The sequence below is a fragment of the Arvicanthis niloticus genome, unplaced genomic scaffold (assembly GCF_011762505.2).
Source record: "Arvicanthis niloticus isolate mArvNil1 unplaced genomic scaffold, mArvNil1.pat.X pat_scaffold_404_arrow_ctg1, whole genome shotgun sequence".
Taxonomy (NCBI): domain Eukaryota; kingdom Metazoa; phylum Chordata; class Mammalia; order Rodentia; family Muridae; genus Arvicanthis; species Arvicanthis niloticus.
Genome location: NW_023046048.1, coordinates 3,651 through 75,739, shown reverse-complemented (window position 1 = coordinate 75,739; position 72,089 = coordinate 3,651). Strand labels below are relative to the sequence as shown.

General features: G+C 44.3%; 2 protein-coding genes across 2 annotated transcripts; both read right to left on the bottom strand.

Moving 5' to 3' along the window:
* Positions 1-16,880: 16,880 nt before the first annotated feature.
* LOC117702055 (uncharacterized) lies at positions 16,881-18,008 on the bottom strand. The gene has a single exon (XM_034493390.2). It carries the CDS (start codon positions 18,006-18,008, stop codon positions 16,881-16,883), a length of 1,128 nt encoding a protein of 375 aa, XP_034349281.2.
* An 18,344-nt stretch (positions 18,009-36,352) lies between these two features.
* On the bottom strand, positions 36,353-70,076 carry LOC117702054 (uncharacterized). The gene is given in 8 exon segments (XM_076928183.1): positions 36,353-36,422; positions 36,424-36,517; positions 36,520-36,893; positions 36,978-37,269; positions 46,287-46,410; positions 52,392-53,465; positions 53,584-53,700; positions 68,427-70,076. Coding segments are annotated over 8 exon segments (3,216 nt in total). The 5' UTR covers positions 69,498-70,076.
* Between the last annotated feature and the right edge of the window lie 2,013 nt (positions 70,077-72,089).

The following is a 72,089-nucleotide window of genomic DNA, read 5'->3' as shown; positions in this document are numbered from 1 at the left end:
GCTTGTTTCTTTATCTACCAACCCCATCGATCCATTGTACACAGCCCAGCTTCCCTTCTTCTCTCCCCTTCCTATCCCACATCCCTGCATCCCCCCTCCAGACTCACTTCCCCACAATGGTCTTGCATCCATTTGGATTGGAAAGCTCATGCCCAACATCCCCTTAGAACAAAAGAGCCGATTCAACTCCCCACCCCACAAAACAACACACACACACACACACACACACACACACACACACACAATTCAAACAGTGTAAAACTTTATTGAATCAATGGGGATAAAAAGCAAAACCAATCAAAGCAAAACAAAACCGAACAAAGGCCTAGGAGTTGATATAGAATGACTGGCTGGTAATTCATCTCACTGGTCAACACAAGGCCTTGGTAAGAAAAGCAGCAGTTCCTCAAACTCAGGGAAGAAGTCTTCTCTCCTCTTTCCCCTGGGCTAGTGTCCTGTGAAGAGTAGCCTAAACCTAGTGCCCCTGAGATTTCCTGGGGTCCATCTGTCGGAGTTTTCTTTAGGCCTTCTTGTTGTTGGGCAGTCACTAGGGACAACATCTTCTATTCATGTAGCAGAGTCACCATTTTCTCAGGTCGGATGTCCTAATCCTGGGGCCCTGAAGAAGACACTCCACTAGTAAAAACACAGCTGAAAGCCTTCTTCTCATAAGGGAGACATCTCCATTCCCTACATCCTAGTTGGGAGATGGGTTTAGGGTTGGGGGGCAGATCCTTCCTGGTCTGGGTACCTTCTCCAGTGTGGAATCCGGGTCTCTTCTAGATCTGGGCGTCTTGTGCTTCCAAAATCAAGGAAGCCAGGCTGGGAGTCAGAGCATATCCAGCAGAGCCTGGTAATCCTCTTGAGAAAGAGACAGCTCAGCTACTGTGTCTATTGGCTCCAGATCCAGAGGAGCTGACCCATGCTCCTCCACTTGGACCTCGGTCAGCAGTTGATCAAGGAAGAACTCCAGAGGGTTTGTGTTGCTTGCTTGAGTGGGGGCCTGTGCTTGGCCTGGTCCGGAGGGCTCTTCCACTTGGGATGGCTGGGATTCTGTGCAGAAGGTCGGGAGGTCGCTGGGACTCGATGGATCCATGGCCACACCGCCAGTGGGAGGCAGTGGCAACAAGCTGTCGTGGGCACCTTCCAGCTCCCTGCCATCCAGAACTCCATCCAAATCCAGAGGGGCTGGCACAAGCTCCTCCGCTTGGGCTTGGTCTAGCCATTGAGGAAGGAACAGCTCGAGAGGGCCTGTGTTCCTTGCTTGAGCGGGGGCCTCTTCTTGGACTGGTCCACAGGGCTCTTCCGATTGGCACAGCTGGGACTCTGTGCAGAAGTTTGGCAGGTCGCTGGGACTGGAGGAATCTGTAAGCCCTGCAGCAGCCAGGGGCAACAAGCTGTCCCGGGCACCTTCATGCTCCCTGGCACCCGCACCTCCGCGGGCCTCATCCTGCCCCACTTGAGGCCAGCAAGTCTTGATCTTGAGCTGTGGGCCTGCCCTGCTGAGGCACCGGCGCTCTTCTGTTCTGAAAACCAGATGTAGACCGTGTCCTCGAGCAAACCTGTCCTCTGTGCCAGCTCCTCCCCGAATAGCAAAGCCTGGCCGCGGGTTCCTCTCGAAGGCTTGCAGTAGGATCCTGCGCTGGGCTGAAGTGATTCGAGTGCGAGGCCGGCCTGTGGTCTGACGGCATGCCTCCACCCTGTGCCCTGGAAACCAAGCTCCTGCCCCACGGCTCCAGTGCGACTTCTGCGGTTCTGAAACCACACGCGGATGCAGGAATCGGGACCCCCATTTGACTGGCCAGGTTCTGCCTCTGTGCAAAGCTCACGTAAGGACTCTTGCTGAAAGCTGATAGCAGGGCCTCCTTTTGAGAGGCTTGCCAAACCACCCTGCTGCGCTGGGATTTGCGCCCCACGCTGCTGCCCCCCACATTGCTGCCAGCTTCCATGCTGCCAACCATGGTCTGCAAGAAATGCTCACCCAGGAGTGTCTACTCTGGACAGCTCCAGAACAAGCACAACCTCCAGCAAGCAGCAGCAGTCTCGGGCTGGCACCACTCACTGCCTCTTAAATACCCCTACCTCTGCCTCTGCTCCGCTAGCCCCGCCTACTCCACACGCGCCTTGGGCTACAGCCAACACCAGGACCTTCCCTTCGGGGTCAGGTTTCCAAGCGCCACACCTGCCACGCCTTTGCACCTGAGAACAGGGAACCCGGAAGAGGACCTCAAGCATCCTCTGAAACTCACAAAGTCTCCCCTTTTAAAAGCTCCTCATCCATTGCACGCCGCGGGGTCGCCATGCTAGACCCATACCCAGGAAGCAGACAAAAGTCATAGGACTCACCATTCCATCAGAACATAGCATCCAATGACTGAGGACAATAGGTCCTGACACGAAGCAGAGGCACAGTTACCGCGACATGTTGGACAAAGTCAGCAGGCTTCACAAAAGGATGGGGAATTGGAGTCGGCCTTCTAGGCATCCCTAGCCAGATGGAATCCATGATGGTTTGCTCACAACCGGATTCACACAGGTTACAAAGACAAGACTCCCCCAGGAGTCTTATTATTATTTCTGAGAAGATGAAGGAGAGGAGAAGCTAGATGATGAGAGAGAGAAAAAGAGAGGGGGCATGGAGGCAGATGTTCACAGGTCTCCACCAGTCAAAGATAGTTTTTATATCTAGGTTGGGTATTGGGTTATGCTTCTGATTGAGGATTACCAAACTTATAAATCCTTTGATTAACATTTTTAAAAAATTGTATAAAAGCAAAAAGGAGAGGGGGGGCATGGGACAGGGGTGTTCTAGAGAGGGGAAATGTGGAAAGGGGATGGCATCTTAAATGTAAATAAAATATAAAAAAAATTTAAAAAAAAGAAAAGAAAGAAAGGCCAAACCTGGGCCATATTCTTTGTTTAGTGTGGTTTCCTGTTAAAAAGTTCTTCTTCCATTCATGGTTTGAGATCATTTTGATTGTGAAGGAAGGACTCTGGAGTGTGTTTTCTAAAATGGATGTGAAGTATCAGGCACTCTCATTAGAGATCTTCATGTATATGTTCATCAAAAAAGAGGTTTATACTTTCTCTTTTCATTGTGTTTATTTGGTCTTGGATCAGGGTAATACTACCACAGGCATGAGTAGTCTTTTGCTTTCTCTTTTAATGAAGTATTTTTAAAGGGTTTTTAATGCACTTAGAGAATCCATGAGGCCTGGCTCTGCTTTGATGAAAGTTGCTGTTTTGCTACCCCACACTTGGTGCATATGATAATTGTGTTCAACTGTTTTATTTTATCTTATTTTATTATTCACACATGTCTAAAAGCACCTCTCCTATTCTTATTTTCTGGGTATATAAAAATTAAAATGTCTCTGAAAGATCATCTGGATTGTAGTCTATGGGGAGAATCTCATCTTTTTTCCATACTTTAATTTGTATCAGGTCTGTCTAGGTCAGTGTCATTGAAGGGTTTGCTTTGTGGCCTTGAAAATAGCCAAGTCATTGTTTCTGAGATCTCAGTATTTTGATTTGCATCCCACTCTTTGATTCAAAATCTATGGTCTTTACTATGATTCCTCATCTTCCAGTTTGGGGTTGTGTTCTTCTGGTATTTCTATGTCCATGAAGAGCATTACTGAGTAGTTTGGGATATCTCAGATTTCATGATAGAGAATTTATAGTTATAAACTTCCATTCTAAAATTCCATTAGTTTATATTTCTAGTCTTGTATGCCTCTGGTTTTATGCATAAGATTAGGTGGTTGAAATTGAGCCAAAATCATGGCCTGCCACATGGAAAAGGACATCCTTGAAAAAAATTTCAGGATCTTATTATCTCTGAATTGTGGCTCATTCAGGGAGGTGAAGCTTGCCTGCCACCTTCCACATGTGCAAAGGTGACTGTCAAGGTTTTTGAAAAAACACCAACAATGTAGCTGACATCACTTCTGAGGTAAAACTCCTTCAATCTTTAGAACATAGCAACATTGTTCATTTTTTCAATTAATTGAAAAAACTGACAGCTACTTATGTGATCATAGATTTTGTGGCAGGGGAAGACCTTCACAGGTACCTCAGAAAACTGGACTGTCTGAAAGCAGAAGAGGCTAGACTTATTTTCCAGTTGGTCATGTTAGCAGATCACATCCTCCAACAAAGGCATATTGCACAGAGTGATGTAAAATTTTAAAATATGCCAGGAATATTGTAGCAGGAAATGCAAAGAATTTGACTTTGTGGAGACAATTAAAATCAAAGGAGGGCAGATTTTGGAGGATATCAGTAGTTCCTTGCTCTGTTGGGCTCCAGAGATCTTGACAAGGAAACGATTAAATGGGCTGGCAGGTGACGTGTGGAGCCTGAGAACCGTCCTCTATGTCCTGGTCTCAGGGCACTTTCCATATGTAGAAAGCACCCTGGAGGATGCACACAGGCTCCTCACCACCGCAATGTATCCCATTCACTACCACTTGTCAAAACCAGTGTCACAGCATCATTGTATAGTTGTCTCATGGTCCCCACCTGGTAAAGGTGTGATGCATCAGATCATGGAACAACCATGGCTGGACCTTATTCAAGAACATGTACAGCCTCCCACTGAAGAAATCCTTCCCAAGGCTGTGAACACTATGTGTACCACTGGCTACATCTGTAAAGAGATTCTTTCATCTCTAACACACAGGAGACTCAATAATAAAATAATGGCAACATTTAATATTTTAAATAACAACTGAGCTGTAGGGACAGCCATGAACAAGATGAGAAGCCCTGATGAAACTGCAGCCCTGCAGGTGCCCTTAGCCCAATTCCCCACTTGAAGAAGAGAGCCAGTGAACCTGCCTTTTCAACCTGTACAGAAGCTGGGAAGAGTCACTCTCAGGAGGACAGTGTGGAAGAAAGAGTTAAGGGTTACAGAAGCTACATCACACTCATCAAATACTCCTGCCGGGAGATGATGCCCTGTACATATGACTCAGTTTCAGAAGGAGATACTCTGACAGCTGACATCGTTAACACTGCTACAGAGTATATTGCAGTAAACAGAAATTCCATGGACAAATCCCCTGCTGATCTCTCCTCCCCTGTGTCAGCCCTACATGGAACACTCAGAGGGTTTCTGAACATGGGCTTCTCCTCTGAAGAACCAACAATGGGGCCAGATGTACCATATGACCTACCGTAGGTTGGACCCACACCTTCAGGATTCAGCCCACTCAGGGGCTGAAAACTGATGAGGAAGTGAATTTCCCATGGACTCAGAGCACTGTGCTGCTGCTGCAGGTGCTACTTGCCTGCCTGCCCTACCCACAGTGAGCCCTAATCCTTGTGTCATGTGCAATGAAGAAAAGGGAGGATAGTGAAGTCTCGTGGGAAACCTAGTTGAAGTGGCAGCCCAGATGCACAATTTCATTGTGATTAGAATATGCTATTTATTATACTCTGTGTAGTAGGAACCAATTAAGTTCCTTAAATTGATCCTGGTGGTGGTGGGGGCAGCAACTACTGGTGCAAGTTCCTCACTACCTGGCGTATTGTTCTGGGTTCCTGAATGAAAGACACACGCACACACAGCCTTTATATTTTGATATTCCTAAAACAGGTCAATGGCTGACTAGTTTCTAACCTCCATGTGGCTAATCCACCTCCCTCCAATATTCCCAAGTTATTACTTAATACGAATCTGTATACTATCTTTGCTGCCCTAAGATCCAGTCAGGCAGCCTTCTTAGGGCTGATATTCCTGGCTCCTAGATGGCAGCTATGCTCTCTATCCTGCACCTTCTCGGGCATGGCATTTTTCCTCGAATCCTGCCATGGCAGATCTCCTTATCTTTCTCCTTTCTCAATCCTTCTTCTCCCAATCCTGAAAATCCTAAAAGTCCTTCCTCTTTGGCCCTGACAGGCCATTGGTTGCTGGCAACTTTATTTACCAATCAGAACCAACTTGGGGCAGGGTCCCTCAGTGTCTTACCTCAGATGGGCAGACTCTTCTCCTGCAAACAATTTTGGGGACCCAAATTAACAGAACATAAGCAGCATTAGGCCAAACACACTATACCTCTGAAACTGACAAGTTGCAACTTTTCATAGGGCAAAAATATAACATGTCTAGCACATTAATGTTCATCATTCCTCAACTTCGCCCTCATTTAAATACCGGGAGAGTTGAGACACAAGCGGACAGCATAGCATGGGTCAAAGAAGGTTGGATGGGATGGAGTTTGGCTAAAAGAGGAAAGTTTCACAAGGGAAAATGAGGAAGAGAGCTATAGCACAGCAGACCAATTCAGTGCTGAATACAGCCTATCATTGTCAAGGTCACTAATGGATGCATTTTAATATTTCTCCTTGCTTTGAAGTGGGGAAACTGAAAAGGCCTACTAGAATTCCAGCACTGGTTAGGAGTGATGCCACATCCAAAAGCCAAGAGAAAACTCCAGGGTGCTGTGTTCCTCCAGGGCAATCTCCCCTTCAGCTCTTGGGTTTCACCTGGCAGTGTGCAGCTCCTTCAGCTTACTACAGCCTCAGGACTGCTTCCTGGAGAGAAAGGTGGCCATAAGGCTCATCTACCAAATGAGGCTCTACACATTGATTGTGCTTATGGGACCAATACCACAGCATATAAAACAGATGATGCTACAATGCTGAATGAGTTGTATTGAATGACTATTATTTTAATAATAAGGTCTCACTATGTAGCCTGAGCTGTCCTGGAACCCATTATATAGAACAGCTTGTATCGAATTTACAGAGATCCTCCTGCCTCTGCTTCCCACATGCTGGCGTTCATTGTTTGTGTCATCACACTCCCAAAGTCAAGTACTTATGCTTCCATTTATACAAAGTGCCTAGAATAGGCAGCTTCACAGAGACAGAGAGGAACTGGGAAGGAAAAGGAAAGTAGTGATAAATTATCCCCTCCATCTTACTTGTGACTGGCTTTTGGAAAGAACTGCAAGAACCATGTAAGTCCCCTGAAAGGAGGGAGATGTTGAAAAGGAGGTAAGGGGAACAATTGGCAAATGGGATCAAGAGGATAAAAGGCAATGAGAGGTGATATAGAGTGAGGAATAGATTCTGTCCTTAGGAACTTCCTATCAACAAAGTGACATGAAAGAGATATGTGTGTTGGCCTAGGGCAGTAGCCTGGGTCAATCAAACTGCAGGAACAAAGTTCCACTGAAACACTGTGATGGAGGGAAGATTGGCATGGCCAGCCATGAGCAGAGGAGGGCCTGCTCTGATGGTCCCTAGCATGGGTAAAGGAACACAATTAGGATGATGCCTTGGAAGCGTCCTCCTGTTCTGTGCTGCTGAGCTATTATCTGGCAGGGGAAATGACAGCCCTATTGGTCTTTGGGGTCCCATTCTTTTCAGTACTGAATAAGTCCTATCTTCAAGTCAATAACAGAGGAGTTGTATACTGCAACAGAAGAGAGTCAAGGCAGAAATCTGAGGTGCTGTGTGAAAATATATCAGGGCTACAGATCACAGCATACGTCCTTCAAGTATAGAGACCCAGCTAGCATGTTTACAGTTCTTCAGCCTCACTGAAGTACCTCTGTTTCTTGCTTGGCCTACCTAAGTAGTCACAGGTAGCATTGACCTGATGAGGGTCTAGTTCTGTAGTTTTGTTTTGTTATACAGCTGTCTAGGGAAACAGGACAGACTTGCACATAGGTCTCACGCAACATTTCATTTTGATCACTTCATTACACACAAACTGCTTCCTGATTGTCCTTTGGAAGAAGGACAGAAACCCTGACATACCGGGAGTTACACAAAAAAAAATATATAGGGGAGGATAAAGGAAAAGTGTATGGAGATGGGAAAGGTGGGGAAGAAGACCTGTAGAGCAAAAAAGGGTGTGCTGAGAAACTTCCTGTAAATGAGTGTCTTAGTCAAAATTTCTATTCCTGCACAAACAATCATGACCAAGAAGCAAGTTGAGGAGAAAAGCATTTATTCAGTTTATAATTCCAAATTGCTGTTCATCACCAAGGAAGTCAAGACAGGAACTCAAGCAGGTCAGGAAGAAGGAGCTGATTCAGAAGCCATGGAGGGACTTATTATACTGGTTGTTTCTCCTGGCTTGCTCAGCTTGCTTTCTTATAGAACCCAAGATGACCAGCCCAGGGATGGTACCACCCACAATGGGTGCTCACCCCTTGATCACTAATTGAGAAAATGCCTTACAGCTGGATCTCATGGAGGCATTTCCTCAAGGGAGGCTCCTTTTCTGTGATAACTCCAGATGTGTCAAGTTGACACACAAAACCAGCCAGTACAATTGACCACCTTGTCAACTTGACACCAAAAACATCAATATCAAGACACAAGTCTTACTTTCTTATTCATCTCCAAGATCTAAATAACTTTAAAAGTCCCACACTCTTTACAAATTTTTACATATTAAAATTTCAATCCTTTAAAATGTCCAGTCTCTTTTAAAATCAAAGTTTCTTAACTGTGGGCTCCACTAAAATGCCATCTTCCTTCAAAGGGGAAAAATATCAGGACAGAGTCACAATCAAAAGCAAAAGCAAACTAACCATCCAATGTCTGGGATCCACTCATAATCTTCTGGGCTCCTCTAAAAGGCTTTGGGTCACTTCTCCAGCTCTGCCCTCTTAGCTCTCTAAGCTCAGGTTGATCCACTCCACTGATGCTGCTGTTCTTGGTGATCATTCCATGGTACTGGCACCTTCAATACACTAGAGCCTTCTGTTGCAACTAGGCTTCCCTAACAGCTGCTCATAGGCTTTCTTCATAATGCCAAGCCTCAAATCCTATGCCTGACCCCTTTAGTCTTGGGCCATTAATGGTAACTGAGGCTGCACCTTCATTAGTGGCCTTCCATGGCCTCACACAGTGCCAAACCTCAGCTTCTTTTCATGACCCTTTCACGCCTTCAAAACCTGTACCACCTGGGTGACACTACATTACCATGTCCAGTGGCAATATGAGGTACATTCTTGGCTATCTCAGAAACACAACTTCTTTGTGCTCAACAAAAAAAAAAAAAAACTTCTCAAAAGATTTCCCCTCAGTGATGCTGGTCTCTTCTGAATCACAGCTAATTTCTTAGCACTAGCTATCCAGCACCAATTGTCCCAGTAACACAAGTTTTCAATTTAGTAGTTCTGGTATCTTGTTAATCACAGCTCATTCCTCAACCCCAGGGAGCCAAAACCACAGAATCTTTAGAATCAAAAAGCAATGGCCCTGGGAAGAGTCTTAAAACATCCTTCAGAAATTTGACAAGCCAGACCTCCATCTTCTGCACTGTTCTCAACATTATCTTCCAAGCTCCTACAGAACATCCCATAGAGCTCTTAAGACCCAATGACTCTTCTAGCCTAAACTTCCAAAGTCCTTCCACAATTCTCCCCAGAACATGATCAGGTTATCACAGGAATACTCCATTATACTGGTATCAATTTGCCTTAGTCGTGGTTTCTATTCCTGCACAAACATCATGACCAAGAAGCAAGTTGAGGAGAAAAGTGTTTATTCAGCTTGTACTCCAACATTGCTGTTCATCACCAAAGGAAGTCAGGACTAGAACTCAAGAAGGTCAGGAAGCAGGGGCTGATACAGAGGCCATGGAGGGATATTACTTATTGGCTTGCTTGTTCTCCTGGCTAGCTCATCTTGCTTTATTATAGAACCCAAGATTACCAGCCCAGGGATGGCACCAACCGAAATGAGCCTTCCATACTTAATCACTAATAGAGAAAATGCCTTACAGCTGAGACTCATGGAGGCATTTCCTCAAGTGAGGCTCCTTTCTCTGTGATAACTCCAGCCTCTGTCAAGTTGACACACAAAACCAGGCAGTACCATGGGTAAGGAGAAATGGGTGACTAAGATGGGATTGGGTAGGTGTATTGAAGAAGGAAGTTCAGGAACAAATGTCCCCTGCAGACTGTGGAAAATATAAAGCAGGAAATATAAAGCCATGAAATAAAGCCCTGCTCTGATGGCCACTGGCATGTGTCAAGGTAGAGAAGTGGAGCTTGCTTCATTAAATGCACTCCTGTCCTGGGTGCCTGGAAGAGGGTGTGGCAGCTCCATGTTGAGTGAGTATTCACCTGTTCCTGTCTCACACAGACTATGATTGTTCTGACATCTGTGTCTTTGTCCTCATAGCCTCTTTCATATAGGGCTTCCATGTTGCTGCACATCTCAAGACCCAAGAATCTTGTATCATATACTCTTCTCATGGATAGGTTCAGAACTTTCATTTGAACTGACATTTAACATTGTTCTGCTGCACTATGGCAAGGTAAATAGGCCTTTCCAGGACTGGTGTCAAGTATTGCCTTTATGAGGCCAGAAACCATGGGACCACTATGTTTCTAGTGCCCATCAAAAATTCAGGCTTCAAAGGAACCCTTGGTCATCATGGAGTCACTGATGTCAGCTACTTGTACAGTATGGGGTACTGGTGAATGTGTTTTCTACACTGGTTTCAAGGACAGCTAACAGGGAAGGAGCAGTTCACTGATTTGACATGGCAATCAAACTCCACAGGGAATCCAGTGCCCCAATATGTGTGAACATTGCACCTGAAGGTAATATTGAGTACAGTGTGTATGTATGTGACACAGAAGATGAATTTCTCAAGTTTGGTCTTGATGCAGTGAAGAAAAGGAGCACATGAGTTGCCTTCTGCCCATAGAGGACTACAGAGAGGGGAAAGTTTTAGTTAACTTGCTGTCTGAAGAACAATTGGAAAACTGAGAGACTGCAGAGGTGCAGAAAAGAAGCAACTATTTGCTCCTATGTACTTGGCAGAAAGCTTCCATTCTGACCACCTGGCCCTGGGTACTTATCAAACTCTTGGACTTCATGACAGCATTGGCCACATCTTCTTCCCAGCAGTATAACAGGAAGCTTGGGTTGTCAATAATTTCTAGAAATATAATATTCTGGCAAGTTCCAAGTGGACAGAACTGGAAGCAGATTGTTTAGGGGTGAGAGCAATTTTGACTTTGGGTTATCAGCCATGGCCACTCTGGGTTGCTGTTGCATATGAATGAAGCCATCTCTGTTGAAGGGAAGGGAGCACTGTAATATTCTCAATATACATAGGGAAATTACTATACCCAATTTTTTATTTCTAGTTTTTTTTTATGTTTTGAGGCAGGGTCTCACTATATAGACTTTTCAGGACTGGGACTCCCTCTGTAAAATGTATGGCTCTAAATTTCACAGAGATCTTCCCATGCCTCTGCCTTCTGAGTGCTGGGATTACACATGCCTACTGCCCTGCCTGGCTTCAAGTAGCGTATAGCATCAATAAATCAATTCTTCTAATCATTCATTGTAGAACTGTACCAGTTGCCAGGCAGTGGTGGTGCAGTCCTTTAATCCCAGCACTTGGAGGCAGAGGCAGGTGGATTTATGAGATCAAGGCCAGCCTGATCTACAGAGTGAGTTTTAGGACAGCCAGGGCTATACAGAGAAACCCTGTCTCAAAAAACAAAAACAAAACAAAAAAAAGAATTGTGCCAGTTTTATGTAGTTTTCATTGTGACGGGGACAGGAGTGAACTGAAGGCACTTCCACCCATAGTTTCCTAGGACCAGGGAGCTAAATCTCACCTTCAGAATGGAAGTCTATGTTCCCAAGTGAGTGGATGTCTGATGGTGGCATTCTGTCTAGAATACTTCTATGGACAGAAGTCAGTGGACAAGGGGATGTGTGCCCTAGCTGACACCTCCTTGAAAATAAAGCACAGAGCTTGATTCTCTAACCTTGGCTGCTTTCACTGGACCCCTCACTTGCAGGTTAGGTACAAGTCACATGACTTCAACCTGAGAATTCAGAAGGGTCTGGATTTCCTACCAAGTCTGACTGACAGAGTTCTTTCCATTTGAGCCAACAGGTCACAGGTGAGGATTCAAGGTGGGTCACTGAGACAATTGGTGCCTGTCTTCTAATGCTGAAGGCACAGCTTTCTCTTCATGATAACCAGTGGCAGAGTCAGTGTATAAAGCTATTAATTCCAGATTAGAGCTTCCTATTCTTCTGATCGAACACCAGATACAGTCTGGTCAGCTACAGACTTCCATCACTAGTCTGGCTTTCATGGGTCCCACAATACGTTGTTTGCTTGTCAAAATAAGCATTAGAGATTCCTTTGCTGAGAATTTTCTTTTGTATCTATACCCCATTTTAATAGAATTATTTGATTTGGCGATTTGAAGTTTCTTGATTTCCTGATACGTTTTCAATGCCAGACTTCTGTCAGATACGGGCTTGCTAAAAATATTGTCCCCTCCTGTAAGCTGCCATGTTGTCCTTTTGACCTTGTGTTTTGTCTTACAGAGCTTTTCAATTTCATGAGGTTCATTTCTTACTTGTTGGTCTTAGTGCCTGAGTTGCTGGTGTCTTTTTCAGGAAGTTATCTCCTGGATCAATGAGTTCAAGACAATTTACCACTTTCCATTCTATCAAGTTTGGTATATCTGGTTTTACATTGAGGCCTTTGATCCACATGGACTTCAATTTGTGCAGAGTAATAGATATGGATGTTTGCATTCTTCTACATATAGCCATCCAGTTATATCAGTACCATTTGTTGAAGATACATTATTTTTTATATTGTGTATTTCAAGCTTCTTTATCGAAAACCAGGTATGCATAGATGTATAGATTTACTTTGGGGTCTTCAATTTGATTTCACTTATCAATTTGTCTGTTTTGCTGCCAATACCATGTAGTTTTTGCACTGCACTATATTTTGAAATCAGGAAGGTGCTGATACCTCCAGAAATTCGTTTATTATAAGGATTGTTTTCAGTAAAGCCTTTCCACGTATTTCACCACAGCCATGAGAAGAAATACTATGGTGTTCTGGAAATAATTTAAGAGAATCAATCAAACAAACAAACCAGAGAGAGGAGAAGGAGAGGGAGGGAGGGAGAAGAGAGGAGAGGAGAGGAGAGGAGAGGAGAGGAGAGAGAGAGAGAGAGAGAGAGAGAGAGAGAGAGAGAGAGAGAGATGCTGGGTTTTGTGATTCTGCTGATTCCTGAAGGATCCATTGATTGCATTTGCATGTGTCATCACAAGTAGTCATGGTGATATATGCTAGATATCAGTCCATAAAAGGCCCTGCTCAGAACTGTGTTTTGTCCTTATACTGAAGACAACCAGTTGCTTAGTGAATGAGTAGCTTGCCTCAAATGATTCTCATAAACTTTAATTTTCCCAAAGTATTGATCCCAACATAGTGAGTTAATTACCTATGTTTTCAGTCTGGCTTATAGTTTTTGACATTTCTTGACTGAATTTTTTGACAATATTGATATTGTGTTTGACATTGGCTATATTTTCTATTCCTCCAGTGACTGAGACTTTCCAGTTACCAGATGCATTGCTTTGTAAATCTTGGCTTTGTTCTTAGGTTTTTTTTCAACTGGTAAGGTATGTATGTATAGACTGAGGAACTTGATTATGACTTCTCATGCCTATCTGCAGTGCACTGTGGTCATATCCACATGCTCCATTGTCATTTCCAACCCACTTCACATAACCAACAAGAAAATTCATTCTTTCTCCTTAATATGACTTATAATAGGTAAAAATGATAATTGTGTTTGTGGAACTGACATGTGAGTAGCAAAAGTCTATAGTTCCATGTCTGTCCTTGGCAATGGCAGTTTATTCCTTTTTGTGGCTGGCAATCCTTACTAAATATGTATGCTGTGCTCTTTGTCAATTTATGCATCTAGAGTGATCCTTGGGTATCTACTGAAAGCATCTTGAAGAATGGACTTTTTATTATGTTATTGAACATGAAATATTCTCATATAAGGAATTTCTCATCTTGATAGGCAAAGACATTCTCAAATACTTAAGTTTTTTCAAGGTATTTTTGCTGTGTTATTGAGTAAAGTTAACTTTTTTTTAAAGTTTGAAAGTGTCTCTTCCCTCAGTTTTATGGACTGTCCTTGTTTTTTTCTTTTTTTTTTTTTTTTTTTTTTTTTTTTTTTGATTCCTTGATTCATCTGTGAATTTCCCTGGCCAAAATACAAGACATTGTTGATCTACTGGTTCTTTCACATTTCATTGCCTAGTTGTATTATTTGGAAATGTTGTTTTCCATTGATTCTTGGGTTTACACGTGATGTTTAAGTTTCTTTCTTTTCTGGGAGATTGGGGATATAGAGGGACTGTGATAAAAGGAGATATGCTCCTTCCAGGCAAAATATCTTTAGTAATGATGGCCTCTCAGTGACAGCCTGAAGCAGACACTTTTATTCCTATCAGAAAAAAAAAGGAGATCCTTATGGACTTCAAGATTTCTGAGGGAAAAGGAAATCTTGTGTCACTAGGAAACAGGCTTGATTCACATGAGACCTATGCTACATGACAGAGAATGAGACCTGGAATTGAGACTACTTGCTGGAATCATTGTTTCTCTGGAGGGGCATGTGAGAGATACCTGGGCAATGTGTGTGACTGTTTGACACCACTGAATCTCCCTAGACTTCTAGGCAACACACTTAGTGTGAGATGGGTAGCAGCCCTTTCTGATAAGAATATGTATATTGGTTACTATTCTGGGGGTGTGTGTGTGTGTGTGTGTGTGTGTGTGTGTGTGTGTGTGTAATAAAAAGCTCATAACAAAAATCTTAATGCAAAATGCATAGCTGGCTTATTTTTGGAGGGATAAGGGCCCATGGTGGTGGGGCAAAGGCATCAGAGTTAGCTGGAATCTTGAAGGCAAAATCAGACACCTGGGACCACCACATCTTCAAATTCAAGCAGGAATCAGAGCAAATAAAGTCTAGCCTTCTTAATCTGAAGAACATCCTCAGAGAAGGACTTCTGCCATGAAGTCTAGACCATATAACTGTTCCCCAAATTATGCTGACAAATAGTGTACATGTGTTCAAATAGCCATAATTGTAGGAGATAGTTCTCATTCAAAGTCCCACAGGGTTTTTGTTAAAAGTATCTCAGATGTTTTGAGCAACTCCTTTCTAGTATGGGGATTTGTGAAACACATAGAGGTAGCTTAGCTAGAGAAATTGTATCTCTAGGGGATGGAGTACTTCTAACTTAGCTCAAGCATCTACCAAGCTTTATAATAAAATGCATGCTCACACCACCATGGCTTCTCTGTCTCTTTTTTGATTTGGTTTGCTTTGGTTTTACTGGATACTATATTTACATTTCATATTTTATCCCCTCACCCCATTCCCTCCATCCTTCCATGTAGGAAGGAATAAATGAGGAACATCAGAGGTAGGGGGAGAGTGTGTGTGGGGGAGGGTCTAGAGAGAGACAGAGAGAGAGAGAGGAATACACACAGAGAGAGACAGAAAGAGAGAAAAGAGAGAGAGAGAGAGAGAGAGACCAATTTCCAGATGTTTATTTCACAGACTGTATGAGAATGAGCCTGAGAGCTTGAGATATCAATAAATTGTTCATTTGGTAGGTAGCAGAGTGTAGGAAAGGGTTGAACATCTTCTCTCACAGTGCTAAGTTTCTAAGGATGTCTTCTGTGCTGTAAGATCTCTAGAGCTAACCTTGAAGAGTGAAGAGTCTTCAGGTGTGTTTTCTTGAGGTGATGAGCAGCAAAGGAGAGATTGCTTTGTCCTGCTGCCACGCCCTAAGGCACACTGTATAACTGAAGGTCACTGTAGAATGGAAAACATGCATGTCCTTCCACTGTGGGTCAAGGTCGAATTTGGACCTCCATGTGAGCAACATGCCCTTCAAGTGTGGGCACTGCATGCCCCTGACCGGCCCACTGCCTGCTTTTAGGCTATTACAGCCAGGCAGACCCACAGGTCAGGGACCTCACACTTGGGAATGCAGGCATGTGCTAAGCTTGGGTAGCTCAAGATACAAAGAGGAACAAGGGAGTGTGCTGGGGACTAATAGCAGTGCGGGGAGCAAGAGTCTCTATGGACTGTGTGTCAAACTTGGAATAAGGTGTTCAGGAATGGTTGCACTATACTTCCAGGGTGACCTTTATTTACAAGATGATGGCCTTACACACATTCTTCTTTCAGTTGACATTCCACCTGCTTGTTTCTTTATCTACCAACCCCATCGATCCATTGTACACAGCCCAGCTTCCCTTCTTCTCTCCCCTTCCTATCCCACATCCCTGCATCCCCCCTCCAGACTCACTTCCCCACAATGGTCTTGCATCCATTTGGATTGGAAAGCTCATGCCCAACATCCCCTTAGAACAAAAGAGCCGATTCAACTCCCCACCCCACAAAACAACACACACACACACACACACACACACACACACACACACAATTCAAACAGTGTAAAACTTTATTGAATCAATGGGGATAAAAAGCAAAGCCAATCAAAGCAAAACAAAACCGAACAAAGGCCTAGGAGTTGATATAGAATGACTGGCTGGTAATTCATCTCACTGGTCAACACAAGGCCTTGGTAAGAAAAGCAGCAGTTCCTCAAACTCAGGGAAGAAGTCTTCTCTCCTCTTTCCCCTGGGCTAGTGTCCTGTGAAGAGTAGCCTAAATCTAGTGCCCCTGAGATTTCCTGGGGTCCATCTGTCGGAGTTTTCTTTAGGCCTCCTTGTTGTTGGGCAGTCACTAGGGACAACATCTTCTATTCATGTAGCAGAGTCACCATTTTCTCAGGTCGGATGTCCTAATCCTGGGGCCCTGAAGAAGACACTCCACTAGTAAAAATACAGCTGAAAGCCTTCTTCTCATAAGGGAGACATCTCCATTCCCTACATCCTAGTTGGGAGATGGGTTTAGGGTTGGGGGGCAGATCCTTCCTGGTCTGGGTACCTTCTCCAGTGTGGAATCCGGGTCTCTTCTAGATCTGGGCGTCTTGTGCTTCCAAAATCAAGGAAGCAAGGCTGGGAGTCAGAGCATATCCAGCAGAGCCTGGTAATCCTCTTGAGAAAGAGACAGCTCAGCTACTGTGTCTATTGGCTCCAGATCCAGAGGAGCTGACCCATGCTCCTCCACTTGGACCTCGGTCAGCAGTTGATCAAGGAAGAACTCCAGAGGGTTTGTGTTGCTTGCTTGAGTGGGGGCCTGTGCTTGGCCTGGTCCGGAGGGCTCTTCCACTTGGGATGGCTGGGATTCTGTGCAGAAGGTCGGGAGGTCGCTGGGACTCGATGGATCCATGGCCACACCGCCAGTGGGAGGCAGTGGCAACAAGCTGTCGTGGGCACCTTCCAGCTCCCTGCCATCCAGAACTCCATCCAAATCCAGAGGGGCTGGCACAAGCTCCTCCGCTTGGGCTTGGTCTAGCCATTGAGGAAGGAACAGCTCGAGAGGGCCTGTGTTCCTTGCTTGAGCGGGGGCCTCTTCTTGGACTGGTCCACAGGGCTCTTCCGATTGGCACAGCTGGGACTCTGTGCAGAAGTTTGGCAGGTCGCTGGGACTGGAGGAATCTGTAAGCCCTGCAGCAGCCAGGGGCAACAAACTGTCCCGGGCACCTTCATGCTCCCTGGCACCCGCACCTCCGCGGGCCTCATCTGCCCCACTTGAGGCCAGCAAGTCTTGATCTTGAGCTGTGGGCCTGCCCCTGCTGAGGCACCGCGCTCTTCTGTTCTGAAACCAGATGTAGACCGTGTCCTCGAGCAAACCTGTCCTCTGTGCCAGCTCCTCCCGAGTAGCAAAGCCTGGCCGCGGGTTCCTCTCGAAGGCTTGCAGTAGGATCCTGCGCTGGGCTGAAGTGATTCGAGTGCGAGGCCGCCTGTGGTCTGACGGCATGCCTCCACCCTGTGCCCTGGAACCAAGCTCCTGCCCCACGGCTCCAGTGCGACTTCTGCGGTTCTGAAACCACACGCGGATGCAGGAATCGGGGACCCCCATTTGACTGGCCAGGTTCTGCCTCTGTGCAAAGCTCACGTAAGGACTCTTGCTGAAAGCTGATAGCAGGGCCTCCTTTTGAGAGGCTTGCCAAACCACCCTGCTGCGCTGGGATTTGCGCGCCACGCTGCTGCCCCCCACATTGCTGCCAGCTTCCATGCTGCCAACCATGGTCTGCAAGAAATGCTCACCCAGGAGTGTCTACTCTGGACAGCTCCAGAACAAGCACAACCTCCAGCAAGTAGCAGCAGTCTCGGGCTGGCACCACTCACTGCCTCTTAAATACCCCTACCTCTGCCTCTGCTCCGCTAGCCCCGCCTACTCCACACGCGCCTTGGGCTACAGCCAACACCAGGACCTTCCCTTCGGGGTCAGGTTTCCAAGCGCCACACCTGCCACGCCTTTGCACCTGAGAACAGGGAACCCGGAAGAGGACCTCAAGCATCCTCTGAAACTCACAAAGTCTCCCCTTTTAAAAGCTCCTCATCCATTGCACGCCGCGGGGTCGCCATGCTAGACCCATACCCAGGAAGCAGACAAAAGTCATAGGACTCACCATTCCCATCAGACATAGCATCCAATGACTGAGGACAATAGGTCCTGACACGAAGCAGAGGCACAGTTACCGCGACATGTTGGACAAAGTCAGCAGGCTTCACAAAAGGATGGGGAATTGGAGTCGGCCTTCTAGGCATCCCTAGCCAGATGGAATCCATGATGGTTTGCTCACAACCGGATTCACACAGGTTACAAAGACAAGACTCCCCCAGGAGTCCTGAGATCCAAAGACATCAACACATCCTGCCTAGCTCTAGAATGTTTCACACCCCTTACATGGCTTCCCAAATCTGGATTTGCTATGAGGACAGACTTGGAAATTTACCTGTCCTTGGATCAAAATTCAACACCAAACACCCCAAGCACCTAGCAGCACAAAAACCTGTTTGGTAACAAGCACACCCTCAGACCAAGCACACCCTCAGACATAAAACACACACACAACACTGAGGAAAAAGGATTTCAGGACAGGGGACAGGTTTGGGGGCAGAGACAGACAGAGAGAGAGAGGGGAGTGAGAGAGAAAGAGAGAGAGAGAGAGAGACAGAGAGAGAGAGAGAGAGAGATACAGAGAGAGGTGGGGACAGGGAAGAAGAATGTAGGAAGTAATAAATGAGGACCATCAGAGGCAGGGGAGTGTATCTGTGTGTTTGTGTGTGTGTGTGTGTCTGTGTGTGTGTGTGTCTGAGAGAGAGACAGAGGGAATGAGAGTGAGGGAGAGATATTAATTTCCAGGTGTTTCTTTCACAGACTGTATGAGAATTAGCCTGAGAGCTTGAGATATCAATAAATTGTTCATTTGGTAGGTAGCAGAGTGTAGGAAAGGGTTGAACATCTTGTCTCACAGTGCTAAGTTTCTAAGGATGTCTTCTGTGCTGTAAGATCTCTAGAGCTAACCTTGAAGAGTGAAGAGTCTTCAGGTGTGTTTTCTTGAGGTGATGAGCAGCAAAGGAGAGATTGCTTTGTCCTGCTGCCACGCCCTAAGGCACACTGTATAACTGAAGGTCACTGTAGAATGGAAAACATGCATGTCCTTCCACTGTGGGTCAAGGTCGAATTTGGACCTCCATGTGAGCAACATGCCCTTCAAGTGTGGGCACTGCATGCCCCGACCGGCCCACTGCCTGCTTTTAGGCTATTACAGCCAGGCAGACCCACAGGTCAGGGACCTCACACTTGGGAATGCAGGCATGTGCTAAGCTTGGGTAGCTCAAGATACAAAGAGGAACAAGGGAGTGTGCTGGGGACTAATAGCAGTGCGGGGAGCAAGAGTCTCTATGGACTGTGTGTCAAACTTGGAATAAGGTGTTCAGGAATGGTTGCACTATACTTCCAGGGTGACCTTTATTTACAAGATGATGGCCTTACACACAGTCTTCTTTCAGTTGACATTCCACCTGCTTGTTTCTTTATCTACCAACCCCATCGATCCATTGTACACAGCCCAGCTTCCCTTCTTCTCTCCCCTTCCTATCCCACATCCCTGCATCCCCCCTCCAGACTCACTTCCCCACAATGGTCTTGCATCCATTTGGATTGGAAAGCTCATGCCCAACATCCCCTTAGAACAAAAGAGCCGATTCAACTCCCCACCCCACAAAACAACACACACACACATACACACACACACACACACACACACAATTCAAACAGTGTAAAACTTTATTGAATCAATGGGGATAAAAAGCAAAGCCAATCAAAGCAAAACAAAACCGAACAAAGGCCTAGGAGTAGAATGACTGGCTGGTAATTCATCTCACAGGTCAACACAAGGCCTTGGTAAGAAAAGCAGCAGTTCCTCAAACTCAGGGAAGAAGTCTTCTCTCCACTTTCCCCTGGGCTAGTGTCCTGTGAAGAGTAGCCTAAACCTGGTGCCCCTGAGATTTCCTGGGGTCCATCTGTCGGAGTTTTCTTTAGGCCTCCTTGTTGTTGGGCAGTCACTAGGGACAACATCTTCTATTCATGTAGCAGAGTCACCATTTTCTCAGGTCGGATGTCCTAATCCTGGGGCCCTGAAGAAGACACTCCACTAGTAAAAACACAGCTGAAAGCCTTCTTCTCATAAGGGAGACATCTCCATTCCCTACATCCTAGTTGGGAGATGGGTTTAGGGTTGGGGGGCAGATCCTTCCTGGTCTGGGTCCCTTCTCCAGTGTGGAATCCGGGTCTCTTCTAGATCTGGGCGTCTTGTGCTTCCAAAATCAAGGAAGCCATGCTGGGAGTCAGAGCATATCCAGCAGAGCCTGATACTTTTCTTGAGTGAGAGACAGCTCACGTATTGTCCATTGTTTCCAGGTCCACTGGACCTGGCCCATGCTCCTCCACTTGGACTTTGGTCATCAGTTGGTCAAAGATGAACTCCAGAGTGCCTGTTTTGCTTGCTTGAGTTGGACCTGGGCTTACGTGAGATGCCTCTTCAAATTGGGATGGCAGTGACTCTCTACATAAGGTTTCCAGGACTCAAGGTATTTTTTGCCATACCTCCTGCACAGAGCCACTGGCAACACACTGCCCTAGGCACTGTCATGTTCCCTATCACCCAGACTTCCAAGGCCTTCATCCAGCCCTCTCGAGGTGAGCAAGTCTTGAGCTTGAGCTGTGGGCCTCCCCTTTCGGAGGTGCAGAGCCCTTCTGTTCTGAAACCAGATGTGGATCGTGTCCTCGAGCAAACCTGACCTCTGTGCCAGCTCCTCCCCAGTAGCAAAGCCTGGCCGTGGGTTCCTCTCAAAGGCTTGCAGTAGGATCCTGAGCTGGGCAGAGGTGATTCGAGTGCAAGGCCGTTTGTGGTCTGATGGTATACCTCCACCTTGTGTCCTGGGACCATGCACTTTGGGAGCTGTTGGGAGGCTGGTTGGCTGGATCTTTGAGTGAACCGCTTTGTAACTTGCTGCACAGCTTCTTGCGACTTCTGCGGTTCTGAAACCACACGCTGATTGGAGATCCAAGGACCCCCAGTTGCCTGGCCAAGTTCTGCCTCTTCTCGAAGCTCAGGTAAGTGCTCTTGCTGAAAGCTGACAGCAGGGCCTTCTCTTGCCAGGCCTGCCAAACCACCCTGCTGCGCTAGGATTCGCGCACCACGCTGCTGCCCCCCACATTGCTGCCAGCTTCCATGCTGCCAAGGATGGTCTGCAAGGAGTCCTCACCCTGAAGAACTTACTCAGGACAGCCCCAGAACAAGCACAAGCTGCAGCAAGCACCAGCAGTCAAGCTGTTGCCCCTGCCCCTTAAATACTTCTGCCTCTGTTCTGCTAGCCCCACACAATTGATAGGTACCTTAGGCTATAGACAAGACCAAGACTCCTCCTTCTGTATCAGCCCAAAATCGCCAACACCTGCCATGCCTGGCACCTGAGAACAGGGAACCTGGAAGCAGATCTCAAGCATCCTCTGAAATTCAGTAAAGTCTCCCCAAAGGGATCATGTGTTGGATCCCAGACATTGGATGGTTGGAGTTTGATTTTACTTTTGATTGTGACTGTGCCCTGATATTTTTCCCTCTTGAAGGAAGAGAGTGTTTTAGTGGAGCCCACGGTTAAGAGACTTTGAATTGTAAAAAAAAAAAAAAAAAAAAAAAACACTTTGAATTTTAATAGAGATTGGATATTTTAATGGGATTGAAATTGTAATGTGTAAGAATTTGCAAAGACTGTGGGATTTTAAAGTTATATAGATCTCAGAGATAAATAAGAAAGTAAGGGTTAAGGCTTAATAGTAATGTGTTTGTGTGTCACATTAACAAGGGTTCAATTGTACTGGCTGGTTTTGTGTCACCTTCACACAAGCTGGAGTTATCACAGAGATAGGAGCTTCAGTTGAGAAAATCCTTCCATGATCCAGCTGTAAGGCACTTTCTCAATTAGTGATCAAGGAGCGAGGGCCCCTTGTGGGTGGAGCCATCCCTAGGCTGGTAGTCTTGAGTTCTATAAGAAAGCAAGCTGAGCAAGCCAGGGGAAGCAAGCCAGTAAGTAACATCCCTCCATGGCATCTGAATCATCTCCTGCTTCCTGACTTGCTTAAGGTCCAATCCTGACTTCCTTTGATGATGAACAGCAACCTGGAAGTGTAAACTAAATAAACCCTTTACTACCCAAATTGATTCTTGCTCATGATGTTTGTGCAGGAATAGAAAGCCTGACTAGCACAGCCAGGAAGCCAAATAGGACAGACATCCAGATACAGGAAATCCACTTGCCTCCATCCTCTCCTCCTGGTCCAAGATCCTACCTCATCTGGCATTCAGTGAAGTGATGATGCAGCTTTTCTGCCAAGTCCTTTTGCTGGATGACCAGATTCTTCTGTCTTAGCAGGTATTTCAGCCTTTCCTCCAGTCTTTCCAGATTGTGATGTTAGTGGAATGTTGTATACTCTGGACCACATGCACACATACACACACAAACTCAGTACATTCCTTCCCATGTTTACTTTCCCAGATAATATTAATGTAAGAAGATATAAGGGAGGATACTTGAGAAGTAACTGAAATTTCCTTGATTGGAAAAAGAACACACTTGGCAGGAGAGACACACAGATCAATAGAGTACCTGCCTTTTAAATACAGTACACAAACAAGTAGATCCCCTGAGGTCCATGGCAGTAAGTCCAGCCTGTTTATGAAGTACTCCAGCTGTGCAGTTAATGGTTCTCAAGGAAGCTGCATGATGTTTCCAGTTGCTCCAAAATAAGAAACTTCCCTCTAAAACGAGCTCCCTAACCAGAGCCTGCCTTGTTTTGTACCCACCACCACCAAGAACAAAATAATAAGAATTAACAGGTACTGATTACTGATATCTTTCAAGGTCAATGGTCGAAATTCCCCAGCTATAAGACCCAGACTAATTTGATGGATGTGAATAGACAATCAATTTTTCTTTTATTTTACTTTAATTTATTTACATTTAACTGGAAAGTCCAGGATTTATCTCCATCTCTATTCACACTCTGACTGCTCCACATCCCATACTTTCTCCCCCATCTCCAAGAGGATATCCCCACTTCCCACTCCCACCCCACCAGACCTCCCCACTCCCTGTCACCTCAAGTCTCTTGGGGGTTAGGTACATCATCCCTCACTTAGTCCTGACCCTGCAGCCTTCTGCTGTATATGCATTGGGGGCATCATATCAGCTGGTGTATGCTGCCTGCTTGGTGGTTCAGTGTCTGAGAGACCTCAGGGGTCCAGGTTAGTTGAGAATGCTGGTTTTCCTATATGCCCACCCAACTCCTCAACTTCTTCCAGCTTTTCCATAATTCAACCACAGAGACCAGCAGCTTCTGTCCATTGCTTGGATTGAATAGCTGCCTCTGACTGTCGGCTTGTTGGGCCCCTCAGAGGGCAGTCATGATAGGACCCTGTGTGTATGCACACCATAGCATCAGTGATAGTGTCAGGCCTTGAGGCCTCCACCTTGAGCTGGATCCCAATTTGCTCCTGTCACTGGACCTCCTTTTCCTCAGGCTCTTCTCCATTTTTGACCCTGAAGTTCAGTCAGACAGGAACAATTCTGGGTCAGAGTTTTTGACTGTGGAACAGCAACCTCATCCCTCTACTTGATGCCCTGTCATTCTAGTGGAGGTGATCTCTAAAGGTTCCCTCTCTAGGGAATTTTATCTAAGGTCCCTCCTTTTGAGTCCTGAGAGTCTCTCACATCCCAGGTCTTTGGTAGATTCTAAAAGATCTCCCAACCTCCTGCCTCCTGAGGTTGCCTGTTTAAATTCTTTCTACTTGCCCTCAGGGCTTCAGTCCTGTCTCCCACACCCAATACCTGATCATGTTCCCCTCTTCCCTTCTCTGTCCCCTTTCCCACCAAGGTTCCACCTCCTGAAACCTCTTGTAATTGTTTGCTTCTCCCTCCCATGCAGGATTGAGGCATCTTCATTTCGGCCCTTCGCCTGTTACCATTTATGAGTACTGTGGGTTGTATCCTGGGTATTCTGTATGTTTTGTCTAATATCCACTTATTAGTGAGTACATGCCATGCATGTCCTTCTGGATCTGAGTTACCTCACTCATTATAATATTTTATCTTTACAACCATTTGCATGCAAAATTTGTGATGTCCTTTTTTTAAATATCTGAATAGTATTCCATTTTGTAAAGGGTTACTGATTACTGTAAGGAGGTATTTCTGGGTAATTTTGATTTGCTCTTTCTTGATGACTAAGGACTTTGAACATTTCTTTAAGTGCTTCTCAGCCATTTGAGATTTCTATGTTGTGAACTCTCTGTTTAGTCCATTTTGTGATTGGGTTGTTCGGTTTCTTGCTGGTTTGCTTCTTGGGTTCTTTATATATTTTAGATATTAGCCCTGTATTCAATGTGGGGTTAGTAAAGATTTTTCCCAGTCTTCAAGTTGCCAGTCTGTCCTATTGGCTATGTCCTTTGCCTTACAGAAGCTTTCCAGTTTCATGAGGTCTCATTTATCAGTTCTTGTCTTAGAGCCTGAGACATTGAGTTCTGTTTAGGAAATTTCCCTTTGCCAATGAGTTTGAGGCTCTATTCCACTTTCTTTTTTTCTTTTTTTTTTCTTTTCTTTTTTTTAATTTTATTTTATATTTTATTTACATTTAAGATGCCATCCCCTTTCCACATTTCCCCTCCCTAGAACACCCCTGTCCCATCCCCCCCTTTCCTTTTTGCTTTTATACGATTTTTTAAAAAATGTTAATCAAAGGATTTATAAGTTTGGTAATGCTCAATCAGAAGCATAACCCAATACCCAACCTAGATATAAAAACTATCTTTGACTGGTGGAGACATGTGAACATCTGCCTCCATGCCCCCTGTCTCTTTCTCTCTCTCATCACCTAGTTCTCCGCTTCTTCATCTTCTCTCCTTGTTCCACCTCTTCCTTTCAGTACTCCTTCCCACTTAGCTCCTCCTACATATCACTCTTCCTGTTAAAGTAAAACTTTGCTCTCAAAATACAATTAGAGCATATTTATTCCTACTTGTACCAGTGAGGTACAAGATAGTCCTAATACCCAGTCCATCATTTTGTTGACTAACCAGAACCTCTGTTATCTCTTCTAACTAAAACACATACTTTGATCCTGGCTTTTTTTGGCTTTAGAATGAATGTCAGCTGAAAACCATCTACTCAGATCTTTTCTCTCAAAGTAAATAGCCAGGATTGGCTATGAGACTATAGGTCTTCAACCCTGTCAGAAATCCAGAATGACTGAGTTAACTGAAGCTATGAGAAGCACTAAACATAGCTTCTAAAACTTAGCCAATTTATAGAGACCGCTGAACACCTGAAAAGCCCCTATACATTGGAGCATCAAATCTTCAGCCTTCTGGCCCAGAATCATCTGACAGACCTTAGTGATGCAGGATTATTAAGAGCTGATTACTCTGTCTAGGCAGATATAATCACGATTACTCTGCATGTGTGTCCTTTTCTGGACAGTAATTTGTCTGTAGATGGAGAGAGGCAATTCTTGCCTAGTGGCTGTCACCACACAACTGGAGTAACTCCAAAGATGCTCAATTTCTTCTTAGAATCCACGACAGGAAGCTGTCAGGAGCAGACAGGTCTCTAATGAAAATGAACATTAATATATAAATATTTGTAGCATCAATTCTATGGACTTCTGATGTTTTGAAAACCAACTATCCATGTAAGGTAACCTGGACTGTTGTCTGTTCACTCCTCTCAGCTATTTCTAAATAAAATATGGGAAACACCCTAACAATAAACTCAAAAACTATGAATTTGCTATAGTCCCTTAACTCATAGGTTAACCATCCCAAATCAGTTTAAAAAAGTTAAAAAAGGGCTGGGTCTAGGCCTTGTATTCCTAAATGTGTTATACAGGCACAATGCCCATGAGAGTATCAATATTCATCTCATTTTTATATTAATAAGGGGCTCGTACCAATGAAAACCTTGAATTTGAAATCAAAGTAAATTTTGTACCATTTAAGAAATTATAACTTCATCTTGATAATAATTATACTGATTTCTACCAATAGGTTATTGCTATGCAATAAGTCCTAGCTAATCCCCCCTGTTCCAACAAAACCACTACTTTTCCATAGAAAGACAGACCATTATTAACCACCTTAGTCCCCAAGCCCAGGGAATAGGGGCATTTATTCTTCTTTAACTACTTCAAGCTGATTAAGGGCATTGAGATTTTAGAAGAGGGGTGGGGGAAGAGTAAGTTGATAAGCCTCTGAAGCTGTGTCTTCACTGAATCCAGATGGAATTCCAGGACATCAGAGGTTTGGGCAGGTCTGCTCAGTATGCTTGATGAGTAGATACACCAAGGCTGTGTATTCTGCAATATACAATTCTCAGAACAAGTTTTAGTATCAAGAAAAAAAAAAGAAAAAAAATTCCCCCCACCTGGGGACTGACATTTTTTTTTAAAGATGTTGGTTCTGACAACTTTTTTTTCCACTTGTCAAAATTGGTTGTAGTATTTACGTTTCAGATTTTATCCCCTTACCCTACTTCCTCCCACCACCAAGAAACCTCCTATCCTATCCCCCTCCTCATGCTTCTATGAGGCAGTGACCGCACCTACCCCCCCAATATCCCTTCCCCACCCTCAAATCCCTCCCCCACTCTGTGTTCATTTTTTTTTAATGGGACCAAGAAACTCCTCTCCCACTTATGTCCGACAAGGTCATCCTCCCCTACATATACCTCTGGAGTCTTGGGTCCCACCCTATGTGTTTCCAGGCTGGTGGTTTAGACCCTGGGGGGCTCTGGTTGTTCCGTATTGTTGCTTTCCTCCTGGGGTCACTAACCCTTTCTGCTCCTTCAGTCCTCTCACTACTTTCTCCATTGGGAAACCCCTGATCATATCAGTGGTTAACTGTGAGCACCATCCTCTGAGTGTGTTAGTTTTTGGCAGACCTCTAAGGAGACAGCTATATCATGTTCCTCCCATTATGCACTTCCAGCCATCCACAACAGTGTTTATCTTAGGAGGCTATATATGGGATGAATACCGAGGTGGAATGGTCTCCTGATGGCCCCTCCTTCAGTTTCTGTCCCATGTTTTGTTTCCATATTTGCTCCCTTGAGCATTTTTGTTACTCGTTCTAAGTAGAACTGAGGCATCCCCTCTTGGTCTTCCTTCTTCATGAGCTTCATGTGTTCTGTGAGTTGAGTCTTCGATAATCCAAGCTTTTGTGGCTAAAATCCGTGGAGATATGTTTGTGTAGCTACCTTCTTTTACGGTTTTTGGAAGATTACTTTCTTGCTTTTTCTAGGTTGTAGTTTCCCTCCTTGTGTTGGAGTTTTCCACCAATTATTCTTTGAAGTGCTGGATTTGTGTTGAGATACCGTGTAAATTTGGATTTGTCATGGAATATTTTGGTTTCTCCATCAATAATGATTGAGAGTTTTGCTGGGTATAGTAGTCTGGGCTGGCATTTGTGTTCTCTTAGGGTCTGTATGATATCGGTCCAGGATCTTCTGGCTTTTATGGTCTCTGGTGAGAAGTCTGGTGTAATTCTTATAGGTCTGCCTTTATATGTTACTTTGCTTTTTTTCCCTTACTGCTTTTAGTATTTTTTCTTTGTTTTGTACATTTGATGTTTTGACTATTATTTGGTGGGAAGTATTTCTTTTCTGGTCTAGGCTATTTGGAGTTCTGTAGGCTTCTTGTGTATTTATGGACATCTGTTTCTGTAGGTTAAGAAAGTTTTCCTCTATAATTTTGTTGAGGATATTTACTGGTCCTTTAAGTTGGGAGTCTTCCCCCTCATCTATACCTATTATCCTTAGGTTTGGCCTTCTCATTGTGTCTTGGGTTTCTTGTATATTTTGGGTTAGTAGCTTTTTGTATTTTGCATTTTCTTTGACAGTTGTGTCAATGTTTTCCATGGTATCTTCTGCATGTGAGATTCTCTCTTCCATCTCTTGTATTCTGTTGGTGATACTTGTGTCTATGACTCCTGATCTTTTTTTTAGGTTTTCTATCTCCAGGGTATTGTACTTTTGTGATTTCTTTATTGTTTCTACTTCCATTTTTAGATCCTGCATGGTTTTGTTTAATTCCTTCTGCCGTTTTGTTGCATTTTCTTGCAATTCTTTAAGGGGATTTTTGTGTTTCCTCTTTAAGGGTTTCTATCCATCTACCAGTTCTCTCCTTAAGTTATTTGAGAGTGTGATTTATGTCTTTCTTAAATCCCTCTATCATCATCATGAGAAGTGATTTTAATTCTGAATCCTGCTTTTCTGGTGTGATGGGGTGTTCAGGGCTTGCTCTGATGGAGGAGCTGGGTTCTGATGATGCCATGTAACTTTGCTTTCTGTTGCTTACGTTCTTGTTCTTGCCTTTTGCCATCTGGTTAACTCTAGTGCTGCCTGTACTTGCTGTCTCTGACTGAAGCCTGCCTTTCCAGTTATCTAGCTTGTGTCTGATCTCCTAGGGGTCCAGATGTCTCTGTGATCTTTTCCAGCTGCACTGATTACACTGGTACCTCTAGGATGCCTCAGGATATGGTGCCTCCAAGGTAGCAGTCCAGCTAGGTGTCTGCTGTTCTGGGTGCAGTGTCTCCTCTAGAATATCTCACAATATGTTGTCTGATGCTCTGAGTTCAGTTGTTCCTCTGTGGCTCTGGGTTGAGTGGACCTTCCAGTATGTCTCAGGTGGAATCCGGGGTCCACACAACAGCAGACCTGGCAGAGGTCTGATCCAGGCCTCAGATCCGAGAACTAGTTTCTAAGACACTGTCCAAGTTAGAGCACCTGGGATCCCCGTTTCCTCTGGGTTCTTGGAGGTTGGGGACAGAGCTGCCACCCAAGATCTGCTCAGTGCTCTGGCCCAGACCAGAAGGGTCTATTCCACTTTCTCTTCTACTAGATTCAGTATATCAGGTTCTATGTTGAGGTCCTTAATCCACTTAGACTTGAGCTTTGTGCAAGGTGACAAATATGGATCTATTTTCATTTTTCTACATACTGACTGTCAGTTAGACCAGCACAATTTACTGAAGATGCTTTCCTTTTTCCATTGTATATTTTTGTCATCTCTGTCAAAGATCAAGTGTCCATAAGTGTGTGGCTTTATTTCTGGGTCTTCAAGTCTATTCCACTGGTCAACAAGTCTGTCTCTGTACTAAAACCATGCAGTTTTTATCACTATTGCTCTGGAGTAAAACTTGAGTTCAGGGATGGTGATTCCCCAAGAAGTTCTTTTATTATTAAGAATTGTTTTCACTATTCTTGGTTTTTGCTTTCCCTGGTGAATTTGAGAATTGCTCTTTCCATGTCTTCGAAGAATTGTATTGGGATTTTGATAGGGATTGCATTGAATCTGTAGATTGCTTTGGTAGGATGGCCAGTTTTTCTATGTTCATTCTACCAATCCATGAGCATGGAAGGTCTCTCCATTTTCTGAGATGCTCTTCGTTTTCATTCTTGAGAGACTGACTTAAAGTTATTGTCATACTGATCTTTTACTTGTTTGGTTAAATTTACCCCCGATATTTTGTATTATTTGTGACTGTTGTGAAGGGTGTTGTTTCCCTAATTTCTTTTTCAGCCCATTTATATTTGTATAAAGGAAGTCTAGTGATTTGTTTCCATTTATTTTATATCCAGCTACTTTGCTGAAGTAGTTTATAGGCTGTAGACGTTTGCTGGTACAATTTTTGGGGGTTCTTTTCCTATACTTTCATATCATCTGTGATATCTTTACTTCTTTGACAATCTCTATACACTTCAACTGCTTTTGTTCTCTTATTGTTCTAGCTAGAAATTTGAGAACAATATAGAATAGATATGGGGAGAGTGGGAATTCTTGGCATGTCCCTATTTTTAATGGTATTGCTTCAAGAATCTCTCCATTTAATTTAATACTGTTACTTTGCTGTAAATTGATTTTATTATGTTAAGGTACAGGCCTTGAATTTCTGATCTCTCCAATGCTTTTAAAATGAAGCGCTATTATATTTTGTCAGATAATTTTTCAGAATCTAAGAAGATAATCATGTGATTTTTTTTCTTCAGTTTAATTATATAGTGGATTATGTTAATAGATTTTTGTATCTTAAAACAACCTTGCAACCATGGAATCAAGCTTACTTCATGGTGGTGAATGATGATTTTGATGTGTTCTTGGATTCAGTTTGCTAACATTTTATTGAGAATTTTACATCAATATTCATAAGTGAAACTGGTCCTGAAGTTCTCTGATGTTATTAGGTCCAGGTATGGTTGAGGTATGTATCAGAGTAATTGTGGCTTCATAGAATAAATTAGTTAGTGTTTCTGCTGTTTACATTTTATGAAGTATTTTGAGAAATATTAGTATTAGCTCTTCTTTAAAGATCTGGTAGAATTCTGCACTAAAGCCATCTGGCCTTGAGCTTTTTTTTGGTTGGGAGATTTTTAATGACTTAATCCTTAGAAGATATTGACCTGTTTAGATAGTTTACCTTCTCTCGATTTAACTTAGTTATGTGGTATCTGTCTAGAAAATCATCTATTTCATCTAGATTTTGCAGTTTTGTTGAGTATAGACTTTGGTAGTAAGATCTGATGATGTTTTGAATTTCCTCAGTTTCTGTTGTTATGTCTCCCCTTTGACTACTGATTTTGTTAATTTAGGTACTGTCTCTGGGTCAGTTAATTAATTTGGCTAGGGGTTTATCTATCTTGTTGATTCTCTCAGAGAGCCAGCTTCAATTTCTTGCCCTCTACTGCTCTCAGTTGTGTTTCCTTCTCTTTGTTCTAGAGCTCTTAGGTGTGCTCCTAAGGTGCTAGTGTAGGATCTCTGCAATTTCTTTACCAGATCACTTCATGCTGTGAATTTTCCTCTGAGTACTGCTTTCATTGTGTCCCATAAGTTTGGGTATGCTGTCTCATCATTTTCATTGAATTCCAGAAAGTCTTTAATTTGTTTCTTGATTTCTTCCCTGACCAAGTTACCATTGAGTAGAGAGCTGTTCAGTTTCCAAGGGTATGTGGGTTTTCTGTTGTTCTTGTTGTTACTGAAGACCAGCCACAGGCCATGGTTATCTGATAGGACAAATGGGATTACTTCAATCTTCTTGTATGGGTTTTGAGACTTGTTTTGTGACTGATTATATGATCACTTTTGGAGAAGGCACCATGAGGTGCAGAGAAGAAGGTGCATTGTTTTGTTTTAGGGTGAAATGTCCTGTATGTATCTGTTAAATCCATTTAGTTCATAACCTCTATTAGTTTCAGTGAGTCTCCCTTTAGTTTCTCTTTCAATAAACTGTCCATTTGTGAAAGTGGGGTGTTGAAGTCTCTCAGTATTATTGTGTGGGGTCCAATGTCTGTCTTCAGCTTTAGTAAAGTTTCTTTTATGAATGTGGTTGCCATTGCATTGGGGCATAGATGTTCAGAATTGAGACTTTCTCTTCCTAGATTTTGCCTTTGATGAATATCAGGTGTCCTTTCTCATCTCACTTGACAGCTTTTGGCTGAAACTCTATTTTGTTGAATATTAGGATGACAACTTCAACTTGTTACTAGGGACCATGTGCTTGGGAGGCTTTTCTCCAGCCTTTTACTCTGATGTAGTGTCTGTCTTTGTTATTGAGGTGTGCTTTTTGTATGCACCAAAATGCTGGATCCTGTTTGAGTATCCAATCTGTTATCTTACAATTTTTATAGATGAATTGAGTCCATTAATATTGAGAGATATTAAAAATAGGTTCTTGTTAGTTCCTGTTATGTTTGTTTTTGTTGGTGGCATTCTATGCACATGATTCTCTCTCCTTTTCATTTGTTGTGAAATGATTAATACCTTGTCTTTTCTTTGGTGTAGGTACCCTCCTTGTGTTGGAATTCTAGAATCTTCAGTAGGGTTGGTTGGAAGACAGATATTGTTTCAATTTGGGTTTTGTCCTGGAATATTTTGGTTTTCTCCATCTATACTGATTGACAGTTTTGCTGGGTATAGTAGTCTGGGCTGACATTTGTGTTATTTTAGAGTCTGAATGACCTCTCTCCAGGCTCTTCTTTTAGTTTCTTTTAGTGTCTTTTAGTGTCTCTGTTGAAAAATCTGGTGTAATCCTGATGGTCTTCCTTTATTTCATACATAGCCCTTTTCACTTGCATCTTTTAATATTTTTTATTTGTTCTGTGTATTAAATGTTTTATTATGTGACAAGAAGATTTTTTGTTTCTGGTCCAATTTATTTGTTGTTGTACAGGCGTCTTGGACATTTACGGACATCTCTTTCTTTAGGTCAGAAAAATGTTCTTCTATGACTTTGTTGAAGACATTTTTAGGTCCTTTGAGCTGAGGACTGTCACTATGCTCTATTCGTATATTCTTACATTTGATCTTTTCATTGTGTCCTGGATTTCCTGCATGTTTTAGTTTAGGAAATTTTTTTCTTTGAATTTATTTGACAGATGTACCAATATCTTCTAAGGTATCTTCTACACCTGAGATTCTCACTTCTATCTCTTATATTCTGTTGCTGATGCTTACATCTGTAATTCCTGACCTCTTTCTTGATTTTCCATTTCAATGCTTGCCTCCACTTGTGTTTTCTTTATTGTTTCTACTGCCACTTTTAGGTCTTGTACTGCTTTGTTCAATTCCTGCACCTGTTCGATTGTATTTCCTGTGTTTCTTTAAGGGATTTATTTGTTTCCTCTTTAAGAGCTCCTATCTCTTTAACCAGTGTTTTCCTGTATTTCTTTCAGTGAGTTCTTTATATCCTCCTTAAAAGACTCTACTATCTTTATGAGATAGGAATTTTTATCACCTTCCTGATTTTTAGGTGTATTGGTGTATCTGGGGCTTGCTGTGGTGGGAGAACTGCGTTCTGTTGATGTCAAATGTACAGGATTCTGTTCTTATGGTCTTGTACTTGCCTCTGGCCATCTGGTTATCCCTGGTGTTTGTTGGTCTTGGTGTGTCTGTCTGGAGCCTGACTTCTTGTGTGCCTGGGTTGCTTCAGGGCTTCTGATAGGCCAGTGGCCCTGGCTGGGGCATTCAGACTTTGGAGGGTAATGTACACTGGTGACCTGCTGATCAGGCTGCAGTGGCTCTTCTGGGAGGTCTTCTGGGAGGCCTTTAGATTGTTGGGTCTTCAGAAAAGCAGTCAAGCTGTTTGCCCTGTGTCTAATGATTCTCCAGCCAGGCTTTCAGACTATGGTGTCAGTTGCTCCATTGAGTTTCCTGCAGCAGAACTCCTGGGATGTGTTCAGGCTGTGTTTGTCTTCAAGGGAGCAGATAAGCTGGCAATTTTCCACAAGCAGAAGTCACAGACCAGAAGAGGAATGGAATTCAGGGGGCTGAAGTTTGGGGATGGGAGAAAGGTCCTGACTCTACTGAAGTGAGAAAGGTCATGTTTGTATGTGTGTGAACAGAACAGTGGAGAAATTGAGTGAGGTGAATTGTGGGTGTGTGGGAAACATTGTGGAAATAATCTGCAGAGAAAATTACTTAGAAAAAGCCACACAACTCATTGAACCTAGAGAGGTCAAGGTGGTTTCTGTATGGAGTCTTCATTCTTATATTCTAGTCCTTTCAACCCAGGAAGGTACTTTGCAAATTATGGAAAGAGAAACATGAACACCAATCCAACACAAAAATTTCAACTACAATCAGTCTTGATATAAGACATGCTAGAGCAATGTTATAACAGGATATTGAGAGAGTAGCCAACCAATGTCTGGTTTAACTTGAGGTTCATGTGAAGAGAAGAAGTCCATGCCCTTACACTGCCTGAAGGTATATAAACTGGAAACCCAAAATAGCCCAGATACCTAGGCTAGAAACAAATAAGACTGACAAAAATTAAAACCAAACAACAACAAAAACCAATGAAATGATGCTTAATGAAATGATGCTATACTCAGACTAGTGCTCATCCAGTTGTCATCAGAGTGTGTTTCCTCTAGCAGCAGATGACAGGGAGTTTCGAGACCCACAACTATATATATATTCAGAAAGGGTCTTAAAGTGGATCTCTCCATCAGATGGGATGTTGGTGAACTGCTGGATAAGCAGATAGATGGTTACAAAGGTGCATGTATAGGACTCCTCCCAGTGCCTCTTTGACTCCTCACAGGACTCTTGCTGCATACTCTGATCCCCCCACCAAGCTTTCCATTCCCTTGTCTCAACATCTTCACATTTTTCCTAAAATAAATCCACTTACTCAGAAGCCTGTTATGTAGGATGATGAATACCACAAGGAAAAGGTAAGCCTAAACAAGACTCCAGCCAGTATCCCCAATGCCAAGTCCCACAGTCCTTTCAAGGTCACAGGTTCACAGAGAGCCTCAGACCAGAGCCACAGTAGCCATGCAAGCTTCACAGAGGCAGAAAACACCAGAGAACAAACAAATTCCAAAATGTCTCAAAGTACTTCTGAAATCCTTTACATCAAAAAGGGATCCAAGAACATTCAAGAACAGGATATAGCCCTTGCCTGTGCTTAACTGTCCATGATATTTGGAAAACAGAGAGAGGACAGAGAGAGAAGAATAACATTCCATCTATGAGGTCTATGGAAACCAGCTCCATAAAGCCTCTGCCAGAGCCTGAGAAGCTCATGGAGATCACCTCAATAATGGTTTTTATCTAGGTAGCAGAGTACCAGGAAAATGTTCAACATTTCTGTGAGAGGTTCAAGTCTACAGGATTGCTCTTCTGAGGCCCAAGATCTCCAGGCAACCTTGAAAAGGAAGAGTCTTCAAGAATTCTAACTTGAGGTAATGAGCAAAAAAGGAAAGATGCTTTGTCCACTGCCACGCCCTAAGCACACTGTATAAAAGAAGTCACTGCAGCTTGGAAAACATGCATGCTCCTTCCACTGTACTCAAGGTCGAATTGGATCTCCAGTGATCAACATGCCCTTCAAGTGCTGGCACTGCATGACCCCGAGTGGCCCATGAACCTGCTTTTAGGCACTATTACAGCCAGCAGACCCAACAGGTCAATGACCCACACTGGGAATGCAGGCATCTTGGTAAGCTTGCTAGTCTCAGATACAAAGGGTCCAAGGGCAGGGAGCAATGGCTACATGAGTTCCAACAGTGAACCTGGAGGAGAAAGCAGTCTGTTGAGACTGAGATCTGAGCCACTAGACTCTCTAAGAGGTGTTCAGGAATGTTGCACTCTATACTACAGGTGACCTTTAATAAAGTTGATGGCCTTACATAGCATTCTGATCTTTCAGTTGCACAGCTCCACCAAAATCAATATATTAGGGAAGATACACAATTTTAAGATAGATTTATAAACTCCCAGAGGACTCCAGTAGGCTTCCAATAAGCTCATACTGGAGTTTCCTGACCTTAGAACTTCACCTGGAAATGAGACAGAAAAACACTCAGATTGGACAGCTCAGCCAACTCCCCTTAGAACAAAAAGAGAGACAGACTCCCCACCCACACAACACACAGACAGACACACACACAGACACAGAGAGAGAGACAGACACACACACAATTCAAACAGTGAAAACTTTATTGAATCAATGGGGATAAAAAGCAAAACCAATCAAAGCAAAACAAAACCCAGAACAAAGGCCTAGGAGTTGATATAGAATGACTGGCTGGTAATTCATCTCACTGGTCAACACAGCCTTGAAGCAAAGCAGCAGTCCTCAACTCAGGAAAGAAGTCTTCTCTCCTCTTTCCCTGGGCTAGGTCACTGTGAAGAGTCCTAAACCTAGTGCCCCTGAGATTCCTGGGGTCCATCTGTCGGATTTCCAGGCCTTCTGTTGTTGGGCAGTCACTAGGGACAACATCTTCTATTCATGTGCAGAGTCACCATTTTCTCAGGTCGGATAATCCTGGGCCCTGAAGAAGACACTCCACTAGTAAAAACACAGCTGAAGCCTTCTTCTCATAAGGGAGACATCTCCATTCCCCATCCTAGTTGGGAGATGGGTTTAGGGAGGGGGGCATTCCACCTGGTCTTTACCTTCTCCAGTGTGGAATCCAGTCTCTTCTTGATCTGGGTCTTGTCTTCCAAAATCAAGGAAAGGATGGGAGTCAGAGCATATCCACCAGGGACTGGTAATCCTCTTGAGAAAGAGAAAGCTCAGGTGTGTGTTATTGGTCCAGTATCCAGAGGAGCTGACCCATGCTCCTCCACTTGGACCTCGGTCAGCAGTTGATCAAGGAAGAACTCCAGAGGGTTTGTGTTGCTTGCTTGAGTGGGGCCTGTGCTTGGCCTGGTCCGGAGGGCTCTTCCACTTGGGATGGCTGGGATTCTGTGCAGAAGGTCGGGAGGTCGCTGGGACTCGATGGATCCATGGCCACACCGCCAGTGGGAGGCAGTGGCAACAAGCTGTCGTGGGCACCTTCCAGCTCCCTGCCATCCAGAACTCCATCCAAATCCAGAGGGGCTGGCACAAGCTCCTCCGCTTGGGCTTGGTCTAGCCATTGAGGAAGGAACAGCTCGAGAGGGCCTGTGTTCCTTGCTTGAGCGGGGGCCTCTTCTTGGACTGGTCCACAGGGCTCTTCCGATTGGCACAGCTGGACTCTGTGCAGAAGTTTGGCAGGTCGCTGGGACTGGAGGAATCTGTAAGCCCTGCAGCAGCCAGGGGCAACAAACTGTCCCGGGCACCTTCATGCTCCCTGGCACCCGCACCTCCGCGGGCCTCATCTGCCCCACTTGAGGCCAGCAAGTCTTGATCTTGAGCTGTGGGCCTGCCCCTGCTGAGGCACCGCGCTCTTCTGTTCTGAAACCAGATGTAGGACCGTGTCCTCGAGCAAACCTGTCCTCTGTGCCAGCTCCTCCCGAGTAGCAAAGCCTGGCCGCGGGTTCCTCTCGAAGGCTTGCAGTAGGATCCTGCGCTGGGCTGAAGTGATTCGAGTGCGAGGCCGCCTGTGGTCTGACGCATGCCTCCACCCTGTGCCCTGGAACCAAGCTCCTGCCCCACGGCTCCAGTGCGACTTCTGCGGTTCTGAAACCACACGCGGATGCAGGAATCGGGGACCCCCATTTGAAGCCAGGTTTGCCTCTGTGCAAAGGGACTAAGGGACTCTTGCTGAAATTGATAGCAGGGCCTTATTTGAGAGCTTGCAAACCACCCAGCTCCTGGATTTGGCCCACCTCTGCCCCCACATTGCTGCCAGCTTCCATGCTGCCAACCATGGGCAAGAAATGCTCATTAGGAGTGTCTCTTGTGACAGCTCCAGAACAAGACAACCTTGAGCAAGCTTGGAGTTAGTCTCTGTGGCACACTCACTGCCTCTTAAAACCTCTACCTCTGCCTCTGTCCGCTAGCCCCGCTACTCCACAGCCTGGGTACAGCCAACACCAGGACCTTCCCTGAGGGGTCAGATTTCAGCGCCAACCTGCCACGCCTTTGCACCTGAGACAGGGGCGGAAGAGGTCTCAAGCATCCTCTGAAACTCAGAAAGTCTTCTTTTAAAAGCTCCTCATCATTGCTTCTGACAGGGGAAGCCATGTCTCAGACCCATCCAGGAAGAGAGAAAAGTCATAGGAGATGGTTTTCAGCAGACAGCATCTAAAGCCAAGGAAATAGGTCCTGACAGAAGCAGAGGCCACAGTTACGCGACATGTTGGACAAAGTCAGCAGGCTTCACAAAAGGATGGGAACTTGGAGAGTCGGCCTTCTAGGGCATCCCTAGCAGATGAATCCATGATGAGATTTGCTCACAACGGATTCACACAGGTTACAATAGACCCAGACTTCCCCCAGGAGTCTTAGTATTATTTCTGAGAAGATGAAGGAGGAGGAGAAGCTAGATGATGAGAGAGAGAGAAAGAGAGGGGGCATGGAGGCAGATGTTCACAGGTCTCCACCAGTCAAAGATAGTTTTTATATCTAGGTTGGGTATTGGGTTATGCTTCTGATTGAGCATTACCAAACTTATAAATCCTTTGATTAACATTTTTTAAAAAAATTGTATAAAAGCAAAAAGGAAAGGGGGGCATGGGACAGGAGTGTTCTAGAGAGGGGAAATGTGGAAAGGGGATGGCATCTTAAATGTAAATAAAATATAAAATAAAATTTAAAAAAAAGAAAAGAAAGAAAGGCCAAACCTGGGCCATATTTCTTTGTTTAGTGTGGTTTCCTGTTAAAAAGTTCTCCTTCCATTCATGGTTGAGATAATTTTGATTGTGAAGGAAGGACTCTGGAGTGTGTTTCTAAAATGGATGTGAAGTATCAGGCACTCTCATTAGAGATCTTCATGTATATGTTCATCAAAAAAGAGGTTTATACTTTCTCTTTTCATTGTGTTTATTTGGTCTTGGGATCAGGGTAATACTACCACAGGCATGAGTAGTCTTTTGCTTTCTCTTTTAATGAAGTATTTTTAAAGGGTTTTTAATGCACTTAGAGAATCCATGAGGCCTGGCTCTGCTTTGATGAAAGTTGCTGTTTTGCTACCCCACACTTGGTGCATATGATAATTGTGTTCAACTGTTTTATTTTATCTTATTTTATTATTCACACATGTCTAAAAAGCCCCTCTCCTATTTCTTATTTCTGGGTATATAAAAATTAAAATGTCTCTGAAAGATCATCTGGATTGTAGTCTATGGGGAGAATCTCATCTTTTTCCATACTTTAATTTGTATCAGGTCTGTCTAGGTCAGTGTCATTGAAGGGTTTGCTTTGTGGCCTTGAAAATAGCCAAGTCATTGTTTCTGAGATCTCAGTATTTTGATTTGCATCCCCACTCTTTGATTCAAATCTATGGTCTTTACTATGATTCCTCATCTTCCAGTTTGGGGTTGTGTTCTTCTGGTATTTCTATGTCCATGAAGAGCATTACTGAGTAGTTTGGGATATCTCAGATTTCATGATAGAGAATTTATAGTTATAAACTTCCATTCTAAAATTCCATTAGTTTATATTTCTAGTCTTGTATGCCTCTGGTTTTATGCATAAGATTAGGTGGTTGAAATTGAGCCAAAATCATGGCCTGCCACATGGAAAAGGACATCCTTGAAAAGGATTTCAGGATCTTATTATCTCTGAACTGTGGCTCATTCAGGGAGGTGAAGCTTGCCTGCCACCTTCCACATGTGCAAAGGTGACTGTCAAGGTTTTTGAAAAAACACCAACAATGGAGCTGACATCACTTCTGAGGTAAAACTCCTTCAATCTTTAGAACATAGCAACATTGTTCATTTTTTTCAATTAATTGAAAAAACTGACAGCTACTTACATGATCATAGATTTTGTGGCAGGGGAAGACCTTCACAGGTACCTCAGAAAACTGGACTGTCTGAAAGCAGAAGAGGCTAGACTTATTTTCCAGTTGGTCATGTTAGCAGATCACATCCTCCAACAAAGGCATATTGCACAGAGTGATGTAAAATTTTAAAATATGCCAGGAATATTGTAGCAGGAAATGCAAAGAATTTGACTTTGTGGAGACAATTAAAATCAAAGGAGGGCAGATTTTGGAGGATATCAGTAGTTCCTTGCTCTGTTGGGCTCCAGAGATCTTGACAAGGAAACGATTAAATGGGCTGGCAGGTGACGTGTGGAGCCTGAGCACCGTCCTCTATGTCCTGGTCTCAGGGCACTTTCCATATGTAGAAAGCACCCTGGAGGATGCACACAGGCTCCTCACCACCGCAATGTATCCCATTCACTACCACTTGTCAAAACCATGTCACAGCATCATTGTATAGTTGTTCATGGTCCTCACCTGGTAAAGGTGTGATGCATCAGATCATGGAACAACCATGGCTGGACCTTATTCAAGAACATGTACAGCCTCCCACTGAAGAAATCCTTCCCAAGGCTGTGAACACTATGTGTACCACTGGCTACATCTGTAAAGAGATTCTTTCATCTCTAACACACAGGAGACTCAATAATAAAATAATGGCAACATTTAATATTTTAAATAACAACTGAGCTGTAGGGACAGCCATGAACAAGATGAGAAGCCCTGATGAAACTGCAGCCCTGCAGGTGCCCTTAGCTCAATTCCCCACTTGAAGAAGAGAGCCAGTGAACCTGCCTTTTCAACCTGTACAGAAGCTGGGAAGAGTCACTCTCAGGAGGATAGCATGGAAGAAAGAGGTAAGGGCTACAGAAGCTACATCACACTCATCAAATACTCCTGCCGGGAGATGATGCCCTGTACATATGACTCAGTTTCAGAAGGAGATGCTCTGACAGCTGACATCGCTAACACTGCTACAGAGGATATTGCAGTAAACAGAAATTCCATGGACAAATCCCCTGCTGATCTCTCCTCCCCTGTGTCAGCCCTACATGGAACACTCACAGGGTTTCTGAACATGGGCTTCTCCTCTGAAGAACCAACAATGGGGCCAGATGTACCATATGACCTACCGTAGGTTGGACCCACACCTTCAGGATTCAGCCCACTCAGGGGCTGAAAACTGATGAGGAATGAATTTCCCATGGACTCAGAGCACTGTGCTGCTGCTGCAGGTGCTACTTGCCTGCCTGCCCTACCCACAGTGAGCCCTAATCCTTGTGTCATGTGCAATGAAGAAAAGGGAGGATAGTGAAGTCTCGTGGGAAACCCAGTTGAAGTGGCAGCCCAGATGCACAATTTCATTGTGATTAGAATATGCTATTTATTATACTCTGTGTAGTAGGAACCAATTAAGTTCTTAAATTGATCCTGGTGGTGGTGGGGGCAGCAACTACTGGTGGCAAGTTCCTCACTACCTGGCGTAATGTTCTGGGTTCCTGAATGAAAGACACACGCACACACAGCCTTTATATTTTGATATTCCTAAAACAGGTCAATGGCTGGACTAGTTTCTAACCTCCATGTGGCTAATCCACCTCCCTCCAATATTCCCAAGTTATTACTTAATACAAATCTGTATACTATCTTTGCTGCCCTAAGATCCAGTCAGGCAGCCTTCTTAGGGCTGATATTCCTGGCTCCTAGATGGCAGCTATGCTCTCTATCCTGCACCTTCTCGGGCATGGCATTTTTCCTCGAATCCTGCCATGGCAGATCTCCTTATCTTTCTCCTTTCTCAATCCTTCTTCTCCCAATCCTGAAAATCCTAAAAGTCCTTCCTCTTTGGCCCTGACAGGCCATTGGTTGCTGGCAACTTTATTTACCAATCAGAACCAACTTGGGGCAGGGTCCCTCAGTGTCTTACCTCAGATGGGCAGACTCTTCTCCTGCAAACAATTTTGGGGACCCAAATTAACAGAACATAAGCAGCATTAGGCCAAACACACTATACCTCTGAAACTGACAAGTTGCAACTTTTCATAGGGCAAAAATATAACATGTCTAGCACATTAATGTTCATCATTCCTCAACTTCGCCCTCATTTAAATACCAGGGAGAGTTGAGACACAAGCGGACAGCATAGCATGGGTCAAAGAAGGTTGGATGGGATGGAGTTTGGCTAAAAGAGGAAAGTTTCACAAGGGAAAATGAGGAAGAGAGCTATAGCACAGCAGACCAATTCAGTGCTGAATACAGCCTATCATTGTCAAGGTCACTAATGGATGCATTTTAATATTTCTCCTTGCTTTGAAGTGGGGAAACTGAAAAGGCCTACTAGAATTCCAGCACTGGTTAGGAGTGATGCCACATCCAAAAGCCAAGAGAAAACTCCAGGGTGCTGTGTTCCTCCAGGGCAATCTCCCCTTCAGCTCTTGGGTTTCACCTGGCAGTGTGCAGCTCCTTCAGCTTACTACAAGCCTCAGGACTGCTTCCTGGAGAGAAAGGTGGCCATAAGGCTCATCTACCAAATGAGGCTCTACACATTGATTGTGCTTTATGGGACCAATACCACAGCATATAAAACAGATGATGCTACAATGCTGAATGAGTTGTATTGAATGACTATTATTTTAATAATAAGGTCTCACTATGTAGCCTGAGCTGTCCTGGAACCCATTATATAGAACAGCTTGTATCGAATTTACAGAGATCCTCCTGCCTCTGCTTCCCACATGCTGGCGTTCATTGTTTGTGTCATCACACTCCCAAAGTCAAGTACTTATGCTTCCATTTATACAAAGTGCCTAGAATAGGCAGCTTCACAGAGACAGAGAGGAACTGGGAAGGAAAAGGAAAGTAGTGATAAATTATCCCCTCCATCTTACTTGTGACTGGCTTTTGGAAAGAACTGCAAGAACCATGTAAGTCCCCTGAAAGGAGGGAGATGTTGAAAAGGAGGTAAGGGGAACAATTGGCAAATGGGATCAAGAGGATAAAAGGCAATGAGAGGTGATATAGAGTGAGGAATAGATTCTGTCCTTAGGAACTTCCTATCAACAAAGTGACATGAAAGAGATATGTGTGTTGGCCTAGGGCAGTAGCCTGGGTCAATCAAACGCAGGAACAAAGTTCCACTGAAACACTGTGATGGAGGAAGATTGGCATGGCCAGCCATGAGCAGAGGAGGGCCTGCTCTGATGGTCCCTAGCATGGGTAAAGGAACACAATTAGGATGATGCCTTGGAAGCGTCCTCCTGTTCTGTGCTGCTGAGCTATTATCTGGCAGGGGAAATGACAGCCCTATTGGTCTTTGGGGTCCCATTCTTTTCAGTACTGAATAAGTCCTATCTTCAAAGTCAATAACAGAGGAGTTGTATACTGCAACAGAAGAGAGTCAAGGCAGAAATCTGAGGTGCTGTGTGAAAATATATCAGGGCTACAGATCACAGCATACGTCCTTCAAGTATAGAGACCCAGCTAGCATGTTTACAGTTCTTCACCTCACTGAAGTACCTCTGTTTCTTGCTTGGCCTACCTAAGTAGTCACAGGTAGCATTGACCTGATGAGGGTCTAGTTCTGTAGTTTTGTTTTGTTATACAGCTGTCTAGGGAAACAGGACAGACTTGCACATAGGTCTCACGCAACATTTCATTTTGATCACTTCATTACACACAAACTGCTTCCTGATTGTCCTTTGGAAGAAGGACAGAAACCCTGACATACCGGGAGTTACACAAAAAAAAAAATATAGGGGAGGATAAAGGAAAAGTGTATGGAGATGGGAAAGGGGGGAAGAAGACCTGTAGAGCAAAAAAGGTGTGCTGAGAAACTTCCTGTAAATGAGTGTCTTAGTCAAAATTTCTATTCCTGCACAAACATCATGACCAAGAAGCAAGTTGAGGAGAAAAGCATTTATTCAGTTTATAATTCCAAATTGCTGTTCATCACCAAGGAAGTCAAGACAGGAACTCAAGCAGGTCAGGAAGAAGGAGCTGATTCAGAAGCCATGGAGGGACTTATAATACTGGTTGTTTCTCCTGGCTTGCTCAGCTTGCTTTCTTATAGAACCCAAGATGACCAGCCCAGGGATGGTACCACCCACAATGGGTGCTCACCCCTTGATCACTAATTGAGAAAATGCCTTACAGCTGGATCTCATGGAGGCATTTCCTCAAGGGAGGCTCCTTTTTCTGTGATAACTCCAGATGTGTCAAGTTGACACACAAAACCAGCCAGTACAATTGACCACTTGTCAACTTGACACCAAAAACATCAATATCAAGACACAAGTCTTACTTTCTTATTCATCTCCAAGATCTAAATAACTTTAAAAGTCCCACACTCTTTACAAATTTTTACATATTAAAATTTCAATCCCTTTAAAATGTCCAGTCTCTTTTAAAATCAAAGTTTCTTAACTGTGGGCTCCACTAAAATGCCATCTTCCTTCAAAGGGGAAAAATATCAGGACAGAGTCACAATCAAAAGCAAAAGCAAACTAACCATCCAATGTCTGGGATCCACTCATAATCTTCTGGGCTCCTCTAAAAGGCTTGGGTCACTTCTCCAGCTCTGCCCTCTTAGCTCTCTAAGCTCAGGTTGATCCACTCCACTGATGCTGCTGTTCTTGGTGATCATTCCATGGTACTGGCACCTTCAATACACTAGAGCCTTCTGTTGCAACTAGGCTTCCCTAACAGCTGCTCATAGGCTTTCTTCATAATGCCAAGCCTCAAATCCTATGCCTGACCCCTTTAGTCTTGGGCCATTAATGGTAACTGAGGCTGCACCTTCATTAGTGGCCTTCCATGGCCTCACACAGTGCCAAACCTCAGCTTCTTTTCATGACCCTTTCACGCCTTCAAAACCTGTACCACCTGGGTGACACTTACACATTACCATGTCCAGTGGCAATATGATGTACATTCTTGGCTATCTCAGAAACACAACTTCTTTGTGCTCACAAAAAAAAACCTTCTCAAAAGATTTCCCCTCAGTGATGCTGGTCTCTTCTGAATCACAGCTAATTTCTTAGCACTAGCTATCCAGCACCAATTGTCCCAGTAACACAAAGTTTTCAATTTAGTAGTTCTGGTATCTTGTTAATCACAGCTCATTCCTCAACCCCAGGGAACCAAAACCACAGAATCTTTAGAATCAAAAAGTCTTAAAACATCCTTCAGAAATTTGACAAGCCAGACCTCCATCTTCTGCACTGTTCTCAACATTATCTTCCAAGCTCCTACAGAACATCCCATAGAGCTCTTAAGACCCAATGACTCTTCTAGCCTAAACTTCCAAAGTCCTTCCACAATTCTCCCCAGAACATGATCAGGTTATCACAGGAATACTCCATTATACTGGTATCAATTTGCCTTAGTTGTGGTTTCTATTCCTGCACAAACATCATGACCAAGAAGCAAGTTGAGGAGAAAAGTGTTTATTCAGCTTGTACTCCAACATTGCTGTTCATCACCAAAGGAAGTCAGGACTAGAACTCAAGAAGGTCAGGAAGCAGGGGCTGATACAGAGGCCATGGAGGGATATTACTTATTGGCTTGCTTGTTCTCCTGGCTAGCTCATCTTGCTTTATTATAGAACCCAAGATTACCAGCCTAGGGATGGCACCAACCGAAATGAGCCTTCCATACTTAATCACTAATAGAGAAAATGCCTTACAGCTGAAACTCATGGAGGCATTTCCTTAAGTGAGGCTCCTTTCTCTGTGATAACTCCAGCCTCTGTCAAGTTGACACACAAAACCAGGCAGTACCATGGGTAAGGAGAAATGGGTGACTAAGATGGGATTGGGTAGGTGTATTGAAGAAGGAAGTTCAGGAACAAATGTCCCCTGCAGACTGTGGAAAATATAAAGCAGGAAATATAAAGCCATGAAATAAAGCCCTGCTCTGATGGCCACTGGCATGTGTCAAGGTAGAGAAGTGGAGCTTGCTTCATTAAATGCACTCCTGTCCTGGGTGCCTGGAAGAGGGTGTGGCAGCTCCATGTTGAGTGAGTATTCACCTGTTCCTGTATCACACAGACTATGATTGTTCTGACATCTGTGTCTTTGTCCTCATAGCCTCTTTCATATAGGGCTTCCATGTTGCTGCACATCTCAAGACCCAAGAATCTTGTATCATATACTCTTCTCATGGATAGGTTCAGAACTTTCATTTGAACTGACATTTAACATTGTTCTGCTGCACTATGGCAAGGTAAATAGGCCTTTCCAGGACTGGTGTCAAGTATTGCCTTTATGAGGCCAGAAACCATGGGACCACTATGTTTCTAGTGCCCATCAAAAATTCAGGCTTCAAAGGAACCCTTGGTCATCATGGAGTCACTGATGTCAGCTACTTGTACAGTATGGGGTACTGGTGAATGTGTTTTCTACACTGGTTTCAAGGACAGCTAACAGGGAAGGAGCAGTTCACTGATTTGACATGGCAATCAAACTCCACAGGGAATCCAGTGCCCCAATATGTGTGAACATTGCACCTGAAGGTAATATTGAGTACAGTGTGTATGTATGTGACACAGAAGATGAATTTCTGAAGTTTGGTCTTGATGCAGTGAAGAAAAGGAGCACATGAGTTGCCTTCTGCCCATAGAGGACTACAGAGAGGGAAAGTTTTAGTTAACTTGCTGTCTGAAGAACAATTGGAAACTGAGAGACTGCAGAGGTGCAGAAAAGAAGCAACTATTTGCTCCTATGTACTTGGCAGAAAGCTTCCATTCTGACCACCTGGCCCTGGGTACTTATCAAACTCTTGGACTTCATGACAGCATTGGCCACATCTTCTTCCCAGCAGTATAACAGGAAGCTTGGGTTGTCAATAATTTCTAGAAATATAATATTCTGGCAAGTTCCAAGTGGACAGAACTGGAAGCAGATTGTTTAGGGGGTGAGAGCAATTTTGACTTTGGGTTATCAGCCATGGCCACTCTGGGTTGCTGTTGCATATGACTGAAGCCATCTCTGTTGAAGGGAAGGGAGCACTGTAATATTCTCAATATACATAGGGAAATTACTATACCCAATTTTTTATTTCTAGTTTTATTTTTATGTTTTGAGGCAGGGTCTCACTATATAGACTTTTCAGGACTGGGACTCCCTCTGTAAAATGTATGGCTCTAAATTTCACAGAGATCTTCCCATGCCTCTGCCTTCTGAGTGCTGGGATTACACATGCCTACTGCCCTGCCTGGCTTCAAGTAGCGTATAGCATCAATAAATCAATTCTTCTAATCATTCATTGTAGAACTGTACCAGTTGCCAGGCAGTGGTGGTGCAGTCCTTTAATCCCAGCACTTGGGAGGCAGAGGCAGGTGGATTTATGAGATCAAGGCCAGCCTGATCTACAGAGTGAGTTTTAGGACAGCCAGGGCTATACAGAGAAACCCTGTCTCAAAAAACAAAAACAAAAACAAAAAAAGAATTGTGCCAGTTTTATGTAGTTTTCATTGTGACGGGGACAGGAGTGAACTGAAGGCACTTCCACCCATAGTTTCCTAGGACCAGGGAGCTAAATCTCACCTTCAGAATGGAAGTCTATGTTCCCAAGTGAGTGGATGTCTGATGGTGGCATTCTGTCTAGAATACTTCTATGGACAGAAGTCAGTGGACAAGGGGATGTGTGCCCTAGCTGACACCTCCTTGAAAATAAAGCACAGAGCTTGATTCTCTAACCTTGGCTGCTTTCACTGGACCCCTCACTTGCAGTTTAGGTACAAGTCACATGACTTCAACCTGAGAATTCAGAAGGGTCTGGATTTCCTACCAAGTCTGACTGACAGAGTTCTTTCCATTTGAGCCAACAGGTCACAGGTGAGGATTCAAGGTGGGTCACTGAGACAATTGGTGCCTGTCTTCTAATGCTGAAGGCACAGCTTTGTCTTCATGATAACCAGTGGCAGAGTCAGTGTATAAAGCTATTAATTCCAGATTAGAGCTTCCTATTCTTCTGATCGAACACCAGATACAGTCTGGTCAGCTACAGACTTCCATCACTAGTCTGGCTTTCATGGGTCCCACAATACGTTGTTTGCTTGTCAAAATAAGCATTAGAGATTCCTTTGCTGAGAATTTTCTTTTGTATCTATACCCCATTTTAATAGAATTATTTGATTTGGCGATTTGAAGTTTCTTGATTTCCTGATACGTTTTCAATGCCAGACTTCTGTCAGATACGGGCTTGCTAAAAATATTGTCCCCTCCTGTAAGCTGCCATGTTGTCCTTTTGACCTTGTGTTTTGAAAGCTTACAGAGCTTTTCAATTTCATGAGGTTCATTTCTTACTTGTTGGTCTTAGTGCCTGAGTTGCTGGTGTCTTTTTCAGGAAGTTATCTCCTGGATCAATGAGTTCAAGACAATTTACCACTTTCCATTCTATCAAGTTTGGTATATCTGGTTTTACATTGAGGCCTTTGATCCACATGGACTTCAATTTGTGCAGAGTAATAGATATGGATGTTTGCATTCTTCTACATATAGCCATCCAGTTATATCAGTACCATTTGTTGAAGATACACTATGTTTTATATTGTGTATTTCAAGCTTCTTTATCGAAAACCAGGTATGCATAGATGTATAGATTTACTTTGGGGTCTTCAATTTGATTTCACTTATCAATTTGTCTGTTTTGCTGCCAATACCATGTAGTTTTTGCACTGCACTATATTTTGAAATCAGGAAGGTGCTGATACCTCCAGAAATTCGTTTATTATAAGGATTGTTTTCAGTAAAGCCTTTCCACGTATTTCACCACAGCCATGAGAAGAAATACGATGGTGTTCTGGAAATAATTTAAGAGAATCAATCAAACAAACAAACCAGAGAGAGGAGAAGGAGAGGGAGGGAGGGAGAGGAGAGGAGAGGAGAGGAGAGGAGAGAGAGAGAGAGAGAGAGAGAGAGAGAGAGAGAGAGAGAGAGAGAGAGAGAGAGAGACTGGGTTTTGTGATTCTGCTGATTCCTGAAGGATCCATTGATTGCATTTGCATGTGTCATCACAAGTAGTCATGGTGATATATGCTAGATATCAGTCCATAAAAGGCCCTGCTCAGAACTGTGTTTTGTCCTTATACTGAAGACAACCAGTTGCTTAGTGAATGAGTAGCTTGCCTCAAATGATTCTCATAAACTTTAATTTTCCCAAAGTATTGATCCCAACATAGTGAGTTAATTACCTATGTTTTCAGTCTGGCTTATAGTTTTTGACATTTCTTGACTGAATTTTTTGACAATATTGATATTGTGTTTGACATTGGCTATATTTTCTATTCCTCCAGTGACTGAGACTTTCCAGTTACCAGATGCATTGCTTTGTAAATCTTGGCTTTGTTCTTAGGTTTTTTTCAACTGGTAAGGTATGTATGTATAGACTGAGGAACTTGATTATGACTTCTCATCCCTATCTGCAGTGCACTGTGGTCATATCCACATGCTCCATTGTCATTTCCAACCCACTTCACATAACCAACAAGAAAATTCATTCTTTCTCTTTATATGACTTATAATAGGTAAAAATGATAATTGTGTTTGTGGAACTGACATGTGAGTAGCAAAAGTCTATAGTTCCATGTCTGTCCTTGGCAATGGCAGTTTATTCCTTTTTGTGGCTGGCAATCCTTACTAAATATGTATGCTGTGCTCTTTGTCAATTTATGCATCTAGAGTGATCCTTGGGTATCTACTGAAAGCATCTTGAAGAATGGACTTTTTATTATGTTATTGAACATGAAATATTCTCATATAAGGAATTTCTCATCTTGATAGGCAAAGACATTCTCAAATACTTAAATTTTTTCAAGGTATTTTTGCTGTGTTATTGAGTAAAGTTAACTTTTTTTTAAAGTTTGAAAGTGTCTCTTCCCTCAGTTTTATGGACTGTCCTTGTTATTTTCTTTTTTTTTTTTTTTTTTGATTCCTTGATTCATCTGTGAATTTCCCTGGCCAAAATACAAGACATTGTTGATCTACTGGTTCTTTCACATTTCATTGCCTAGTTGTATTATTTGGAAATGTTGTTTTCCATTGATTCTTGGGTTTACACGTGATGTTTAAGTTTCTTTCTTTTCTGGGAGATTGGGGATATAGAGGGACTGTGATAAAAGGAGATATGCTCCTTCCAGGCAAAATATCTTTAGTAATGATGGCCTCTCAGTGACAGCCTGAAGCAGACACTTTTATTCCCATCAGAAAAAAAAAGGAGATCCTTATGGACTTCAAGATTTCTGAGGGAAAAGGAAATCTTGTGTCACTAGGAAACAGGCTTGATTCACATGAGACCTATGCTACATGACAGAGAATGAGACCTGGAATTGAGACTACTTGCTGGAATCATTGTTTCTCTGGAGGGGGCATGTGAGAGATACCTGGGCAATGTGTGTGACTGTTTGACACCACTGAATCTCCCTAGACTTCTAGGCAACACACTTAGTGTGAGATGGGTAGCAGCCCTTTCTGATAAGAATATGTATATTGGTTACTATTCTGGGGTGTGTGTGTGTGTGTGTGTGTGTGTGTGTGTGTAATAAAAAGCTCATAACAAAAATCTTAATGCAAAATGCATAGCTGGCTTATTTTTGGAGGGATAAGGGCCCATGGTGGTGGGGCAAAGGCATCAGAGTTAGCTGGAATCTTGAAGGCAAAATCAGACACCTGGGACCACCACATCTTCAAATTCAAGCAGGAATCAGAGCAAATAAAGTCTAGCCTTCTTCATCTGAAGAACATCCTCAGAGAAGGACTTCTGCCATGAAGTCTAGACCATATAACTGTTCCCCAAATTATGCTGACAAATAGTGTACATGTGTTCAAATAGCCATAATTGTAGGAGATAGTTCTCATTCAAAGTCCCACAGGGTTTTTGTTAAAAGTATCTCAGATGTTTTGAGCAACTCCTTTCTAGTATGGGGATTTGTGAAACACATAGAGGTAGCTTAGCTAGAGAAATTGTATCTCTAGGGGATGGAGTACTTCTAACTTAGCTCAAGCATCTACCAAGATTTATAATAAAATGCATGCTCACACCACCATGGCTTCTCTGTCTCTTTTTTGATTTGGTTTGCTTTGGTATTACTGGATACTATATTTACATTTCATATTTTATCCCCTCACCCCATTCCCTCCATCCTTCCATGTAGGAAGGAATAAATGAGGAACATCAGAGGCAGGGGGAGAGTGTGTGTGGGGGAGGGTCTAAGAGAGAGACAGAGAGAGAGAGAGGAACACACACAGAGAGAGACAGAAAGAGAGAAAAGAGAGAGAGAGAGAGAGAGAGAGAGAGAGAGAGAGAGAGAGAGACCAATTTCCAGATGTTTATTTCACAGACTGTATGAGAATGAGCCTGAGAGCTTGAGATATCAATAAATTGTTCATTTGGTAGGTAGCAGAGTGTAGGAAAGGGTTGAACATCTTCTCTCACAGTGCTAAGTTTCTAAGGATGTCTTCTGTGCTGTAAGATCTCTAGCGCTAACCTTGAAGAGTGAAGAGTCTTCAGGTGTGTTTTCTTGAGGTGATGAGCAGCAAAGGAGAGATTGCTTTGTCCTGCTGCCACGCCCTAAGGCACACTGTATAACTGAAGGTCACTGTAGAATGGAAAACATGCATGTCCTTCCACTGTGGGTCAAGGTCGAATTTGGACCTCCATGTGAGCAACATGCCCTTCAAGTGCTGGCACTGCATGCCCCGACTGGCCCACTGCCTGCTTTTAGGCTATTACAGCCAGGCAGACCCACAGGTCAGGGACCTCACACTTGGGAATGCAGGCATGTGCTAAGCTTGGGTAGCTCAAGATACAAAGAGGAACAAGGGAGTGTGCTGGGGACTAATAGCAGTGCGGGGAGCAAGAGTCTCTATGGACTGTGTGTCAAACTTGGAATAAGGTGTTCAGGAATGGTTGCACTATACTTCCAGGGTGACCTTTATTTACAAGATGATGGCCTTACACACATTCTTCTTTCAGTTGACATTCCACCTGCTTGTTTCTTTATCTACCAACCCCATCGATCCATTGTACACAGCCCAGCTTCCCTTCTTCTCTCCCCTTCCTATCCCACATCCCTGCATCCCCCCTCCAGACTCACTTCCCCACAATGGTCTTGCATCCATTTGGATTGGAAAGCTCATGCCCAACATCCCCTTAGAACAAAAGAGCCGATTCAACTCCTCACCCCACAAAACAACACACACACACACACACACACACACACACACACACAATTCAAACAGTGTAAAACTTTATTGAATCAATGGGGATAAAAAGCAAAACCAATCAAAGCAAAACAAAACCGAACAAAGGCCTAGGAGTTGATATAGAATGACTGGCTGGTAATTCATCTCACTGGTCAACACAAGGCCTTGGTAAGAAAAGCAGCAGTTCCTCAAACTCAGGGAAGAAGTCTTCTCTCCTCTTTCCCCTGGGCTAGTGTCCTGTGAAGAGTAGCCTAAACCTAGTGCCCCTGAGATTTCCTGGGGTCCATCTGTCGGAGTTTTCTTTAGGCCTTCTTGTTGTTGGGCAGTCACTAGGGACAACATCTTCTATTCATGTAGCAGAGTCACCATTTTCTCAGGTCGGATGTCCTAATCCTGGGGCCCTGAAGAAGACACTCCACTAGTAAAAACACAGCTGAAAGCCTTCTTCTCATAAGGGAGACATCTCCATTCCCTACATCCTAGTTGGGAGATGGGTTTAGGGTTGGGGGGCAGATCCTTCCTGGTCTGGGTACCTTCTCCAGTGTGGAATCCGGGTCTCTTCTAGATCTGGGCGTCTTGTGCTTCCAAAATCAAGGAAGCCAGGCTGGGAGTCAGAGCATATCCAGCAGAGCCTGGTAATCCTCTTGAGAAAGAGACAGCTCAGCTACTGTGTCTATTGGCTCCAGATCCAGAGGAGCTGACCCATGCTCCTCCACTTGGACCTCGGTCAGCAGTTGATCAAGGAAGAACTCCAGAGGGTTTGTGTTGCTTGCTTGAGTGGGGGCCTGTGCTTGGCCTGGTCCGGAGGGCTCTTCCACTTGGGATGGCTGGGATTCTGTGCAGAAGGTCGGGAGGTCGCTGGGACTCGATGGATCCATGGCCACACCGCCAGTGGGAGGCAGTGGCAACAAGCTGTCGTGGGCACCTTCCAGCTCCCTGCCATCCAGAACTCCATCCAAATCCAGAGGGGCTGGCACAAGCTCCTCCGCTTGGGCTTGGTCTAGCCATTGAGGAAGGAACAGCTCGAGAGGGCCTGTGTTCCTTGCTTGAGCGGGGGCCTCTTCTTGGACTGGTCCACAGGGCTCTTCCGATTGGCACAGCTGGGACTCTGTGCAGAAGTTTGGCAGGTCGCTGGGACTGGAGGAATCTGTAAGCCCTGCAGCAGCCAGGGGCAACAAACTGTCCCGGGCACCTTCATGCTCCCTGGCACCCGCACCTCCGCGGGCCTCATCTGCCCCACTTGAGGCCAGCAAGTCTTGATCTTGAGCTGTGGGCCTGCCCCTGCTGAGGCACCGCGCTCTTCTGTTCTGAAACCAGATGTAGACCGTGTCCTCGAGCAAACCTGTCCTCTGTGCCAGCTCCTCCCGAGTAGCAAAGCCTGGCCGCGGGTTCCTCTCGAAGGCTTGCAGTAGGATCCTGCGCTGGGCTGAAGTGATTCGAGTGCGAGGCCGCCTGTGGTCTGACGGCATGCCTCCACCCTGTGCCCTGGAACCAAGCTCCTGCCCCACGGCTCCAGTGCGACTTCTGCGGTTCTGAAACCACACGCGGATGCAGGAATCGGGGACCCCCATTTGACTAGCCAGGTTCTGCCTCTGTGCAAAGCTCACGTAAGGACTCTTGCTGAAAGCTGATAGCAGGGCCTCCTTTTGAGAGGCTTGCCAAACCACCCTGCTGCGCTGGGATTTGCGCCCCACGCTGCTGCCCCCCACATTGCTGCCAGCTTCCATGCTGCCAACCATGGTCTGCAAGAAATGCTCACCCAGGAGTGTCTACTCTGGACAGCTCCAGAACAAGCACAACCTCCAGCAAGCAGCAGCAGTCTCGGGCTGGCACCACTCACTGCCTCTTAAATACCCCTACCTCTGCCTCTGCTCCGCTAGCCCCGCCTACTCCACACGCGCCTTGGGCTACAGCCAACACCAGGACCTTCCCTTCGGGGTCAGGTTTCCAAGCGCCACACCTGCCACGCCTTTGCACCTGAGAACAGGGAACCCGGAAGAGGACCTCAAGCATCCTCTGAAACTCACAAAGTCTCCCCTTTTAAAAGCTCCTCATCCATTGCACGCCGCGGGGTCGCCATGCTAGACCCATACCCAGGAAGCAGACAAAAGTCATAGGACTCACCATTCCCATCAGACACAGCATCCAATGACTGAGGACAATAGGTCCTGACACGAAGCAGAGGCACAGTTACCGCGACATGTTGGACAAAGTCAGCAGGCTTCACAAAAGGATGGGGAATTGGAGTCGGCCTTCTAGGCATCCCTAGCCAGATGGAATCCATGATGGTTTGCTCACAACCGGATTCACACAGGTTACAAAGACAAGACTCCCCCAGGAGTCTTATTATTATTTCTGAGAAGATGAAGGAGAGGAGAAGCTAGATGATGAGAGAGAGAAAAAGAGAGGGGGCATGGAGGCAGATGTTCACAGGTCTCCACCAGTCAAAGATAGTTTTTATATCTAGGTTGGGTATTGGGTTATGCTTCTGATTGAGGATTACCAAACTTATAAATCCTTTGATTAACATTTTTAAAAAAATTGTATAAAAGCAAAAAGGAGAGGGGGGGCATGGGACAGGGGTGTTCTAGAGAGGGGAAATGTGGAAAGGGGATGGCATCTTAAATGTAAATAAAATATAAAATAAAATTTAAAAAAAAGAAAAGAAAGAAAGGCCAAACCTGGGCCATATTTCTTTGTTTAGTGTGGTTTCCTGTTAAAAAGTTCTTCTTCCATTCATGGTTGAGATCATTTTGATTGTGAAGGAAGGACTCTGGAGTGTGTTTCTAAAATGGATGTGAAGTATCAGGCACTCTCATTAGAGATCTTCATGTATATGTTCATCAAAAAAGAGGTTTATACTTTCTCTTTTCATTGTGTTTATTTGGTCTTGGGATCAGGGTAATACTACCACAGGCATGAGTAGTCTTTTGCTTTCTCTTTTAATGAAGTATTTTTAAAGGGTTTTTAATGCACTTAGAGAATCCATGAGGCCTGGCTCTGCTTTGATGAAAGTTGCTGTTTTGCTACCCCACACTTGGTGCATATGATAATTGTGTTCAACTGTTTTATTTTATCTTATTTTATTATTCACACATGTCTAAAAAGCTCCTCTCCTATTTCTTATTTCTGGGTATATAAAAATTAAAATGTCTCTGAAAGATCATCTGGATTGTAGTCTATGGGGAGAATCTCATCTTTTTTCCATACTTTAATTTGTATCAGGTCTGTCTAGGTCAGTGTCATTGAAGGGTTTGCTTTGTGGCCTTGAAAATAGCCAAGTCATTGTTTCTGAGATCTCAGTATTTTGATTTGCATCCCCACTCTTTGATTCAAATCTATGGTCTTTACTATGATTCCTCATCTTCCAGTTTGGGGTTGTGTTCTTCTGGTATTTCTATGTCCATGAAGAGCATTACTGAGTAGTTTGGGATATCTCAGATTTCATGATAGAGAATTTATAGTTATAAACTTCCATTCTAAAATTCCATTAGTTTATATTTCTAGTCTTGTATGCCTCTGGTTTTATGCATAAGATTAGGTGGTTGAAATTGAGCCAAAATCATGGCCTGCCACATGGAAAAGGACATCCTTGAAAAGGATTTCAGGATCTTATTATCTCTGAATTGTGGCTCATTCAGGGAGGTGAAGCTTGCCTGCCACCTTCCACATGTGCAAAGGTGACTGTCAAGGTTTTTGAAAAAACACCAACAATGGAGCTGACATCACTTCTGAGGTAAAACTCCTTCAATCTTTAGAACATAGCAACATTGTTCATTTTTTTCAATTAATTGAAAAAACTGACAGCTACTTACATGATCATAGATTTTGTGGCAGGGGAAGACCTTCACAGGTACCTCAGAAAACTGGACTGTCTGAAAGCAGAAGAGGCTAGACTTATTTTCCAGTTGGTCATGTTAGCAGATCACATCCTCCAACAAAGGCATATTGCACAGAGTGATGTAAAATTTTAAAATATGCCAGGAATATTGTAGCAGGAAATGCAAAGAATTTGACTTTGTGGAGACAATTAAAATCAAAGGAGGGCAGATTTTGGAGGATATCAGTAGTTCCTTGCTCTGTTGGGCTCCAGAGATCTTGACAAGGAAACGATTAAATGGGCTGGCAGGTGACGTGTGGAGCCTGAGAACCGTCCTCTATGTCCTGGTCTCAGGGCACTTTCCATATGTAGAAAGCACCCTGGAGGATGCACACAGGCTCCTCACCACCGCAATGTATCCCATTCACTACCACTTGTCAAAACCATGTCACAGCATCATTGTATAGTTTCTCATGGTCCCCACCTGGTAAAGGTGTGATGCATCAGATCATGGAACAACCATGGCTGGACCTTATTCAAGAACATGTACAGCCTCCCACTGAAGAAATCCTTCCCAAGGCTGTGAACACTATGTGTACCACTGGCTACATCTGTAAAGAGATTCTTTCATCTCTAACACACAGGAGACTCAATAATAAAATAATGGCAACATTTAATATTTTAAATAACAACTGAGCTGTAGGGACAGCCATGAACAAGATGAGAAGCCCTGATGAAACTGCAGCCCTGCAGGTGCCCTTAGCTCAATTCCCCACTTGAAGAAGAGAGCCAGTGAACCTGCCTTTTCAACCTGTACAGAAGCTGGGAAGAGTCACTCTCAGGAGGATAGCATGGAAGAAAGAGGTAAGGGCTACAGAAGCTACATCACACTCATCAAATACTCCTGCCGGGAGATGATGCCCTGTACATATGACTCAGTTTCAGAAGGAGATGCTCTGACAGCTGACATCGCTAACACTGCTACAGAGGATATTGCAGTAAACAGAAATTCCATGGACAAATCCCCTGCTGATCTCTCCTCCCCTGTGTCAGCCCTACATGGAACACTCACAGGGTTTCTGAACATGGGCTTCTCCTCTGAAGAACCAACAATGGGGCCAGATGTACCATATGACCTACCGTAGGTTGGACCCACACCTTCAGGATTCAGCCCACTCAGGGGCTGAAAACTGATGAGGAATGAATTTCCCATGGACTCAGAGCACTGTGCTGCTGCTGCAGGTGCTACTTGCCTGCCTGCCCTACCCACAGTGAGCCCTAATCCTTGTGTCATGTGCAATGAAGAAAAGGGAGGATAGTGAAGTCTCGTGGGAAACCCAGTTGAAGTGGCAGCCCAGATGCACAATTTCATTGTGATTAGAATATGCTATTTATTATACTCTGTGTAGTAGGAACCAATTAAGTCCTTAAATTGATCCTGGTGGTGGTGGGGGCAGCAACTACTGGTGGCAAGTTCCTCACTACCTGGCGTAATGTTCTGGGTTCCTGAATGAAAGACACACTGCACACACAGCCTTTATATTTTGATATTCCTAAAACAGGTCAATGGCTGGACTAGTTTCTAACCTCCATGTGGCTAATCCACCTCCCTCCAATATTCCCAAGTTATTACTTAATACGAATCTGTATACTATCTTTGCTGCCCTAAGATCCAGTCAGGCAGCCTTCTTAGGGCTGATATTCCTGGCTCCTAGATGGCAGCTATGCTCTCTATCCTGCACCTTCTCGGGCATGGCATTTTTCCTCGAATCCTGCCATGGCAGATCTCCTTATCTTTCTCCTTTCTCAATCCTTCTTCTCCCAATCCTGAAAATCCTAAAAGTCCTTCCTCTTTGGCCCTGACAGGCCATTGGTTGCTGGCAACTTTATTTACCAATCAGAACCAACTTGGGGCAGGGTCCCTCAGTGTCTTACCTCAGATGGGCAGACTCTTCTCCTGCAAACAATTTTGGGGACCCAAATTAACAGAACATAAGCAGCATTAGGCCAAACACACTATACCTCTGAAACTGACAAGTTGCAACTTTTCATAGGGCAAAAATATAACATGTCTAGCACATTAATGTTCATCATTCCTCAACTTCGCCCTCATTTAAATACCAGGAGAGTTGAGACACAAGCGGACAGCATAGCATGGGTCAAAGAAGGTTGGATGGGATGGAGTTTGGCTAAAAGAGGAAAGTTTCACAAGGGAAAATGAGGAAGAGAGCTATAGCACAGCAGACCAATTCAGTGCTGAATACAGCCTATCATTGTCAAGGTCACTAATGGATGCATTTTAATATTTCTCCTTGCTTTGAAGTGGGGAAACTGAAAAGGCCTACTAGAATTCCAGCACTGGTTAGGAGTGATGCCACATCCAAAAGCCAAGAGAAAACTCCAGGGTGCTGTGTTCCTCCAGGGCAATCTCCCCTTCAGCTCTTGGGTTTTCACCTGGCAGTGTGCAGCTCCTTCAGCTTACTACAAGCCTCAGGACTGCTTCCTGGAGAGAAAGGTGGCCATAAGGCTCATCTACCAAATGAGGCTCTACACATTGATTGTGCTTATGGGACCAATACCACAGCATATAAAACAGATGATGCTACAATGCTGAATGAGTTGTATTGAATGACTATTATTTTAATAATAAGGTCTCACTATGTAGCCTGAGCTGTCCTGGAACCCATTATATAGAACAGCTTGTATCGAATTTACAGAGATCCTCCTGCCTCTGCTTCCCACATGCTGGCGTTCATTGTTTGTGTCATCACACTCCCAAAGTCAAGTACTTATGCTTCCATTTATACAAAGTGCCTAGAATAGGCAGCTTCACAGAGACAGAGAGGAACTGGAAGGAAAAGGAAAGTAGTGATAAATTATCCCCTCCATCTTACTTGTGACTGGCTTTTGGAAAGAACTGCAAGAACCATGTAAGTCCCCTGAAAGGAGGGAGATGTTGAAAAGGAGGTAAGGGGAACAATTGGCAAATGGGATCAAGAGGATAAAAGGCAATGAGAGGTGATATAGAGTGAGGAATAGATTCTGTCCTTAGGAACTTCCTATCAACAAAGTGACATGAAAGAGATATGTGTGTTGGCCTAGGGCAGTAGCCTGGGTCAATCAAACGCAGGAACAAAGTTCCACTGAAACACTGTGATGGAGGAAGATTGGCATGGCCAGCCATGAGCAGAGGAGGGCCTGCTCTGATGGTCCCTAGCATGGGTAAAGGAACACAATTAGGATGATGCCTTGGAAGCGTCCTCCTGTTCTGTGCTGCTGAGCTATTATCTGGCAGGGGAAATGACAGCCCTATTGGTCTTTGGGGTCCCATTCTTTTCAGTACTGAATAAGTCCTATCTTCAAAGTCAATAACAGAGGAGTTGTATACTGCAACAGAAGAGAGTCAAGGCAGAAATCTGAGGTGCTGTGTGAAAATATATCAGGGCTACAGATCACAGCATACGTCCTTCAAGTATAGAGACCCAGCTAGCATGTTTACAGTTCTTCACCTCACTGAAGTACCTCTGTTTCTTGCTTGGCCTACCTAAGTAGTCACAGGTAGCATTGACCTGATGAGGGTCTAGTTCTGTAGTTTTGTTTTGTTATACAGCTGTCTAGGGAAACAGGACAGACTTGCACATAGGTCTCACGCAACATTTCATTTTGATCACTTCATTACACACAAACTGCTTCCTGATTGTCCTTTGGAAGAAGGACAGAAACCCTGACATACCGGGAGTTACACAAAAAAAAATATATAGGGGAGGATAAAGGAAAAGTGTATGGAGATGGGAAAGGGGGGAAGAAGACCTGTAGAGCAAAAAAGGTGTGCTGAGAAACTTCCTGTAAATGAGTGTCTTAGTCAAAATTTCTATTCCTGCACAAACATCATGACCAAGAAGCAAGTTGAGGAGAAAAGCATTTATTCAGTTTATAATTCCAAATTGCTGTTCATCACCAAGGAAGTCAAGACAGGAACTCAAGCAGGTCAGGAAGAAGGAGCTGATTCAGAAGCCATGGAGGGACTTATAATACTGGTTGTTTCTCCTGGCTTGCTCAGCTTGCTTTCTTATAGAACCCAAGATGACCAGCCCAGGGATGGTACCACCCACAATGGGTGCTCACCCCTTGATCACTAATTGAGAAAATGCCTTACAGCTGGATCTCATGGAGGCATTTCCTCAAGGGAGGCTCCTTTTTCTGTGATAACTCCAGATGTGTCAAGTTGACACACAAAACCAGCCAGTACAATTGACCACTTGTCAACTTGACACCAAAAACATCAATATCAAGACACAAGTCTTACTTTCTTATTCATCTCCAAGATCTAAATAACTTTAAAAGTCCCACACTCTTTACAAATTTTTACATATTAAAATTTCAATCCCTTTAAAATGTCCAGTCTCTTTTAAAATCAAAGTTTCTTAACTGTGGGCTCCACTAAAATGCCATCTTCCTTCAAAGGGGAAAAATATCAGGACAGAGTCACAATCAAAAGCAAAAGCAAACTAACCATCCAATGTCTGGGATCCACTCATAATCTTCTGGGCTCCTCTAAAAGGCTTGGGTCACTTCTCCAGCTCTGCCCTCTTAGCTCTCTAAGCTCAGGTTGATCCACTCCACTGATGCTGCTGTTCTTGGTGATCATTCCATGGTACTGGCACCTTCAATACACTAGAGCCTTCTGTTGCAACTAGGCTTCCCTAACAGCTGCTCATAGGCTTTCTTCATAATGCCAAGCCTCAAATCCTATGCCTGACCCCTTTAGTCTTGGGCCATTAATGGTAACTGAGGCTGCACCTTCATTAGTGGCCTTCCATGGCCTCACACAGTGCCAAACCTCAGCTTCTTTTCATGACCCTTTCACGCCTTCAAAACCTGTACCACCTGGGTGACACTTACACATTACCATGTCCAGTGGCAATATGATGTACATTCTTGGCTATCTCAGAAACACAACTTCTTTGTGCTCACAAAAAAAAACCTTCTCAAAAGATTTCCCCTCAGTGATGCTGGTCTCTTCTGAATCACAGCTAATTTCTTAGCACTAGCTATCCAGCACCAATTGTCCCAGTAACACAAAGTTTTCAATTTAGTAGTTCTGGTATCTTGTTAATCACAGCTCATTCCTCAACCCCAGGGAACCAAAACCACAGAATCTTTAGAATCAAAAAGTCTTAAAACATCCTTCAGAAATTTGACAAGCCAGACCTCCATCTTCTGCACTGTTCTCAACATTATCTTCCAAGCTCCTACAGAACATCCCATAGAGCTCTTAAGACCCAATGACTCTTCTAGCCTAAACTTCCAAAGTCCTTCCACAATTCTCCCCAGAACATGATCAGGTTATCACAGGAATACTCCATTATACTGGTATCAATTTGCCTTAGTTGTGGTTTCTATTCCTGCACAAACATCATGACCAAGAAGCAAGTTGAGGAGAAAAGTGTTTATTCAGCTTGTACTCCAACATTGCTGTTCATCACCAAAGGAAGTCAGGACTAGAACTCAAGAAGGTCAGGAAGCAGGGGCTGATACAGAGGCCATGGAGGGATATTACTTATTGGCTTGCTTGTTCTCCTGGCTAGCTCATCTTGCTTTATTATAGAACCCAAGATTACCAGCCTAGGGATGGCACCAACCGAAATGAGCCTTCCATACTTAATCACTAATAGAGAAAATGCCTTACAGCTGAAACTCATGGAGGCATTTCCTTAAGTGAGGCTCCTTTCTCTGTGATAACTCCAGCCTCTGTCAAGTTGACACACAAAACCAGGCAGTACCATGGGTAAGGAGAAATGGGTGACTAAGATGGGATTGGGTAGGTGTATTGAAGAAGGAAGTTCAGGAACAAATGTCCCCTGCAGACTGTGGAAAATATAAAGCAGGAAATATAAAGCCATGAAATAAAGCCCTGCTCTGATGGCCACTGGCATGTGTCAAGGTAGAGAAGTGGAGCTTGCTTCATTAAATGCACTCCTGTCCTGGGTGCCTGGAAGAGGGTGTGGCAGCTCCATGTTGAGTGAGTATTCACCTGTTCCTGTATCACACAGACTATGATTGTTCTGACATCTGTGTCTTTGTCCTCATAGCCTCTTTCATATAGGGCTTCCATGTTGCTGCACATCTCAAGACCCAAGAATCTTGTATCATATACTCTTCTCATGGATAGGTTCAGAACTTTCATTTGAACTGACATTTAACATTGTTCTGCTGCACTATGGCAAGGTAAATAGGCCTTTCCAGGACTGGTGTCAAGTATTGCCTTTATGAGGCCAGAAACCATGGGACCACTATGTTTCTAGTGCCCATCAAAAATTCAGGCTTCAAAGGAACCCTTGGTCATCATGGAGTCACTGATGTCAGCTACTTGTACAGTATGGGGTACTGGTGAATGTGTTTTCTACACTGGTTTCAAGGACAGCTAACAGGGAAGGAGCAGTTCACTGATTTGACATGGCAATCAAACTCCACAGGGAATCCAGTGCCCCAATATGTGTGAACATTGCACCTGAAGGTAATATTGAGTACAGTGTGTATGTATGTGACACAGAAGATGAATTTCTGAAGTTTGGTCTTGATGCAGTGAAGAAAAGGAGCACATGAGTTGCCTTCTGCCCATAGAGGACTACAGAGAGGGAAAGTTTTAGTTAACTTGCTGTCTGAAGAACAATTGGAAACTGAGAGACTGCAGAGGTGCAGAAAAGAAGCAACTATTTGCTCCTATGTACTTGGCAGAAAGCTTCCATTCTGACCACCTGGCCCTGGGTACTTATCAAACTCTTGGACTTCATGACAGCATTGGCCACATCTTCTTCCCAGCAGTATAACAGGAAGCTTGGGTTGTCAATAATTTCTAGAAATATAATATTCTGGCAAGTTCCAAGTGGACAGAACTGGAAGCAGATTGTTTAGGGGGTGAGAGCAATTTTGACTTTGGGTTATCAGCCATGGCCACTCTGGGTTGCTGTTGCATATGACTGAAGCCATCTCTGTTGAAGGGAAGGGAGCACTGTAATATTCTCAATATACATAGGGAAATTACTATACCCAATTTTTTATTTCTAGTTTTATTTTTATGTTTTGAGGCAGGGTCTCACTATATAGACTTTTCAGGACTGGGACTCCCTCTGTAAAATGTATGGCTCTAAATTTCACAGAGATCTTCCCATGCCTCTGCCTTCTGAGTGCTGGGATTACACATGCCTACTGCCCTGCCTGGCTTCAAGTAGCGTATAGCATCAATAAATCAATTCTTCTAATCATTCATTGTAGAACTGTACCAGTTGCCAGGCAGTGGTGGTGCAGTCCTTTAATCCCAGCACTTGGGAGGCAGAGGCAGGTGGATTTATGAGATCAAGGCCAGCCTGATCTACAGAGTGAGTTTTAGGACAGCCAGGGCTATACAGAGAAACCCTGTCTCAAAAAACAAAAACAAAAACAAAAAAAGAATTGTGCCAGTTTTATGTAGTTTTCATTGTGACGGGGACAGGAGTGAACTGAAGGCACTTCCACCCATAGTTTCCTAGGACCAGGGAGCTAAATCTCACCTTCAGAATGGAAGTCTATGTTCCCAAGTGAGTGGATGTCTGATGGTGGCATTCTGTCTAGAATACTTCTATGGACAGAAGTCAGTGGACAAGGGGATGTGTGCCCTAGCTGACACCTCCTTGAAAATAAAGCACAGAGCTTGATTCTCTAACCTTGGCTGCTTTCACTGGACCCCTCACTTGCAGTTTAGGTACAAGTCACATGACTTCAACCTGAGAATTCAGAAGGGTCTGGATTTCCTACCAAGTCTGACTGACAGAGTTCTTTCCATTTGAGCCAACAGGTCACAGGTGAGGATTCAAGGTGGGTCACTGAGACAATTGGTGCCTGTCTTCTAATGCTGAAGGCACAGCTTTGTCTTCATGATAACCAGTGGCAGAGTCAGTGTATAAAGCTATTAATTCCAGATTAGAGCTTCCTATTCTTCTGATCGAACACCAGATACAGTCTGGTCAGCTACAGACTTCCATCACTAGTCTGGCTTTCATGGGTCCCACAATACGTTGTTTGCTTGTCAAAATAAGCATTAGAGATTCCTTTGCTGAGAATTTTCTTTTGTATCTATACCCCATTTTAATAGAATTATTTGATTTGGCGATTTGAAGTTTCTTGATTTCCTGATACGTTTTCAATGCCAGACTTCTGTCAGATACGGGCTTGCTAAAAATATTGTCCCCTCCTGTAAGCTGCCATGTTGTCCTTTTGACCTTGTGTTTTGAAAGCTTACAGAGCTTTTCAATTTCATGAGGTTCATTTCTTACTTGTTGGTCTTAGTGCCTGAGTTGCTGGTGTCTTTTTCAGGAAGTTATCTCCTGGATCAATGAGTTCAAGACAATTTACCACTTTCCATTCTATCAAGTTTGGTATATCTGGTTTTACATTGAGGCCTTTGATCCACATGGACTTCAATTTGTGCAGAGTAATAGATATGGATGTTTGCATTCTTCTACATATAGCCATCCAGTTATATCAGTACCATTTGTTGAAGATACATTATGTTTTATATTGTGTATTTCAAGCTTCTTTATCGAAAACCAGGTATGCATAGATGTATAGATTTACTTTGGGGTCTTCAATTTGATTTCACTTATCAATTTGTCTGTTTTGCTGCCAATACCATGTAGTTTTTGCACTGCACTATATTTTGAAATCAGGAAGGTGCTGATACCTCCAGAAATTCGTTTATTATAAGGATTGTTTTCAGTAAAGCCTTTCCACGTATTTCACCACAGCCATGAGAAGAAATACGATGGTGTTCTGGAAATAATTTAAGAGAATCAATCAAACAAACAAACCAGAGAGAGGAGAAGGAGAGGGAGGGAGGGAGAGGAGAGGAGAGGAGAGGAGAGAGAGAGAGAGAGAGAGAGAGAGAGAGAGAGAGAGAGAGAGAGAGAGAGATATGCTGGGTTTTGTGATTCTGCTGATTCCTGAAGGATCCATTGATTGCATTTGCATGTGTCATCACAAGTAGTCATGGTGATATATGCTAGATATCAGTCCATAAAAGGCCCTGCTCAGAACTGTGTTTTGTCCTTATACTGAAGACAACCAGTTGCTTAGTGAATGAGTAGCTTGCCTCAAATGATTCTCATAAACTTTAATTTTCCCAAAGTATTGATCCCAACATAGTGAGTTAATTACCTATGTTTTCAGTCTGGCTTATAGTTTTTGACATTTCTTGACTGAATTTTTTGACAATATTGATATTGTGTTTGACATTGGCTATATTTTCTATTCCTCCAGTGACTGAGACTTTCCAGTTACCAGATGCATTGCTTTGTAAATCTTGGCTTTGTTCTTAGGTTTTTTTCAACTGGTAAGGTATGTATGTATAGACTGAGGAACTTGATTATGACTTCTCATCCCTATCTGCAGTGCACTGTGGTCATATCCACATGCTCCATTGTCATTTCCAACCCACTTCACATAACCAACAAGAAAATTCATTCTTTCTCCTTAATATGACTTATAATAGGTAAAAATGATAATTGTGTTTGTGGAACTGACATGTGAGTAGCAAAAGTCTATAGTTCCATGTCTGTCCTTGGCAATGGCAGTTTATTCCTTTTTGTGGCTGGCAATCCTTACTAAATATGTATGCTGTGCTCTTTGTCAATTTATGCATCTAGAGTGATCCTTGGGTATCTACTGAAAGCATCTTGAAGAATGGACTTTTTATTATGTTATTGAACATGAAATATTCTCATATAAGGAATTTCTCATCTTGATAGGCAAAGACATTCTCAAATACTTAATTTTTTTCAAGGTATTTTTGCTGTGTTATTGAGTAAAGTTAACTTTTTTTTAAAGTTTGAAAGTGTCTCTTCCCTCAGTTTTATGGACTGTCCTTGTTTTTTTCTTTTTTTTTTTTTTTTTTTTTTTGATTCCTTGATTCATCTGTAAATTTCCCTGGCCAAAATACAAGACATTGATGATCTACTGGTTCTTTCACATTTCATTGCCTAGTTGTATTATTTGGAAATGTTGTTTTCCATTGATTCTTGGGTTTACACGTGATGTTTAAGTTTCTTTCTTTTCTGGGAGATTGGGGATATAGAGGGACTGTGATAAAAGGAGATATGCTCCTTCCAGGCAAAATATCTTTAGTAATGATGGCCTCTCAGTGACAGCCTGAAGCAGACACTTTTATTCCCATCAGAAAAAAAAGGAGATCCTTATGGACTTCAAGATTTCTGAGGGAAAAGGAAATCTTGTGTCACTAGGAAACAGGCTTGATTCACATGAGACCTATGCTACATGACAGAGAATGAGACCTGGAATTGAGACTACTTGCTGGAATCATTGTTTCTCTGGAGGGGGCATGTGAGAGATACCTGGGCAATGTGTGTGACTGTTTGACACCACTGAATCTCCCTAGACTTCTAGGCAACACACTTAGTGTGAGATGGGTAGCAGCCCTTTCTGATAAGAATATGTATATTGGTTACTATTCTGGGGTGTGTGTGTGTGTGTGTGTGTGTGTGTGTGTGTGTGTGTGTAATAAAAAGCTCATAACAAAAATCTTAATGCAAAATGCATAGCTGGCTTATTTTTGGAGGGATAAGGGCCCATGGTGGTGGGGCAAAGGCATCAGAGTTAGCTGGAATCTTGAAGGCAAAATCAGACACCTGGGACCACCACATCTTCAAATTCAAGCAGGAATCAGAGCAAATAAAGTCTAGCCTTCTTCACCTGAAGAACATCCTCAGAGAAGGACTTCTGCCATGAAGTCTAGACCATATAACTGTTCCCCAAATTATGCTGACAAATAGTGTACATGTGTTCAAATAGCCATAATTGTAGGAGATAGTTCTCATTCAAAGTCCCACAGGGTTTTTGTTAAAAGTATCTCAGATGTTTTGAGCAACTCCTTTCTAGTATGGGGATTTGTGAAACACATAGAGGTAGCTTAGCTAGAGAAATTGTATCTCTAGGGGATGGAGTACTTCTAACTTAGCTCAAGCATCTACCAAGCTTTATAATAAAATGCATGCTCACACCACCATGGCTTCTCTGTCTCTTTTTTGATTTGGTTTGCTTTGGTTTTGCTGGATACTATATTTACATTTCATATTTTATCCCCTCACCCCATTCCCTCCATCCTTCCATGTAGGAAGGAATAAATGAGGAACATCAGAGGCAGGGGGAGAGTGTGTGTGGGGGAGGGTCTGAGAGAGAGACAGAGAGAGAGAGGAACACACACAGAGAGAGACAGAAAGAGAGAAGAGAGAGAGAGAGAGAGAGAGAGAGAGAGAGAGAGAGAGAGACCAATTTCCAGATGTTTCTTTCACAGACTGTATGAGAATGAGCCTGAGAGCTTGAGATATCAATAAATTGTTCATTTGGTAGGTAGCAGAGTGTAGGAAAGGGTTGAACATCTTGTCTCACAGTGCTAAGTTTCTAAGGATGTCTTCTGTGCTGTAAGATCTCTAGAGCTAACCTTGAAGAGTGAAGAGTCTTCAGGTGTGTTTTCTTGAGGTGATGAGCAGCAAAGGAGAGATTGCTTTGTCCTGCTGCCACGCCCTAAGGCACACTGTATAACTGAAGGTCACTGTAGAATGGAAAACATGCATGTCCTTCCACTGTGGGTCAAGGTCGAATTTGGACCTCCATGTGAGCAACATGCCCTTCAAGTGCTGGCACTGCATGCCCCGACTGGCCCACTGCCTGCTTTTAGGCTATTACAGCCAGGCAGACCCACAGGTCAGGGACCTCACACTTGGGAATGCAGGCATGTGCTAAGCTTGGGTAGCTCAAGATACAAAGAGGAACAAGGGAGTGTGCTGGGGACTAATAGCAGTGCGGGGAGCAAGAGTCTCTATGGACTGTGTGTCAAACTTGGAATAAGGTGTTCAGGAATGGTTGCACTATACTTCCAGGGTGACCTTTATTTACAAGATGATGGCCTTACACACAGTCTTCTTTCAGTTGACATTCCACCTGCTTGTTTCTTTATCTACCAACCCCATCGATCCATTGTACACAGCCCAGCTTCCCTTCTTCTCTCCCCTTCCTATCCCACATCCCTGCATCCCCCCTCCAGACTCACTTCCCCACAATGGTCTTGCATCCATTTGGATTGGAAAGCACATGCCCAACATCCCCTTAGAACAAAAGAGCCGATTCAACTCCCCACCCCACAAAACAACACACACACACACACACACACACACACACACACACACACACAATTCAAACAGTGTAAAACTTTATTGAATCAATGGGGATAAAAAGCAAAGCCAAACAAAGCAAAACAAAACCGAACAAAGGCCTAGGAGTTGATATAGAATGACTGGCTGGTAATTCATCTCACTGGTCAACACAAGGCCTTGGTAAGAAAAGCAGCAGTTCCTCAAACTCAGGGAAGAAGTCTTCTCTCCTCTTTCCCCTGGGCTAGTGTCCTGTGAAGAGTAGCCTAAACCTAGTGCCCCTGAGATTTCCTGGGGTCCATCTGTCGGAGTTTTCTTTAGGCCTTCTTGTTGTTGGGCAGTCACTAGGGACAACATCTTCTATTCATGTAGCAGAGTCACCATTTTCTCAGGTCGGATGTCCTAATCCTGGGGCCCTGAAGAAGACACTCCACTAGTAAAAACACAGCTGAAAGCCTTCTTCTCATAAGGGAGACATCTCCATTCCCTACATCCTAGTTGGGAGATGGGTTTAGGGTTGGGGGGCAGATCCTTCCTGGTCTGGGTACCTTCTCCAGTGTGGAATCCGGGTCTCTTCTAGATCTGGGCGTCTTGTGCTTCCAAAATCAAGGAAGCCAGGCTGGGAGTCAGAGCATATCCAGCAGAGCCTGGTAATCCTCTTGAGAAAGAGACAGCTCAGCTACTGTGTCTATTGGCTCCAGATCCAGAGGAGCTGACCCATGCTCCTCCACTTGGACCTCGGTCAGCAGTTGATCAAGGAAGAACTCCAGAGGGTTTGTGTTGCTTGCTTGAGTGGGGGCCTGTGCTTGGCCTGGTCCGGAGGGCTCTTCCACTTGGGATGGCTGGGATTCTGTGCAGAAGGTCGGGAGGTCGCTGGGACTCGATGGATCCATGGCCACACCGCCAGTGGGAGGCAGTGGCAACAAGCTGTCGTGGGCACCTTCCAGCTCCCTGCCATCCAGAACTCCATCCAAATCCAGAGGGGCTGGCACAAGCTCCTCCGCTTGGGCTTGGTCTAGCCATTGAGGAAGGAACAGCTCGAGAGGGCCTGTGTTCCTTGCTTGAGCGGGGGCCTCTTCTTGGACTGGTCCACAGGGCTCTTCCGATTGGCACAGCTGGGACTCTGTGCAGAAGGTTGGCAGGTCGCTGGGACTGGAGGAATCTGTAAGCCCTGCAGCAGCCAGGGGCAACAAACTGTCCCGGGCACCTTCATGCTCCCTGGCACCCGCACCTCCGCGGGCCTCATCTGCCCCACTTGAGGCCAGCAAGTCTTGATCTTGAGCTGTGGGCCTGCCCCTGCTGAGGCACCGCGCTCTTCTGTTCTGAAACCAGATGTAGACCGTGTCCTCGAGCAAACCTGTCCTCTGTGCCAGCTCCTCCCGAGTAGCAAAGCCTGGCCGCGGGTTCCTCTCGAAGGCTTGCAGTAGGATCCTGCGCTGGGCTGAAGTGATTCGAGTGCGAGGCCGCCTGTGGTCTGACGGCATGCCTCCACCCTGTGCCCTGGAACCAAGCTCCTGCCCCACGGCTCCAGTGCGACTTCTGCGGTTCTGAAACCACACGCGGATGCAGGAATCGGGGACCCCCATTTGACTGGCCAGGTTCTGCCTCTGTGCAAAGCTCACGTAAGGACTCTTGCTGAAAGCTGATAGCAGGGCCTCCTTTTGAGAGGCTTGCCAAACCACCCTGCTGCGCTGGGATTTGCGCCCCACGCTGCTGCCCCCCACATTGCTGCCAGCTTCCATGCTGCCAACCATGGTCTGCAAGAAATGCTCACCCAGGAGTGTCTACTCTGGACAGCTCCAGAACAAGCACAACCTCCAGCAAGCAGCAGCAGTCTCGGGCTGGCACCACTCACTGCCTCTTAAATACCCCTACCTCTGCCTCTGCTCCGCTAGCCCCGCCTACTCCACACGCGCCTTGGGCTACAGCCAACACCAGGACCTTCCCTTCGGGGTCAGGTTTCCAAGCGCCACACCTGCCACGCCTTTGCACCTGAGAACAGGGAACCCGGAAGAGGACCTCAAGCATCCTCTGAAACTCACAAAGTCTCCCCTTTTAAAAGCTCCTCATCCATTGCACGCCGCGGGGTCGCCATGCTAGACCCATACCCAGGAAGCAGACAAAAGTCATAGGACTCACCATTCCCATCAGACATAGCATCCAATGACTGAGGACAATAGGTCCTGACACGAAGCAGAGGCACAGTTACCGCGACATGTTGGACAAAGTCAGCAGGCTTCACAAAAGGATGGGGAATTGGAGTCGGCCTTCTAGGCATCCCTAGCCAGATGGAATCCATGATGGTTTGCTCACAACCGGATTCACACAGGTTACAAAGACAAGACTCCCCCAGGAGTCCTGAGATCCAAAGACATCAACACATCATCCTGCCTAGCTCTAGAATGTTTCACACCCCTTACATGGCTTCCCAAATCTGGATTTGCTATGAGGACAAACTTGGAAATTTACCTGTCCTTGGATCAAAATTCAACACCAAACACCCCAAGCACCTAGCAGCACAAAAAACCTGTTTGGTAACAAGCACACCCTCAGACCAAGCACACCCTCAGACATAAAAAACACACACACAACACTGAGGAAAAAGGATTTCAGGACAGGGGACAGGTTTGGGGGCAGAGACAGACAGAGAGAGAGAGGGGAGTGAGAGAGAAGAGAAGAGAGAGAGAGAGAGAGAGAGAGAGAGAGAGAGAGAGAGAGAGAGAGAGAGACAGACAGAGAGAGGTGGGGACAGGGAAGAAGAATGTAGGAAGTAATAAATGAGGACCATCAGAGGCAGGGAGTGTATCTGTGTGTTTGTGTGTGTGTGTGTGTCTGTGTGTGTGTGTGTCTGAGAGAGAGACAGAGGGAATGAGAGTGAGGGAGAGATATTAATTTCCAGGTGTTTCTTTCACAGACTGTATGAGAATTAGCCTGAGAGCTTGAGATATCAATAAATTGTTCATTTGGTAGGTAGCAGAGTGTAGGAAAGGGTTGAACATCTTCTCTCACAGTGCTAAGTTTTTAAGGATGTCTTCTGTGCTGTAAGATCTCTAGAGCTAACCTTGAAGAGTGAAGAGTCTTCAGTGTGTTTTCTTGAGGTGATGAGCAGCAAAGGAGAGATTGCTTTGTCCTGCTGCCACGCCCTAAGGCACACTGTATAACTGAGGTCACTGTAGAATGGAAAACATGCATGTCCTTCCACTGTGGGTCAAGGTCGAATTTGGACCTCCATGTGAGCAACATGCCCTTCAAGTGTGGGCACTGCATGCCCCGACCGGCCCACTGCCTGCTTTTAGGCTATTACAGCCAGGCAGACCCCACAGGTCAGGGACCTCACACTTGGGAATGCAGGCATGTGCTAAGCTTGGGTAGCTCAAGATACAAAGAGGAACAAGGGAGTGTGCTGGGGACTAATAGCAGTGCGGGGAGCAAGAGTCTCTATGGACTGTGTGTCAAACTTGGAATAAGGTGTTCAGGAATGGTTGCACTATACTTCCAGGGTGACCTTTATTTACAAGATGATGGCCTTACACACAGTCTTCTTTCAGTTGACATTCCACCTGCTTGTTTCTTTATCTACCAACCCCATCGATCCATTGTACACAGCCCAGCTTCCCTTCTTCTCTCCCCTTCCTATCCCCATCCCTGCATCCCCCCTCCAGACTCACTTCCCCACAATGGTCTTGCATCCATTTGGATTGGAAAGCTCATGCCCAACATCCCCTTAGAACAAAAGAGCCGATTCAACTCCCCACCCCACAAAACAAACACACACACACACACACACACACACACACCACACAATTCAAACAGTGTAAAACTTTATTGAATCAATGGGGATAAAAAGCAAAACCAATCAAAGCAAAACAAAACCGAACAAAGGCTAGGAGTGATATAGAATGACTGGCTGGTAATTCATCTCACTGGTCAACACAAGGCCTTGGTAAGAAAAGCAGCAGTTCCTCAAACTCAGGGAAGAAGTCTTCTCTCCTCTTCCCCTGGGCTAGTGTCCTGTGAAGAGTAGCCTAAACCTAGTGCCCCTGAGATTTCCTGGGGTCCATCTGTCGGAGTTTTCTTTAGGCCTCCTTGTTGTTGGGCAGTCACTAGGGACAACATCTTCTATTCATGTAGCAGAGTCACCATTTTCTCAGGTCGGATGTCCTAATCCTGGGCCCTGAAGAAGACACTCCACTAGTAAAAACACAGCTGAAAGCCTTCTTCTCATAAGGGAGACATCTCCATCCCTACATCCTAGTTGGGAGATGGGTTTAGGGTTGGGGGCCAGATCATTCCTGCTCTGGGTACCTTCTCCAGTGTGGAATCCGGGTCTCTTCTAGATATGGGCG

What these genes read in the sequence shown, in the direction of transcription:
- LOC117702055 (XM_034493390.2), bottom strand. Translation starts at nt 18,008, where the DNA reads ATGGTTGGCAGCATGGAAGCTGGCAGCAATGTGGGGGGCAGCAGCGTG.